We start from the raw sequence: 72,089 nt of genomic DNA, 5'->3' as shown, positions 1-72,089 counted from the left end.
GGGAGGTGATAACCCATTGTTATTTTAATATGCATCTCTGATGATTGGTGACATTGAGCATCCTTTCATATATTTATTAGCCACCTGTATGACCTCTTTGGAGAGTGTCTATTCAGGTCCTTTGCCCATTTTTTAATTGGATTGTTTGTTCTTTCGGTGTTGAGTTTTATAAATTCCTTGTAAATGTTGGCTGTTAAGCCCTTATCAGATATTTTGGAGAAAATATCCTCCCATTCACTGGGTTGCCTTTTCATTTTGTTGATAGTTTCCTTTACTGTGTAAAACATTTTAGTTTGATGAAGTACCATTTTTTATTTTGTTTCTCTTGCCTGAGACAATATATCTGAAAATATATTGCTATAAGAAATGCTGAAGAAAATGGCAGCGCAGTAAGATGGAGTGACTCCAGTTCTCGTACCCCTGGGAGAAAATCCTGGCAGATCTACTGAGGAACAGCACAATCAATTCCCCAACCAACAATTCCCCAGCATTTATGAAAATAAGAGACCAGAGATAGTGACGGACCAGACAGCTACAGGTAAGTGGGGTCTCAGGGATGTGAGTAAGGACAGAGGCAGCTGGGCCGGCAGCCCTCTGCTGGTGAGTAACGGCCTCAGAGCCACAGCTGCCACAGCGGTTAGGACCCAGAGGCTTCTGTATGCCACAGAGGACTCAACGGGAGCCTGGCACCCCTGAGTAAAGTCAAGAGCAGTGGCAGTGGGACCAGCAGCCCTCACTGGTGCCTAGCTACCTCGGAGCCAATGCTGCCTCAGAGGTCAGGGCCCAGAGACTTCTGTCTGCAGCCAGCGTTGGGGGCGTCTGCCATGGAGGACTAATCGGGAGCCCACCAACAGAGCCTTGGGTCGGCTTTGGGGTCCTTGGAAGAGAGTTGGCTCCCTCTCTCCCCATCTAGGTGGGTCTGGGTGGCACCAGGCAGAGACCTGTCTGCCTAGGATTGCCGGGAGGGTGGCAAGGACAGGGGGCCATGTTCAGTTGCAATCACTGTGCTTTCCAGCCCACCAGCCCAGGAGATTTGAGAGGAGCATTGTCCTAACCAGTAGGGTTGGAGATTGGGCTGGGCTGAGAGGCAGGCTTTCTGGAGAAGTTTTTATTGGAAAGTGGACTGAGGTGTTCTCCTGCAAAGGCAGCTTGCCTTGCTTCTCACCCAATCACAGGACTGGGAAGGACCAGTACCAGATCCTGTGGGACCCAGGCAGCCTATCTGGTGGACGGGTGCCCGCACCCCAGTCTGGTAGCCTGGCTGGCACGTGAGTGTGCTCTTGCACCTACAATCCAGCCCACAGAGGAATCCTGCTGAAACCAGAAAAAGTGGATTGGACAGTTTGAAACCAACAAGGGAGGGTGTGGGTTTTTTTGTTTGTTTGTTTGTTTGTTTTTGTTTATTTGTTTGTTTTGTTTTTTTAACTTTTTTCCACTAATCGTATATATTTTTTAATTTTATTATTGCTTTATCTTTCAATACTTTGTTCCTTTTCTTTCTTTTTTCCTGTTTTAGTCCTTCTTCCTTTCATACCAAACTTATCACTTTTTCCTCACTTCTCCTGCCCTTTTTTATGTTTGTTTGTTTGTTTGTTGCTTTCTATACCACTGTAAATACTTCACAACACATCTCTTGAATCTTAGCCCACTTTACAGGTTCTTGAATTCTATTACTGTAGTGATTAACTCTACTTGCTACACAAATTTACTATTCTTTACTCTCAACTTACCTCAAAATCTGACCGATCACAACCTGACTGCTTTCCAGATCCAACTCACAAGACTTCCCTCCCCAACAAGAGACTTATCTTTGGTCCATCCTTTCTTAAAAGTGGCAAGCCAGGTTGAAGATTATGGTTAACACTATATATAGCCTAAATATCTTCTATCTCTTCTCTACCAGCTGTGACTGTAAATATCATAAAGTACTCTCCTGCTGTCATAAACCATTTTGTGTCCCCCTCCAACTGATCACACACACACACAAAGAACGGAGTAGGTGGAAGTAGAGAACATCAAGATACCTGCAGGAGACTGCACCACTGAATCTCACAGGTATTCTACCACAGAAGTTCACACTATAAACCTAGAGAGTGAGAACAGATCAATTTAAGAAGCTGAGGCTAACAAGGAGAGTCTCACAAACCATGGGAAGACAAAGAAACAATGCCCAAATGAAAGAAAAGGTAGAAGTCTCAGAAAGAATGTTAGATGAAAGAGAGGCAAGTCAACTATCAGAAATTGAATTCAAAGCACCAGTTATCAGGAAATTCAAAGAGCTCACAATGAGCTACCAGAAACTAGAGGGGAGCTACAATGAACTCTCCGCAAACTATATCAACATGAAAAAGGAAATAGAAACTATCACCAAAGGACAAGAGGAAATGAAGAATACAATTTCGGAACTGAAGAACACAGTAGAAGGAATGAAAAGCAGGATCGATGAGGCAGAAGATCGGATCAGTGAGTTGGAGGACACAGTAGAAAGAATCTCCCAGAAAGAGCAAGAAAGGGAAAAGAGGCTCAAAAAGAATGAAGATGGACTAAGAGAAATGCAAGATAATATGAAACGTAATAATATCCGAATAATAGGAATACCAGAAGGAGAAGAAGAAGAACAAGGGATAGAAAACCTATTTGAAAGAGTAATGATGGAAAATTTTCCTAATTTGATGAGAGAAAAAGTTACACGAATCCAGGAATCACAGAGAGTCCCATTCAAGAGGAACCCAAAGAGGCCCACTTCAAGACACATCATCATTAAAATGGCAAAATTTCAAGACAAAGAGAGAATCCTAAAGGCAGCAAGGGAGAAAAAGGAAGTAACATACAAGGGAGCCCCAATAAGGTTAGCTACTGACTTCTCAATGGAAACACTCCAAGCAAGAAGAGAATGGCAAGAAATATTTCAAGTAATGAGAACCAGAGGCCTACAACCAAGGCTACTTTACCCAGCAAGGCTCTCAATCAAGATAGAAGGCCAAATAAAGAGCTTCCAAGACAAAAAAAGTCTAAAAGAATATGCCTCCACCAAACCAGCTCTACAAGAAATACTAAAAGGACTGCTTTAAGGAAAGGAAGGAAAGGAGAGACAGAGAGGAACTCAGGTTCAAAAATGACAATGAATAAGTACCTATCAATAATAACCTTAAATGTAAATGGATTAAACGCTCCAATCAAAAGACATAAAATAGCTGAATGGGTAAGAAAGCATGACCCACACATATGCTGCCTACAGGAGACCCACCTAAAGACAAAAGACCATCACAGACTAAAAGTGAAAGGCTGGAAACAAATTTTCCGAGCAAACGGACAAGAAAAAAAAAAAGCCGGGGTAGCAATTCTAATATCGGACAAAAAAGACTTCAAAAAAAGGGCCATAGACAGAGACCCAGAAGGTCACTTCATAATACTCAAGGGGAGAATCCACCAAGAACACATTAACATTGCAAATGTATCTACACCCAACATAGGAGTACCCAAATATATCAGGAAAATCTTAAAGAACTTCAAGAAAGATATTGACAACAACACACTAAAGTAGGGATTTTAACACCCCACTGTCAAAAAATGGACGGATCTTCCAAACAAAATATCAACAAAGATATAGCGGCATTAAACAACACCCTAGATGAAATGGACTTGACTGATATACATACAGAGCCCTTCATCCAAAAGAAGCTAAATACACATTCTTTTCAAATGCATATGGAACATTTTCAAATGAATGGATCAAAAAACTATGGTACATATACACAATGGAATTCTATGCAGCAGAAAGAAAGAAGGAGCTCCTACCTTTTGCAACAGCATGGATGGAACTGGAAAGCATTATGCTGAGTGAAATAAGCCGGGTGTTGGAGGACAAATACCATATGATCTCACCTTTAACAGGAAGCTAAACAACGAAACAAGCAAGCAAGCAAAATATAATCAAAGACACTGAAATAGAGAACAGGGGGACAGTGACCAGAGGGGAGAGGGGAGGGAATTTCAGGGGAAATAGGGGGGGATTTAGAGGAACAAATATAAAGGATACATGGACAACAACTAAGGAGGGTAGAAATGGGAGGGAGGGGGGAACAGTGGGTGTGGAATGGGATGGAAGTAATAGACAGAAAACTGTATTTGAAAAATAATTAAATAAATTTTTAAAAAAGAAATGCCTTAGATTTTACTGTTTATGTTTTTTTCTAGGGTATTTATGGTTTCAAGTTTTACATTTAAGTCTTAAATCCATTTTAGAGTTTATTCTCATGTATTACATGATCAGGTGATCTAATTTGATTTCTCTGTATACATCCATCCAAATTCCCCAACATAATTTTTTGAATTGACTATCTTTACCTCATTGTACATTTTTGCCTCCTATGTCAAAGATAAATTGACAATAAAGGTATTGGTTTATTTTTGGGCTCTCTATTGTGTTCCATTGATCTATATGTTTTTATGTCAGTACCATGCTACTTTGATTACTACTATAGCCTTGTAGTGTTGTTTGATATAAGCCAATATGATTCCCCCAACTTTGTTCTTTCTCAAAATTGCTGTGGCTATTCAGAATCTTTTGTGGTTCCATATAAATTTTTGGAATATTTGTTCTAGTTCTGTGAAATAGGACATTGGTATCTTGATAGAAATTGTACTGAATCTGTAGATTGCTTTGGGTAGTCTGGACATTTTACTGATGTTAATTCTTCCTATCCATGAACACAGTATATTCTTCCATCTATTTGATTTTTTAAAATTTCTTTCTTCAGCATTTTTAAATTTTCTAAGTACAGGTCTTTTAAATCCTTGGTTAAATTTATTCCTAGGTATTTTGTTTTCTTGAAGCAGTTGTGAGTTGGATTACTTTCTTGGTTTCCCTTTTTGATAGTTCATTATTGGTGTATAAGATGAAACTGATTTCTGGATGTTTATTTTGTATCCTACTACTTTACTGAATTCATTTATCAGTTTTAGTATTTTTGGTGGAATTTTCAGAGTTCTCTATATAAAATATTATGTCATCTGCAAATAATGACAGTTTTATTTCTTCTTCTTGTCTAATCACTGAATCCAGGACTTCCAGTACTATGTATACTAAGAATATTGAAAGTGAACAATTCCATCTTATTCCTGATTTCAGGAAAAATATTCTAGTTTTTCCCATTAAGTATAACGTTGGGTGTGGATTTGTCATGTATGGCCTTTATTATGTTGAAGTATGTTCCCTCTAGTCCCACATTGCTAAAAGATTTTTATTATAAGTAGGTGCTAGATTTTATTTTAAAATATGCACATATTGGTATGATCATGTCATTTTTATCCTTCATTTTCTTCATGTGATGTATTACATTTATTGGTGTGTGGATATTGTACTAACTTTGCATCCTTGGGATAAGTCCCATTTGATCATGGTGTATTCCCTTTTTAATGTATTGCTGAATCTGGTTTGCTAATATTTTGCTGAGGATTTTAGCATGTATGTTCATTAGAAAAATTGGCCTATAATTTTCATTCTTTATGGTGTGTTTATCTGGTTTTGGAGTTAGCATAATTTTGGCCTCATAAAATGAGCTTAGGAGTGTTTGCTTCTCTTGAATTTTTTGAAATTGTTTGAGAAGAATAGGTGTTAGGTCTGATTTGAATGTTTGGTAAAATTCACCGTGACCCATCCAGTTGAGGACTTTTGTTTGTTGGGAGTTTTTTTTATCACTGTTTCAATTTCAGTAATTGTAATCTGTCTATTCAGATTATATGTTTCTTTCTTTGATCTAGTTTTGAAAGATTTTATGTTCCAAGGCAGTTCTCCATTATTTCTAGATTGTCCAATTTGTTTGGCATATAGTTGTTCATAATGTTTTCTTACAATATTTTGCATTTCTGTGGTGTCTGTTGTTTCTCCTCCTCTTTTACTTCTGATTTCATTTATCCAAACCCTCTGTCATTTTTCTTAATGAGTCTGGTCAAAAGTTTGTCAATCTGTTTTATCTTTTCAAAGAACAAGCTTTTATTTTATTGATCTTCTATATTGTCTTTTTTAGATTTTATTTTGTTTATTTCTGCTCTTACCTTTAATATTCCCATTCTTCTACTCACTATGGGCTTTGTTTGTTCTTCTTTTTCTAGTTCTTTTAGTGTAAAATTAGATTCTTTATTTGAGCTTTCTTTTTTTTTGAGATAGGCCTGTAATGCTATGAATTTCCTGTTTAAGACTGTTTTTCCTGTATCCAATACATTTTGCATTGTTGTGTTCTCATTTTCATTTGTTTCAAGTTACCTTTTCATTTTTTCTTTGATCTTGTTGTTAGTCCATACACTAATTACATGTTATTTAGCTTCCACATCTTTGTGTGGTTTTCAGGTTTTTTTCTTGTGATTGATTTCTAGTTTCATACCATTATGGTCAGAAAAGATGCTTGATATGATTCCAAATTTCCTAAATGTAGTAAGACTTGTTTTTGTGTTTTAGCATGTGGTCCATCCCGGAAAATGCTTCATGTACACTTAAAGAAATTTATATTCTCCTGCTTTGGGGTGACATTTTCTGCAGTTATTAATTAAATCCATCTGATGTAATGTGTCATTTAAGACCACTGATTCCTTGTTGATTTACTGTCTGAGAGATCTATTCATTAATGTCAATGGGTTGTTAAAATTCCCTACTCTGGCTATGTTACTGTCAATCTTTTCTTTAAAAAATTTTTTTATTTAATTATTGTTTAAGTACAGTTTTCTGTCTTTTACTCCCATGCCAGCCCACTCCCCAGTGCTCCCCACCTTCCTCTCATTTCCACTTCCCTTAGTTATTGTCCTTGTGTCCTTTACACTAGTTCCTGCAAATCCTTCCCCTTTCCCCCCTGAAATTCCCTCCCCTCTCCCCTCTGATCACTGTCCCACTATTCTCTATTTCAGTGTCTTTGGTTATATTTTGCTTGCTTGTTTGTTTTGTTGTTTAGCTTCCTGTTAAAGGTGAGATCATATGGTATGTGTCTTTCAACACATGGCTTATTTCACTCAGCATAATGCTTTCCAGTTCCATCCATGCTCTTAGGTGGCCATAATTTTGGCCTCATAAAATGAGTTTAGGAGTATTTGCTTCTTTTGAATTATTTCTTTCTGCTGCATAGAATTCCATTGTGTAAATGTACCATAATATTTTGATCCATTCATTTACTGATGGGCACCTAGGTTGCTTCCAACTCTTGACTATTGCAAATTTTGCTGCTATGAACATTAGGGTGCATAGGTTATTTTGGATTAGCATTTTGGGGGTCTTATGATATAATCCAAGCAGTGGGATTACTGGGTCGAAGGGCAGGTCCATTTTTATGTTTTTGAGAAAATTCCATACTGTTTTCCATAATAGTTGTACCAGTCTGTAATCCCACCAACAATGAATTAGGGTCCCCTCTTCTCCACAACCTCTCCAGCACTTGTTTGTTTCTTTGTTTATCATAGCCATTCTGACTGGTGTAAAGTGGTATCTCATTGTGGTTTTAATTTGCATCTCTCTGATAGCTAGTGATATTGAACATCTTTTCATGTGTCTCTGGATCCTCTGTATGTCCTCCTTGTAGAAGTGTCTGTTCAAGTCCTTTGCTCACTTTTTAATGGAGTTGCTTGTCTTCTTAGAGTGGAGTCGTGTAAGTTCTTTGTATATTTTGGAGATTAAACCCTTGTCTGAGGTATCATTGGCAAGTATGTTTTCCCATACAGTTGGTTGTCTTTTTATTTTAATGCTGTTTTCTTTAGCCACGCAGAAGCTTTCTATTTTGATGAGATCCCATTGGTTTATTCTTTCCTTTATGTCCCTTGCTCTAGGGGACATATCAGTAAAAATATTGCTGTGTGGAATATCTGAGATTTTCCTGCCTATGTTCTCCTCTAGGGCTTTAATGGTTTCATGGCTTATATTTAAGCTTTTTATCCACCTTGAATTTATTTTGGTGTATGATGTAAGTTGGTGCTCGAGTTTCATTTTTTTACATGTAGCTGTCCAGTTCTCCCAACACCATTTGTTGAAGAGGCTATTTTTAGTCTATTTTATGCTGAAGCCCCCTTTGTTGAATGTTAATTGACTGTAGAGACTTGGGTTTATTTCTGGGCTCTCTGTTCTGTTCCACTGGTCTATATTGCCTGTTTTTATGCCAGTACCAGGCTGTTTTGATTACAGTGGCCTTGTAATACAGTTTGTTATCAGGTATTGTGATCCCTCCTACTTTGTTCTTCTTTTTCAAAATTGTGGATGCTATTTGGGGTCATTTATGGCTCCATATGAATTTTTCAAGTGTTCATTCTGTGTCTGTGAAGTATGCCATTGGTACTTTAATAGGTATTGCATTGAATCTGTAAATTGCTTTGGGTAGTATGGACATTTTGATGATGTTAATTCTTCCAATCCATGAACATGATATATGTTTCCATTTGTTTGTGTCTTCCTTGATTTCTTCAGTGTTTTGTAGTTTTCTGTAGGCAGGTCTTTTATGTCTTTGGTTAGGTTTATTTCTAGGAATTTTATTTTTCTTTTTGCTATATCGAATGGGATTTTTTTCTTGATTTCTGCTTCTGCTGTTTCATTGTTGGTATACAAAAATGCCTTTGATTTCTGGATATTGACTTTGTATCCTACTGTTCTGCCAAATTCATTTATTAGGTTGAGCAGTTTTGGGGTAGAGTCTATAGATTTTCCATGTACACTATGATGTCATCTGCAAACAATGCTAGTTTTGTTTCCTCCTTTCCGATTTGGATGCCTTTTATTTCCTTTTCTTGTCTGATCATTGTGGCTAAAATTTCCAATACTATATTGAATAGAAGTGGTGGAAGTGGACAACCTTGTCTTATTTCTTATCTTAGTGGAAAAGATTTAAGTTTTTGCCCATTGATTATGATGTTGGCTTTAGGTCTCTCATATATGGCCTTTATTATATTGAGGAATGCTCTCTGTATTCCCACTTTGCTGAGTGTTTTTATCATAAATGGGTGTTGTACCTTATCAAAAGCTTTTTCTGCATTTATTGACATGATCATGTGGTTTTTGTCTTTGCTTTTGTTTATATGATGTATTACATTTACTGATTTGGGAATATTGAGCCATTGTTGCATTCCTGGGATGAGTCCCACTTGGTCATGGTGAATGATCTTTTTAATGTATTGTTGGATACAATCTGCCAATATTTTTGTTGAGGATTTTGGCTTCTATGCTCATCAATGATATTGGCCTGAAGTTTTATTTCTTTGTTGTGTCTTTATCTGGTTTTGGGATTAGAATGGTGCTGGCTTCATTAAAAGATTTTGGGATTCTTCCATCATTTTGGATATTTTGGAACAGCCTGTGAAGAATATGAATTAGCTCTTCCTCAAAAGCTTTGTAGAGTTCTCCTGTGAAGCCATCTGGTCCAGGGCTTTTGTGCTTTGGGAGATTTTTGATTACTGGTTTAATTTCATTTGCTGTTATTGGTCTATTCAGGCTTTCTGCTTCTTCTTCATTGAGTTTTGGAAGATTATATTTTTCTAGAAATTTGTCCATTTCACCTAGGTTTTCAAATTTCTTGGCATATAGTTCTTTATAGTAATTTCTTACAGTCCTTTGTATTTCTGTGGGGTCAGTTGTGATCTTTCCTCTTTTGTTTCTGATTGTGTTTATTTGGGTTCTCTCTCTCTCTTTTTCTTTTTTCTAAAGATTTTATTTATTTATCTTTAGAGGGGAAAGGAAGGAAAGAAGGAGAGAAATATCAATGTATGGTTGCTTCTCGTGAGTCCCCTGCTGGGAACTGACCTGCAACCCAGGCATGTGCCCTGACTGGGAATCGAACCGCAATCGTGTTGTTCTCAGGCCTGCACTCAATCCACTGAGGTATACCAGCCAGGGCCTCTCTCTTTTTTTCTTGATGAGCCTGCTTAAAGACTTGTCTATTTTGTTTATCTTTTCAAAAACCAGGTCCTGGATTCACTGATTTTTAGAATTGCGCTTTTAGTTTCTATGTCATTTAATTCTGCTCTGATCTTGGTTATTTCCTTCCTTCTACTTTCTCTGGGCTGTCTTTGTTGTTGTTCCTCAAGTTCTTGTAGGCTTAGGTTTAGGTTGTTTGCTTGAAATATTTCTATCTTTTTTTAGGTAGGTCTGTATTGCTATGAACTTCCCTCTCAGGGCTGCCTTCGCTGTGTCCCATAAGTTTTGGGTCGTTGTGGGTTGATTTTCATTTGTTTCCAGAGACTTTTTGATTTCTTCCCTGATTTCATTCTTAACCCTTTCATTGTTTAATAGCATGCTATTCACTCTCCATGATTTTGAATGTTTTGGGTCTTTTCTCTTGTGGTTGGTTTCTAGTTTCAGTCCCTTGTGATAAGAGAAAATGCTCAATTTTGATTTTCTTAAATTTGTTGAGGCTTGTTTTGTCCTATCATGTGGTCTATCTTTGAAAATCTTCCATGTACATTTGAAAAGAATGTGTTTTTAGCTTGTTTCGGATGAAGATCTTTCTACATATATCAGTTAAGTCCATTTTATCTAGGGCACTATTCAATGTCACAATATCTTTGTTGATATTTTGTTTAGACTATCTGTCCGTCTTTGACAGTGGGGTATTAAATCCCCAACTATAATTGTGTTGCTGTCCATATCTTTCTTGAAGTTCTTCAAGATTTTCTTTATATATTTGGGTGCTCCTATGTTGGGTGCATATATATTTACGATGTTAATGTCTTCTTGGTGAATTTTTCCCTTGAGTATCATAAAGTGACCTTCTGGTCTCTTTTTATGGCCCTTTTAAGACTATTTTGTCTGATATGAGTATTGCTACCCTGGCTTTTTTTTTTCTGCCCATTTACTTGTAAAATTTGTTTCCAGTCCCTCACTTTCAGTCTGTGTAGTTCTTTTGTTGTTAGGTGGGTCTCTTATAGGCAGCAAATGTGTGGGTCATGCTTTTTTATTCATTCAGCTATTCTATGTCTTTTGATTGGAGCATTTAATTCATATACATTTAAGGTTATTATTGATAGGTACTTATTCATTGTCATTTTTGTATCTGTGCTTCTCATTTTCTCTCCCTTTTTTCCCCCTTAAATCAGGCTTTTTAGTATTTCTTGTAGACCTGGTTTGGTGGAGGTGTATTCTTTTAGACTTCTTTTGTCTTGGAAGCTCTTTTTTTTTTTTTTTTTTGGCCTTCTATCTTGATTGAGAGTCTTCCTGGATAAAGCAACCTTAGTTGAAGGCCTCTGGTTCTCATTACTTGGAATATTTCTTGCCATTCTCTTCTTGCTTGGAGTGTTTTCATTGAGAAGTCAGCAGCTAACGTTATTGGGGCTCCCTTGTATGTTATTTTCTTTTTCTCTCTTGCTACCTTTAAGATTCTCTCTTTGTCTTGGAATTTTGCCATTTTAATGATGATTTGTCTTGAAGTGGGCCTCTTTGGGTTCCTCTTGACTGGGACTTTCTGTGTTTCCTGAATTTCTGTGTTTCCTGAATGTGTGACTTTTTCTCTCATCAAATTAGGAAAGTTTTCCATCATTACTCTTTCAAATAGATTTTCTATCCCTTGCTCTTCTTCTTCTCCTTCTGGTATTCCTATTATTTTGATATTATTATGTTTCATGTTGTCTTGCATTTCTCTTAATCCCTCTTCATTCTTTCTGAGCCTCTTTTCCTTTTCTTGATCTTTCTGAGAGTTTTTTCTACTTTGTCCTCCAACTCGCTGATCCGATCTTCTGCTTCATTGATCCTGCTTTTGATTCCTTCCACTGTGTTCTTTAGCTCTGAAACTGTATTCTTCATTTCCTCTTGGTCCTTGCTGATAGTTTCTATTTCCTTTTTCATGTTGATATAGTTTGCGGAGAGTTCATTGTAGCTCCCCTCTAGTTTCTGGTAGCTCATTGTGAGCTCTTTGAACTTCTTGATAACCAGTGTTTTGAATTCAGTATCTGATAGCTGACTTGCCTCTGCTTCATCTAGCATTCTTTCTGAGGCTTTGTCCTTTTCTTTCATGGGGGGGGGGGCTGTTTCTTTGTCTTCCCATTCTTTGTGAGAATCTTCTTGTTAGCTTCATCTTCTTAAATTGATTTGTTCTGGCTTCCTGGATTGATGGTGTGAACTTCTGTGGTATAATGCCTGTGAGATTCAGTGGTGTAGTCTCCTTGATTTCCCCAGCTTCCTGGTCTTGGGCTATTGTTTATGTTGGCTCTGAGTTTGTCTTTGGATTTTTGTTGTTTCTGGGTCTTTCTTTTTTTGTGGGTCCTTCCCACCAGCTGGTGAACTGATGGTCTCTCTGTCCACTACCCCTTTTAATTTGCTGTGCTGTTGAGGGTGGGTTGTGTTGGAGCTAGTTCTTTTGCATGTACAGGGTTTTGAGGATTCTCTTTTGCTCTTGTTCTGTCCTTTGCCCTGGGTAGTTTCTCTACTGTTTAGTTTTATTTCCAGGTAGGTCTTGGATTGAGTTTTGTGTTGTTTCTACTCCCTCCTTCACCTTGTTCTGTTGTTTCTGTTCGTGGTTCCTTTGTTGTTGGGTTTTCTCTTCACTTGGGTTTCCTGGTGTTCACTGCTTCCACCTACTCCTTTTTTTTTTACATTTTTGTGATTAGTTGGAGGGGAAGGCAAACTGGTTTTTGACAGCAGGAGAGTCTTCTATGATATTTACAGTAGCATCCAGTAGAGAGGAGATAGGAGATCCCCTAGCTATGTACCATGATAACCGTAATCTTCAACCCAACTAGCCACTTTTTAGAAAGGATGGGAAGAAGATAAGGCTCTTTTTGGGGAGGGAAGGTTTGTGAGTTGGATCTAGAAAGGAGTGAGGTTGAGGGAGGTCAGATACTAAGGTAAGGTGAGAATAAAGGATGGTGAATAGGTATAGTGTGAGAGAGAATAGAGTTAACCACTACAGTATTATAGTTCAGACAACAATGAAGTGGGCTAAGATCTGGGGGTGGGGGTTGTGTAGTATTTACAATAGTATGTAACAGCTATTATTTACAATAATATTAGAGCAACAATCATATGACAGAATCTATGATATACCAAGATTAGAGAGTATTGGATCTTCTATAGTGTGCTAACTGGGCAAGGGGAAGTAAATTTGCAAGGACAGTAAATTTGCAATACGCTATGATTGAGGGGACAGGGGAAACCTGTCCAGTGATACAATATATTCAGGCAAGATAAAGAAGACTATACAGAAAGAGGAGGAACACAAAAATACTATTAAAATAAAATATTTTATTTTATTTTAAATAAATAAAATAACAATGGAAAAATAATGAAAAATACAAATATGCTGTAACTTGTAGTTTTTCTGTTATAGCAAAGTGAATTTTGTCTCTCTGTCTCTACTGTTGGGATGCCCCCTTTTGAGTCCAACTCTGGTCTTTTTGCCATTCCAAGTCTTTTGTCTCACTTGGGGAGCAGGGGGGGGGGAAGAAAAAAAGGGCAGTAGAAGTGAGGAAAAAGTGGTAGGTTTGGAAAGAAAGGAAGAAGGAATAAAACAAGAAAGAAGAGAGAGGGTAAAAGTATTAAAATAGAAAACAATAATAAAGTTAATAAATAAAAGATTATTGAAAACAAAACAAAAACAAAAAACAAACAAACAAACAAAAAACCTCCTGTTTTCCAGCTGGTCTAACTGTCTTTTTCTGTTCACACTAGCTGCAGTGGTCTGAGGGGTGATTGGTGTGGCCTTTCTTCCTTCATGGTGAACTCAGCTGGTCTCATGAGTTCTCTCTCAAGATCCGGACCTGCACCTCTCCCCAGCGCCCCACTGAGATCAGACTTCTCCCAGGATTCACAGTCCTGGGCTGGGGGGTAAGCGAGCGCTCCCAGCCAGGCTTCCCTGGTTCCGTAGACTTGGGCATGAACTTTTCCCAGTGCTATGGGAGAAAGCAAGGGTGACTTTTAATTCTCCCAAGCTGGCAACCACAGACTACAGGTGATCAAAGCCCTCTGGTTTGCTTCCTCATACCCATTCCTCTCTCTGACACTTTAAGCAAACAGATCTCTCCTGGCATTTTTCAAACTGCACCCAACCGGGTAGGGAGGGAGTTGCTGACTGGCTCTCTCCCAAGGACCTTGCTGCTAGCCCTCAGCTCCCAGAGACCAAGGCAGACAGGCCCAGTCCCTGGCATGGCCTGGCAGAGGGCCTGTGGCCTCTATGCTGTTCCCTTAGACCTTATTGACCTGTGGCTGTCTCCTCACTGTCTGGTCATTCAGAATCGTCTCCCATTTCTAGAGTCCTACCTTCCTATATGCTGGGTCCCTGTTGGCTATCCAATGTGTTCCTCCACAGATCAGCCAGGTTTTTCTCCAGTGCGTTGGGGGAAGTGGAATCCTTTGTCCTACTCCTCTGCCATCTTCCCTGAGATACTCAATCTTTCCTTTTATGTCCATCAAAGTTTGCTTTACATATTTAGGTTCTCTGATGTTGGGTATAAATTTTTACAAGGTTTATATTCTCTTTGTGGATTGCTCCCTTTATCATTATGTAGTGTTATTTTTGGTCTCTTACTGTAGCCTTTGCTTTAAAGTCTACTCTGTAAGATATATCATGTTTTGCTGTATATAACGTACACTTTTTTGCCTAATTTTTGAAGGAAAAATAAGGTTGCACATTATACATGGGTATAATGATTACATGCCATGAGTATAATAATCCTGTACATAACACAGAAAAAAAGTGGCTGTGCATTATACACAGCAAAATACAGTGATTATTTCTACTCCAGATTTCTTTAAATTTCCATGTGAATGAAATATGTTTTTCCATTTCTTTTCTTTTAGACTGTGTGCATTTTTGTTCTGGGTGCATCTTTTGTAGACAGCATATATAAAGGTATTACTTGGTTATCCATTCAGCTGCTTTATGTCTTTTAATTGAAGCATTTAAGCCATTTACATTTAAAGTGATTATCAATAGGTATGTATTTAATTCTTTTAATTATGTTTCTGTTCTTTTCTTCATCTTATTTTTCTTCTTCTTAAAGCAACTTCAACTTTTAAAAATAATACTGGTTTTGTGTTAAACTACTTTTATTTTCCTTGTCTGGGAAGATTTTTATTTCTTCTTCAATTTTAAATGATAGTCTTGCTGGATAAAGTAGTCTTGATGTTAGGTTGTTGCTTTTCACCACTTTGAATATTTCATACTAATTTCTTCTAGCCTCAAATGTTCCTGTGGAGAAATTAGATGAGTCTTATGGGAGCTCCATTGTTGGTAACTAACTGTTTTTCTCTTGTGGCTTTTAAGATTCTCCCTTTGTCTTTAACTTTGCCATTTTAATTATGATGTTTCTTGGTGTGGGCATGTTTGGATTCATCTATTTTGGAACTCTATTAGCTTCCTGGACCTGTGTGCCTTTTTCCTTTACCTAGTTAGGGGAGTTTTAAGTCATCATTTTTTTTCAAAAAAGTTCTTGATTCCTTGTTCTCTCTTCTCCTGCTACCACTATGATGCTGATGTTGTAAAGTTCTCTTAAACTACCCTCATGTTTTTATTTATTTATTTCTTTTTCTGTTCTGACTGGGTGTTTTATTTCTATCTTGTTTCAAATCACTGATTAGATTCTCTGTTCTTCTACTCTGTTATTTGTTCCTTCCTGTGTATTCTTGATGTCAGGTATTGTCCTCTTCATTTCTAACTTGCCTTTTTTCAGGTTTATATGTCCTTTTGCATGTTGTTTTAGTTATCACTACGTTCTTTGAGTATCTTTATAACCATTACTTTGAACTCTATATCTCATAAATTGTTTGCCTCTATTTCATTTAGCTGTTTTTCTGGAATGTTCTCCTTTTCTTTCATTTGGGGTTTGTTTCTTTGTCTCCATAGTTTGGCTGCCTCTTTGTGTTTGTTTCTATGTATTACAAAGAGCTGCTATGACTCTCAGTGTTTGTAGGGTGGCTTTTAGTTTTAGGTATTCTGTGGGACCTAGTGGCACAGTCTTTTTGATCACCTGAGATAGGTGCTGTATGAATGTCCCTTGTGTATGTTATGTGGGATCTCCTATTGTAATTGAGTCTTGACTGCTATTGGCCCATTTACTCATGGGATTGACCCTCAGGCTGTCTGGCTGTGAGGCTCAGTCCCAAGAATAGTTTGTGAGCTGCTGTGCAGGTAGGTTCTGATCCCACAATGCCGAATTTGCCTCAGCAATGTCTGTTGCCTACCAAGATCTCCCTTTGGATTTTACACTCATGAAGCTTATTGGATCCTCCTTTGATGTTGTCTGAAGCTGGCTGCTGGGTGTGGTGGTTTAGGGGCCCTTGGGAGAGACTCTGATGCAGACCAATGTCAGACAGTGTCTGTGTCTGATCCTTGGCAATCTATTTGGAGCAACAAGAGATCCACAATTTGTGGCTGCCACTGCTTGTCTTGGCTGCACACAGGAAGGAAGAAGCTGCTTACCATGGCCAGGTTTTTCTATCATTGTGCCCAGGGGCAGGTCAGCAAATATACCAAGGTACCCTGATCTAGCTCCACTTGCCTCCTCCTGCATGATGCCTATTAGGCTCAGTAACTGCTGGTGGAGTCTGGAGGATGAGGCTAGTGAATCTCCTGTGAGTGGGAGGTGCCAGTCAGGTTTCAGAGAAGGTGGTAAGTATGGTCCCTGCCTCAGAGTCACATGACTCAGTCTATCCTGGATTTTGCTCCAAGCTACTATGAGTCAGGGAAGTGGAGCCTCCAGAGCCTGATGGTTGGGTCTGCTAGAAGCTGGGAGGGTGGTTCTTTTGGATCTCCCATGAAGGTGAAACACTACTTGCATTCACAGGGAAGTGGGTGAAATGGCCCCCACCCTAAAGCCTAGTCTGCCTAGATCTTTACACACTGGTCGAGAAAGCTGACTCTTCAACAGGTCCTAAGCTTTGCAGGGTGGTGTGAGAAGGAATGCTGGGAGTGGGGCATTTGCTTTCCTCCAAGCTGATGCCACGTGAAGGGGAGTGCTCCATCCAAGAGAAATGGTATCTGCAATTTGGAAGAATGACTCAGCACGGGAATCATGGTGGCTGTCCCGCTAGCTCCCTCCCCAGATCCTCAAACTCAAGACTCTCCTCAGGTGACTCTAGTCTGCTGTACCCTCACTCTGCAGAAGACCTGGGTGAGTGGTTGCACAACAAAATTTTGTGAATTAGTTTTTTAAGCACATGCCTGTGTCTCCAGCAGATTCTGTCTCTCCCTGGTAGACAGAAATCCTATTGCATTTCATAGCTTGATGTTATGTGGGCATCTCTCTCCTGCTCTGGGGCTCTGGGCTGAGGAATCTGGCTTGGAATTTAAACTCCATGGGTCTTGGGGGAAACTCCCCTCATTTGAGATATCTCTCTGGAACCTCAGCAACCACCGATGGAGTGGAGCCAACCCTTTTCCAGTCTCTGCCCTTCTTACCAATCTCAAGGATTTGCAGAATGTGGCTTCTTCTGCAAATCTTTGGTTATAGGACTCCTATTCAATGAATCTTCAGTTGGTAATTCAGGATGATTGTTCTTTATTTTGGTTGTAATTCCAGTTTGTTTCTGGAGGGAGGCGACTGTAGCTTTCACCTACACTGCCACCATCTTGAAATCCTTATTAATTCTTATATAATAAAAATAAAGTGCATTCAACCATTCAGATATATACAGGGATCTTGTTGCCTGAATAACTTTCAGACATTAAAAAATATTTTATTGATTCCTGTACCGATTTTAAATAAAGAAGAGAGATTATAATATATACTTGTTGGTTCAACAGAGCAAATATGCCTTAGATATTAAAACAGTGAAAGCCTGTTTAATTTATAGGTTCTTGCTTTATTCATTTTTACCTTTTCTGGGATACTGACAGCTTCCTCATATATAACATTTATCCTCATGTTTACTGCTCCAAGGTAGACTCATGGCTTGGGATGAATAAAACTGGCTAGCTCAAGTTTAACCAATCAGTGGTGCCAACCTAAACAGATAAAAACCTATGAACTTTTCCCCAGCCCACAAAGCCTTATCTAGTGTGAATGGAATGCAATGGTTATTATGAAGTACTTCGAAGCTTATTGGCCTGAAGGCACTGATTCAAATTCTGCCCATACCGAAGAGGTAAGTCCTGAAAAATTGTTGCTGCAGACTGAGGGCTATGTAGTCAATTACGTGAAATGAGTTGGTGGTTTGAGTTAAGAACTCAGTTGACTGGAGTCCAACTCACAAAAACCACTGATTGATACAATTTATAACCTTGTTAACAGTATCTTCAAGAATGTGACTTCATGCCAAGAGACTGAGTGGTCATCTTCTACTCTGATTTTTCTTGTGGGGCTCACATAAGAAAATTTGTTTTTTGGCTGACTGTGAGAACCCTGCTCAGAAGAAATAAAAATGCTCACTTCCAAAAGTCAATTGTTAAAAGAATTTAATTAAACCAAATATGCTTTACAAAGCAACTCTTTAGCCTATAGAGATTTATACCAGTAGACTAGCCAGAGCTCAGTTTCACATGACTATATAACACTTTGGTTGTTAGAGATTATCAGGTATTGGAGTGGGTGGTGCAAATAACATTGCGAGTTCCTAAATAAGCAGTAATGAGAAAGAATTAATCCGTCTTTAAGAAGGTCATTTTGAAATTTAGAATAAGAAGAATACTTGAAATGGAAAAGAAGAAACCAACATGCAGTACAACAACTGTAGGGGAGTTATTATTTAATTTTACAGAGAAAGGGTGAAGATACATTTGAGTAACATCATGTAAGAAAAAGAACTAAGTCTTGAATTCAGTTTTTAAAATGCTCCTATTAAGCATACTTCCTCCATCAAACTACCCTCCTTACCTTCTTTCTGACCCTCCATTAAAAATAAAGGCAATTTTATAGGAAAAAAACTGTAAACAATTAAACCATTTAGATCATAATTTATTTGGCCAAGGTTCCTTGGGTGTTGTTAGCCCAAAGGCATTCTGCAGAAAAGCAAGGCTGCACCTGGTCTGATACTTGCCAGTTTCTGGTTAGATCCTGATATCAGATTACATTTTATCCCTTAAAGGACAGAGGAAGAAGTTTGCACTTAAATTCCTGTGACTGACCAAAGCAAATGAGGTTTCTACAATCTGAAAAGCTCTGTGTTCCCCACAGGGCCTGTCCATTTTAGAGTATGTGGACCTCACTGAGTGTGTGCAGGACAATGATGACGCAGAAATGGCAGTACCTTCTGTAGGCTGGAATGGAGGTGACCTGCGCTGTGCATGTAAGGTGGAGTCAAGTCAGATGTAAAATGGGAACTGCTTAGCCTAAAGTCTTTACATCTATAAAATAATTTTTCCCTCTTAGATAATAGCGATACCATACACACAAGAGATAAATACTTTGGGTTTGTTTGCCTGTCACTGTATCCTCTTTCATTCTAAATTCTCAGCATTACTCTGTAGCTACTTGATTCCCTAGCAATCTGATTGTTTCCTTCTTCATTGTATGTACTCCCAGGAAATGTAACACATTTGTTAAAATAATCAGTGGGTCCTAGTGGGTTAACATCAACTTCTTTCACATTTTACCTTCTCCTTGCTCCCCAGCAAATTACTGCCTTAATTCAGAGGCATAATTCAAATGATGACATCAATAAAATAAGGGATTATTTAAAGAGTAGTCAGAGGGTTGTGTATCAGTCCAAGTCCCAGTGAAAAATAATAGTCATATTTGAATGAACAATAATTTGAGGAAGCTTTATTTGCAAAGGTGTAGGTGAGGTGGAGGATAACCACGAGGTTGAGTGAGGTTACTTGAGATTAGTAATCTGTTACTACATTGTAACTACCCTTCTTACTCTTGAAAGAATAAAGAGAAAGAACTGTTGTCATGATCATAGGAGTAGGCCACTTAGGGGAGGTTGCCCTGACAGAGACAGTGAGCTTCAGCCTATGGGAACACTTACTTGAGGTGACCTTGTAAGAGGAAGCCAGGAGACTCAACACCTCCCATACCCTTCTTCCCCCTATTTCCTCCGGAAGCTCCTCACTGGGTGAACTCAACTGGAGCTGAGCTGACCTAGGGATTATATTATAATGCTACATGGAGAAGGGTAGAACATAGGTCTGGAGAGATGAACGAAAGACATTTGCCAACAGGTAGAAATTTTGATAGAACCCTTCAAGTGATGTGATGTAGTCCCTGTGGTGTAATTTCTTCTATCCTGGAAGCTGACCCCAATGTCGCAGATATTGGAAAGTGAGTTTGTTGTGACTTTTAACTTTACACAACCTGTGAAGTTCAGTTAGGTTTCAATGCACAAAAAGCTATTAAACAATTTGTGGCTTACCTGAGTTCTCTCTCTCTCTCTCTTGCACTCTCAGCTTCTCCCCATTCCCTGATGCTGTTTTGAAAAAAATGGCCAAATAAAGTAGAGAGTTACCCCAAATTAATTTTGCTAATGTGGCCAGTCATTAAAAACTCTTTTGACAAATCTTTGTGGGAAAAGGGAAGTTTGCGTATAGTTAAAAATCAACCAATTAACTTTATTTGGCCCTGTAACAACTATTTACTGAGTATGTACCACATACAAGAGACTGTACTAGATGTTATATTACATGTAAAGAACTAGTGGCCAGTGATCTGGACCTCAGAGAACTTATCATTTGATTATATGGAGATGAATGAGGATAGGCAAGTGGAGATATAATTCTAACAGGTAAAACAGTTGCCATACAATTTTAGTTGCAAAGGGTAAATGAAAATGTTAGAAGGTAAGCAGAAGGGACACTGGAAGTACCATTTCTCCAGATGAGGGCCAAGTGATGGGAGGTTTCCAAAGGAATGGATTTCTGAAGGCAACTAGAATTAGCTAGTTGAAAGAGCATAAGAACATTCAAAGACAAAAATACCATTAGTGACAGGGAAAAGGTGTGAGAATAGATTATGAATATAAAGATGGGTAGGATTAGAGTGAAGGTTGTAAAGGATTGGATGGGGGTAGGGATTGTTGATAGGGTAAATGGTGAAGGCAGATAAGAACCAACTTATTGAGTCTTCAATGCCTTGCTAAAGATCTTGTTTTTTTTTTTTTAATTCTCATCTGAGGAGATTTTTTTCATTGCTCTTAGAGATAGAGGAAGAGAAAGAGGAAAGGAGAAAGAGAAACATCATGTGAGAGAAAAGCATCGATTGGTTGCCTTTTGAACATGCCCAGATAGGGGAATCATATGGCTGGATGGGAATCTTATGCATCCAGACTGTGGATGGAACCCACAACCTAGGTATGTGGCCTGAGAATTGAGCCTGCAACCTTCAGTTGTGGGATGGTGGTCTGACACTCTAGCCAACTGAGCTATACCAGCCAGGGCTTCTTAAAAAAAATGTTATTTGGTAGAATTCCATTGTGTAAATTTCACCCTTTGCAATAGTATGGATGGACCTGGAGAACATTACACTGAGTGAAATGAGCCAGTCAGAGAAAGACAAATACCATATGATTTTACTCATATGTGGAATCTAATGAACAAACTGAACTAACAAGCAAAACAGAGACAGACTCATAGATGGAGAAGAGATGACAGTGGAGCAGGGAGGTCAGGGGGTGGAGAGATTAAGCAAAAAGGAAAAAGGTCTTATGGCATAGACAACAGTTTGGTGATTGCTGGGGGTAAGGGGATATAAAGGACTAAATGGTAATAGAAAAAATATAATAAAGTTTAAATAAAAATATATAAAATAAAAAACAAACTGAGCAAACAAGCAAAATAGAAACAGAAAATCATAGATATGGAGATCATTTAATGGTTACCAGTTGGGAAGGGGAAGGGAATGGGAAAAAATGTGCAGGGATTAAGAAGTACAAATTGGTAGGTACAGGATAGGCAGGGGGATATAAGAACAGTAAAGGAAATGGAGGAGCCAAAGAACTTATATGTATTACCCATGTACATGAACTAAGAGGGTGTTGTCAGAGGAAATGGAGGTAATGGGTGAAGGAGGGTCAAATGGGGAAAAATTGGGGCAACTGTATAGTAGAGTAATCAATAAAATATATTAAAAATTAAAAAATATTAATTTATTTATTTACAAAGAGCTTGGTTTCTATGATGGTAGCAACAGGAAGTCACTAGTAGATCTATAGAATAAGTGATATACACAAATTTCCATATTAATAGTTCATTCTGGCAGCTGTAGGGAGATTGACTGAAATTTAGCAGATATATGGAGGGCCTAAATGGAGAAGCTGTAGGGTGAGGCATAGAGATGAAGAGAGAAATTCAAGAGATTTTACATAGTCATAATCAATTGGGAGTCATTGTTGATTAAATGTCAAGACATAGGTGATTCTGTCCTATTTTCACTTATTTAGTTATTTATTTATTTTCACTTTTGGGAATATTTTATTTATTTATTTCTAGAGAGAGGGGAAGGGAGGGAGAAGGAGGGAGAGAAACAGCAATGTGTGGTTGCCTCTTGCTTGCCCCACACTGGGGACCTGGCCTGTAATCCAGATATATGCCCTGACTGGGAATCGAACCAGTGACCCTTTGGTTTGCGGGCTGGCACTCAATCCATTGAGCTACACCAGCCAGGGCTCTCTCTCTCTCTCTCTTTTTTTTGTTCCTTAACAACCCTTCACCTTTCCTCCCCCATATTCCTTCTCCTTGCCACCCCCCTCCCCGCCCCCCGCCACTGTCACTATGTTCTTTCACTTCCATGTCTCTGGCTATACCCTGCTTGCTTGTTTGTTCTGTTGATCAGCTTCCACCCATAGGTGAGATCACATGGCATCTGTCCTTCACACCTGGCTTATTCCACTTAGCATAATCAATTAGATATTTTAAATGAGAGACATAAGAAATTCAATCTGTCAGAACCTTATATTTGGTTAACTCTTGCTGCCTAAACAACTACTCTAAAATAGCATGGCTTAAACAAGAATTATTTCTTGTCCTCAGTGTTTGAGGGTTGGCTGCAGGTGGGTTATTTCAGTGTGGGCTCAGCTGAGGCCCTCTGCCTCAGGTTATGGCTATTGGAATTGGTTAGCAGGGACGATTCCACTCTGCATGTGTGCATTCTGAGGCCCAGACTGAAGAAACAGTAATCTGGTTGTTGCCCTATTTTCATTTAGTGAAACTGGTAGCTTCTGGTGCCACTCACTGAGGTGTGGGAAACAGAAAGTGAGCTAAGCATGCCCAGGAGACCAGGGTCACTTTCAGACATCTATGTTTGAGATGCCAGTGAATATCTGGGTGAAGATGTCCAGGTTGATATCTAGACAGCTGGGTCTCGGTATTCGATTAGGAATATAGACTGTACAGTGAACTTAATTTTTTATTGTTATTTATGAATGGCTGCAGTTAATGGCATTATAACCTGGGGAAGCTAATACATCTTTTGGTGGTGGCAGGATGCAAGTCAAGTGCAATATTTTGCTATCTTATACCTCACATAGAAAGCTTTCCAGTTGCATTTGTAAGATGTAAGGATCAGGGACCAGGAAATATGATGGAGAAAAATGAAAATTTTATCTTAGCTGTTGGGACCGGAATAAAAATGAAAATCTATATCTTACTTTAAAATTTTAGAAATTAGAGCAGTGTTCTAATTAGCAAAGTCTCTAATATAAGATGATGAATAAAACTTTTACCTTTGACTAGGTGAAAAGATAATAGCTATCATAAACTAAGTATTAAATTTGAGTCAACACAAATGACCAGTTTGTTACCAGAGAGAGTGAGTACAAGGCAGAAAATAAACTTTGGACTATACATTAGGAGTGTAAGCATGGTTAAAAGCAATATTTAAGTACTAGGTAAAGTTCAGAGAACTTGGCAAGCATCCAAATATGAAATGCACTGCTTTAGAAAATACAGAATGCCAAAATACATCAAAGGTGATGTTTGAGGTTGAGTTTTGGGAACTCAATATAGTATAATATGATGTCATATTATATTAGTTACTGTGTGCTTCTGATTCTAGTTACCTCCTGAGTAGCCTGACTATAAAATAAACTAACTTTGGAAGATTTTCCACTGAAACAGACTAAATTTTGCAGGCTAAAGCTGGGTCTTTTCCCAGAGACTTCCATCATGCATTTTAATTCCAAGTGCCTTGCATTTATGAACTTTACATGGCTAAGTTTAATACTTATTTTGAGTTAATGAATGATCAACCTGTTATTGTATGCTCACATTAATAATTAAGGATAGATTGGATATAAATCAGCTAATACAAATTCTTACTAAAGAAAACCAGTTGCTTTTAGGGAATCCTTCGTTGAATTATAACTCTTTGAATTGTTTTAACTTCAAGGGGAAAGACCAAATGGACCACTCATAGCACCATTCCTCTGAGTTGCTTTTATTTTGCAAATATCCTTCACATTAATACAATAGATCAGTCAGGCTTTAAGAACCATTATAATTTATCACATATAATGTCTAATATTTTGGAAGACTTTAAAATGCATATTATTAACCTAATGAGCTGTACCGGGTGCCATTAAATACTTGATACTGTCTCATCAAAAACTTTATATAGTAAAAAACATTATTTGCTCTCAGCTAACAGCCAGACATTTATAAACACACCAACTGGAACATGTCCTTCTTTACCAATACTATAGTGATGTGGGTGGGGGAATACTTCAAGGCTCTTGACACTAACTGAACAAAGCACGATGGGAGTTTCCCAAGTTCTATCACATTTTTTTATGGGTAACCCTAAGGCTAAGATTGTCCATATGCACAAAAATGTTTAAAGAATTATTAATTCTAAAAGAGAAAGAAAAGATTGACTTTATTTTCTAAGTGATGTTAAATAGTTTGCTTAATGATATTTTAAGCTAGTTGTTTGGGTAGCATACAAACATAATAGCTGAAAAAAATACATGTTGCACATCCATATCCACACTTGCATATTGCAAAAAAAATAACCACATCTCTTAAATCTATTGAGGTTATGTCCATCAGATGTTGCCAGGTTGAGATTTTAAAATCCATGTGTTACACAGAAATTTCCATTTTGATGACATTTCCACATTTCACTTATTTTTAACAGTTATTTATTAAAAACAAATTATATGCTTAGCCTTATTTAGCATAGCTCTAAGCCTGGGTAGCATATATAACTGTTGTGATAATGAGTTTGGAACTAAGAAAATAGTTACAAACATTTTAAAAAGTTAACACCTCAATACAGGAGAATAAAAATGGCATAAAAGATGATTTAGCTATATGATTAAATATAATTATCTATTTCTCCCTGGCTTACATGATTTCTGGCTGTTAAAAACTTAGATATAACAACAATATAAATAAATAAATAAATAGTATAGTTATATTAGTGTTTCAAAAGATCTCTAAAACATATCTTAGGGTGTTATGGTATAAGAGTGTTTGATATAACACCTCTTTGTCCAAAAGCACCATCAAGAGTGTTGCATGATAATTAATGGCAGTGAGTATCTTTGATATCTGAAGATGACTGATATTTATATATTTCTATACAAGTTTCCAAATGTATACTTACTATACCTGCTTGTAATTTTGTAGGGATTGGCTCTTTTCTTTCCCTAACCTTTCTTTATTAAAAATTTTAATTTTATTTAATTAATTTCATTTTTTGTTGACTGTGGAAAGAGAGAGAGATTGAGATCAATATGTTGTTCCATTTATTTATGCATTCCTTGGTTGATTCTTATATGTTCCCTGACCAGGGACTGAACCGGCAACCATGATGTATTAAGATGATATTCTAACCAGATGAGTGCCAGGGCTCTTTCCCTAACTTTTCTTTTTCCCAAAATTACTTTGCTCAACTTCCCTCTTTCTCTCTCTCTATCCCTCCCTTCATCCCTTTCCCCACCAACCCCCTTTTATTTTTAGCCTTTTTTTTGTTTTGGTGGCCAGACTTGTTCCAAATTTTTATCCATGCTTAAGAACTGAATAGATAATGCCTCATTGAAAATGAACAGAGAAAAATATGCACAGATTGACTTTGTACATATTAAATAGTACCAATTATTTATTGTTGTGATTTCCTGAATGTGAGGCTTCTAGCTAATAATTACAGACTGAGAAGGCATAGGATGTGGCCAATACACACACAGGCTGCTATGATTCCTTCCATGTGGTTCCTTACAGGCTCTTAGGAGATGCCTGGCTGGTTCACCTAGGGTAACTAATTCAGGTCCAGTCAGGTGCCTACTTGGTTGTCCATAGAGTGAGATAAAGAGCTACCCATATGGGTAACCCCTTCCAGGCAAACTCATAAGGATAAAAACATTCTAGAACAATAAGACGTAACATTCCTATAGCATGGTGTAATTGGCAAAACACATTTATTCTCATGATCTTTACCATAGTCTTTCAAGATTCCTATCACCTTCTCCACTTTCTAGATGAGTGGAAAATAAGTCAGATATCAGGCAAACTTACCACGGTCACTCAACTGAGTAGTTGCAGCCACTCACCCAACATCTGTATCATCCATAGAGTTTTAAGGAAATAGAGTCTAGCTCTTAGGTGAGAAAATGCTTTTATCAGAATTAAAATCAAAGAATAGAGAACATCATTTAATTCAAAAACAAAGCAAAGCAACCTTGGCATCATCTGGGGGCATCACTTGACAGCGAAAAGGAAAATAACCAAACACAAGCTGCCTATTCACAGGCAGTCCAACCTAAGAAGTCCTCATTGCTCTCCCCACCCAAGCCTCCTAGAGGAGAGGGAGTATTGTTTGCTAAATTTTAAAGTAGAAAGGATGGCACTTAATGAGGTTTTAATAGATGATAGTGTATTCCACATGCATTCTATGCATATAAACATTTTGAGTAATGTTAGGCATATGCTAGCACCCATAGTCATATTTACAGTATCTTCAGTTTGCTTAATTTTCTTTTGATGTATGTTCACATGACATCAAAAATATTCAAGTAGAAAAATAAAAATTAAACCAGACATTCAGATATTACTAAATATACATATGTTTGAAGTGTTACACACCTGACCAGGTCTACATGTAGATGATGCTTAAAGCCTTGCTTTACCACCTGAAGTCTAATTTCAAATTTCAGAATTAGAATGTTGTTCTCAAATATGCTAAAATGTTAACTTTATCATATAGTTTTCTCATTAACATTCTTTCATTCAGTAACATAGATAATTGAACTTAGATGAATATATATGTGTGTATGTATACATATATATTTTCCCCATGAGATTTAAGTGTTTAACTTCAACTAAAAAAAACATTTAAAAATACTTTTGAATTTCCTAAATTGGTATTTTAAGCAAAATTTTGCTTATTATTGATAGAGACAAAACATTCTATCAGTGATGGAATTTTTTCTCTCTAGTCAAATATCTTGTTAATACCTAGACACAAAACGCCATTGTTCTGTTTCATATAGAAACTGCAAGTTTATTTTGTTTGAAAAATGGGGAAATAAACTCCTGTTTCAACCTTTTCTTTGTTGTTCTAGCTGTGTGTCATTGATACTGGCATGACTTGTCATGGGAAGGTGTAATGAGGCAAGACTGGGATTGTAACAATTATTAACCTGCAAAAATGCTATGGCAAAGTAAATGTAAGCTACAGTGACACTTGTAATTATATCAGCAAATATTACTCTTATTTGAACCACTCATTTTATTAATTTGATTTGATGATTGTGGGAGAAATGAACAACATTTCAATACAAAGAGGGACCAAATGTCATTAATTCAGCATTTCACATGGGCTGATAGATTGGACTCCCTCCACCCTCCTGTCTCTTTGGTGGTAATTTATTTAGCTGGGAAAGCTTGGGCTTGGTGTAGCATCTGGTTTTCAGCGATATCCTGCTGGTCTTATCCAATTTTCCAGCTGGGAGCATGAGGCACAGGGAGGTCGAATGACTTGCCTAAAGGTCACCCCGTAGCTCAACTGGGATTATAACTTAGAATCTTTCTGATTTTCTCATCCTTTGCTTACTGGACCACAAAACTCCCTTGATCCCATCTTCTCAAGCTTGCCTAAGCAGGAAGTAATGTTTGGAGCTAGAAAAAATATCCTAAATTAAATACTGGACACATCATTATTTAAAAAATGTGTTAAACTTCCCCTTGTATGACTCTAAAGGAATATTTTGTTTGAATTCTAACACCTGAGAACATTTCTATGCATGAGATTGTTGTGTCTTTTCAAGTGGTTACCTTGGAAAGGTTCATAGGTATTGCTCAGATGCTGCTTTTGGTTAAAATGTTTTGAGGAAGCAAGTGACTTGATGCTTGTGGCAGAAGACTACAGTTTGTACTTAGATGTATAATGGACTTTGCTCATCAGGCACACAGTACTTAACTACTAAGTTCAAAGAAACCACCCAGTTCACCCTACCTTACAACTCCTAGGTTTGCCATTCAGTCAGCCTAAAAATCCATCCCATGGTTTTCTATGGAGGTCTCCTTTTCCTCACTCAGGTCTTAACAGAGATGATGCCCACTCAAACCTTTTAATGTTCAGCAGGTTTTTAAATAACATTGTTTCATTCAACCTCATTTTTTAATAATGTTGACAAAATGCCATATTGATTTAACCCTTGTTTATATAAATTAGCCTATGGTAGAAGTGGTTTTGTTATATATTACTTCACTTACAGTCACAGTACCTGTCAACAACATTTAGTGAAAAACTCCTGTAATAGCTTTCTTTATCTGATGTTCCCATATTTTTCATTACATTTATTGCCACTTAAAATTTGTTGATTTTGTTTCTTTTTTATTCTCTGAATCCTTACTATGAACATAGGAGTCTAATCTAACTTGTTCACCAGCATATATTAGACAGTATTTTATATATAGAAGAAGCTCAATAAATGTTTTTTGCAAGAATAAAGAGCCATTTCTGATAAAAGATGGGGTCTCTTTTACTTTTTAAAAATTATCATTCAAGGAGTTTCAAAAGGGATGCCAATGAAGTGGTGAGGGCGAGTGAGGTGACCCCTTAGTCAGCCAGGCAGATCAGGTGAATTAACCCTGAAGGTCAACAAGATGACAGATGACAGCTGTCCCTGTCAGATCACCCTTTCCTCCATAGCTTCAGCCTTGAAGTTGCTCTTAGGCTTGACTTGTGATAGGTAGAAGAAATCAGTCAGTGTGTGTGTATACACACACACATACACACACACTACTTTTTTAAATCTAAGTTTATAATGCCTAATTTTACCACCCATCTATTTATACAATTAATACTTAATGATGTTTTATCACTTTTCAAAAGCCAAATCTGCCTTGGCTGGTGTAGCTCAACCTCACTGGATTGAACACTGGACTGCAAACCAAAGTCTCATTGGTTTGATTCCCAGTCAGGGCACATGCCTAGGTTGCAGGCCATGTCCCCATGTAGGGGCCACACCAGAGGCAACCGCACTGATGTTTTTCTCCCTCTCTTTCTCTCTTCCTTTCCATCTCTCTAAAAATAAATTAATACAATCTTTTAAAAAAAGATTTAAACAAAGCCAAATCCATGTCTGAAGACTGATCAATATGTAAAATACTATAAAGAATATATGACACCTAAAAAGGAATTTCTCTATTTTTTTTAATAAACAGAGATACTGTGCTGGAATCTCCCAGGGTGATGACTTTAAATAAATAAGGCTTGAAAAACTGTTTAAGGTAGTCAATATTTCAAGGGACCCAGAAAGTTTATTTTCCAGATTTATTCCTATATTAGGTCTTACCAGAAGGCATCCAGCTATGTAATATAAAAAATATAGACATTTACTGGAGAAGATACAAGAAGCATTGTACATAGGACAATGACACTTAAGTCCCCTTCAAAGCAGTTACCTTGGGACCTCACACAGTTCTCCAAATACCATCAGCTCCCCTGTCATATTGTCCTGAATCTTATTGATGGTCTGAAATCTCTTCCCTTTCAAAGATGATTTTAGTTCTGGGAAAAGCCACAAGTTTCAGAGTGCCAAATCAGGGCTGTAGGGGGGCTGAGTCGCCTGAGTGATTTGATGTTTCACCAAAAAATTCAGCTCGAGACATGATGCTTGAGCTAGTGCTTTGTCTTGATAAAGCTGCCAATCACCCATTGCCCATAGCCTTCTGAGTCATCAGAGTAGTTTCAACAAGGGAATGTTGAAGCTTAACACAAAATTTGATGCAGACTTATTGCTCTCTTCACAGTCATTTTGGTTTTTTTTCTTCTTTTTTCTTTTTTTAAAATTTTATTTATTTATTTATTTATTCATTTATTTATTTTTAGAGGGGAAGGAGAGAGGGAGAGAAACATCAATGTATGGTTGCCTTTTGTGCATCCCCTGCTGGTAGTTAGCCTGCAAGGAACCGGTTTGCAACCCAGGCATGTGCCCTGACTGGGAATCGAACCGCGATTGTCTGGTTCACAGGCCCGCACTCAATCCACTGAGCTACGCCAGCCAGGGCCTTCACAGTCATTTTGAATGCAACAGCCACACAGAACACAATGGTGTCTACTGGCCCCACCGTTTAGCACCGTGAAGTTGTCATTGTTCATGCATGCATTCCAGTCCACTCTACTTGGCTGCCATATTATATCAATGTTGTGCAAACCGTTCTTGTTATATTAACAAAGGCTGCACATTTTCTGGACAGACCTTGAATACTTATTCTCAACTTTTGAAAGAAAATGCAACTATAAGGTACATAAATTTCTGTTTCTGGTGACTACACATAGTATACTCTGCATTTATAACCAAATAGCCTAGATATCATTTTATAGATGAGGACATAGGAACTCAGAGTGACTTTCTCAGAGGGTCTTCTGAGTTACCCTGGCATCCTAATGAGTGCTTAGCAGCAGGTATTGTGGAAGAAGGGCCCCAGCACTTCCTTGCTGTGATCTGTTTTCAGAAGTCATATCTGTAGAACCTAGCCATTGTGCTTACCACCATGTAAACCTCTAGAAAGTCACTGCATGATGTTCTGTGTGGCTGTCTGGGAACTGGATGATGGTGACCTCGGGCAGTGAGCAATTTCCTGCTCACTTGATAGTGAGTGTTCTGGGAACATTTTGATGTAAGTGTGGGGTGGGAGTTGAAGGGTAACACAAGGCACCTGTGTTAATTGCCTTTTGTTGCCTTACAAAAAAACTACTGCTGTGTACTTTCATTGATTCAATGTCAACCTTCTGGTCATTTTGGCTATGAAATGTATAGTTAAGAAATAAGGACAAGCAATTACCATCATACCAACTTCTGAACTCCTGTGACAATTTGTAACTACCTGGAGGAGTGAGGTTGAGCCTCAAATTTATGTTATTAGTAAAAAGAAAGCAGTAGCAAACTACTGGAATGGAAATAAACATTGAAATGAAACATTAAACTTTTTTCTTGAGCTGCATATTTTAGGGCAGATACCTTAAAGGTTCTCAGATAATTTTACATGATTCATGAGACAGACTACACCCCTTTGTCCTAAAAATGTGGTAAAGAATTAATTGGCTTTTTGAACGATCCAATTTATATTGTATTACAACCATCGTTTTGTTTTTATCATTGGAAAAGAATTAGATTGTACTTATACTTATTCTGGAAAAGTCAGAAAGTTTTTCATTGGTAGGCTTGGTCTTGAGAAAACAAGATGTGCCATTAAAGCATCTCTTTGTTTTTAGTCAACAGAAATATGATCTTTCCTTCTTTTATACTACTGATATAAAAGCACTTCCCAATGTTCCAGGCCTTCAGAGAGTCGTAAACTTTGGATCATTAAACTGATGATGGGAAACCTATCAAGGGGATTGTTTCAAAAAAGATACAAATGACTATATTCAGAAAATAAACCTCAGACATGCTTGAAACAGAACACACTAATCATTATAGCACAGCTGGAAAAAGAAAAGATATTTCTTTTATTTTTTCAGTTTACTTTCAATTTTATTTTGTATTGGTTTCAGGTATACAGCTTAGTGATTAGACAATTATAAACTTCACATAGAGTTCCCTTTGATATTTCCAGTCTACAAGTGGCACCATACAGAGTTATTGGACTATTATTGACTATATTTTGTATTCTTTACATCCCATGACTATCTTGTAACTACCAATTTGTACTTTTAATCTCTTCACCTCTTTCACTCATTCCCACATATCCTCTCTTCTCTAGAGAAAATAGTTTTCTTTTTTTTTTAAATATTTTATTTATTTATCTTTAGAAGGGAAGGGAAGGAGAGAGAAAGGAAACATCAATGTATGGTTGCTTCTCGTGCATCCCCTGCAGGGAACTGGCCTGCAACCCAAGCATGTGCCCTGACTGGGAATCGAACCGCGATCGTCTGGTTCGCAGGCCTGCACTCAATCCACTGAGCTACACCAGCCAGGGCTAGAAAATAGTTTTCTTGAGGCTCTTTTCTCAGTATCATCATTTGGATTTCACACTTTGTAATTTCTTTCCAAGAAATGGGCCCCTGTGATTCTTCAGACTTTTCATAAAAATTGCCTTTGGGGAGGAATTGTCAATTCCTCATAGAGCTGGCAACTATCTTTTCTTTTCCACTTATATCAATGATTCGGTGGGCCAGTTCTTCATTGTTGATCATGCTGATATTAGGAGAAATTTCAAGATGACAGAGTTTGTGAAAAGACCTACTGAATGACAGCAAAGTCGAACCATCAAGTACATGCACTAGGTGAGCTCCTGATTGATGATATCTTGAAACAAATTTTCTCTAACATCATGGGAAATACTCCTTTTTAATTGCTTCTGAGAGTAAGCAATCTGAGTTCCAGGGACATATTTTACACTAGCTCTCCCTCTAATGAACCAAATTTTTTTTCCAGGAAGGAATGTTTTCTAGTTAGTTAAATTTATGAAGAATAAACAAGGAGACAAAACAAATAAGAAAAAAATGAAATTCCTGCTGGTCTGATTCCTCATTCACTTGTTCATTCATTCAACAATGTTTTATAGATTATCTGCTATGTGCAATAGTGCAATATATGATGTTATATTACTTAATGACCAAGTGGTAGATATGGAAATTATCTAGTGATGCCACTCTTTAAAAAAACAGGTCTAGCAATAGTTATAGTATAGGCATACCCAGAATTTTAACTTGTAATGGGTCCCACTTTCAGCCCCAGCCTTGGTATCTAATGAAATAAAATAGCCCCAAACAGAAATGATCTCTTCTTTCCGCCCTGGCTGGTGTAGCTCAGTGGATTGAGCACGGGCCTGCTAAACCAAACTACCGTGGTTCGATTCCCAGTAAGGGCACATACCTGGGTTGCAGGCCAGTTCCCAGCAGGGGACGCATGAGAGGCAACCATAGATTCATATTTCTCTCCCTTTCTCCTTTCCTTCCCCTCTAAAGATAAATAAATAAAGTCTTTTAAAATATTTTAAAAAAAGAAATGATCTCTTCCAGGGGTGAGGAAAGTATATATTTTTAAGGGCCAAAATGACTGTGGTAACTGATACTTCTTGCCCCAAATTCCTATACAGAAAAAGGAATGTAAGAGAAAATAAAATTGGACACATAATTTTATCCAATTTTATAGTTTAAAAATTAGGGTAGAGGCCTTTCTCTTTTTGAGATCTTGAAATATTGAGAAAGAGGAGGAGAGAGAAACACAGAGAGAGAGACATCTGAAGGGGGTAGGGAAAGGGAGGGGAGTAGGAAAGAAACTCAAACATTAATGGGTAATAGAATTTCTCTTGCACTGGCCACAATACATATGTTTGTTAAAAAGCAAGAGGCGGGGAAGACATGCATGCCTGATGTGGAAGAAAAGCCTGTTTGTGCCTCACACACTGGAGAAATTGTTCAGGAATAGTTCACCCATGTGAAAATATGACCCATGTCATTTTGCCAGGGTCATTAAGACACTGAGCTGCTGAGTAAGGCCTGATTGGGTAAATTCAAGATCCAGGGGGTAAGGGGGGGTACATACTTCCTAGTGCCTAGTTTTTCTAAGATTCAAAAAAAATGTCAGTGGAAATAAGGTTATGAAGTGCCACTTGCGTGGGTGAGACAGGGTCTCCAAAGGGTGGGAACCAGCCGGATCTCAGACACGGCTCATTCTTTCAAATACTTCTCCATTTTCTTAGTGGGCAAGTTGGGAAATAGAGCACCCAGCACTACTAGACAGAAGAAAGCAGTGGTATTTAGAGATGGGGAAAAGGGAAAGGTTACAAATAATTTTTGAAATGAATTTCCCATTCTCTTTTGACTATTGTCATATTCATGTTTCACAAAGTTCTAAAATGTCTGGAGATACAATTCAGGTCATTTGTTGTGAAAATAAATGGCTTTATAGAGATCCTTAGATGACATGAAAGCTACATTTGAATGAATACAGATTCAAAAGCAGGCAGAAAATATGGAAGAATGAACAAGATCTTTTCCTATAATGTATTGGGAGAATTGTATGAGGTGTAAGGGTGTCCTACATTAATCAAAATAACTAACTGAAGATAAACATAGAAAAAAACTTATCATTTAGCTGTTCTGGTTTTAAGTAAGCTAGAACAAATAATCAGTTCAATCTCAATCTCAATGTTAATTTTTAAAATTAAATTGATAATTCTAATTATGCCGTACTTTTCCAAGTGTCCCAGTCTCTCTCTTATTCAGGAGAGTGGTAGAATAGTCATGTATTTAATTAAACAAATAGCAAAATTTTATTAATCTACAATGGACCAGAACTTCAATCACTATGGGCTTCAGTTTTTTTATTTGTAAATTGATGGATTATGACTAGTTTATTTCCAAATTTTACTCTTTATTTTATTTTTTTAAATTTTTTTTTATTCATTTTTAGAGAGAAGGGAAGAGAAGGAGAAAGAGAGGGAGAGAAACATCAGTGTGTGGTTGTCTCTCATGTGGCCCCTACTTGGGACCTGGTCTGCAACCCAGGCATGTGCTCTGACTGGGAATTGAACTGGCAACCCTTTAGTTTGCAGTCCATGCTCAATCCACTGAGCTATGCCAGCCAGGACCAAATTTTGTTTTTTAAATCATATAATTGTTTTCTATATTTTAACATATCATTAAGGGGTTTAGAATGTGGATGTAGGTCTTGACACTATTTGTATTTCTATTACTAACATATATGTTATTAAATAATTAATTTATAAAGTAATCCTGTTATGGTCTTTCTGCAATCCCACCTAAATATGTGAGAGAATTCCTGGATTTCTCCTTATTAGCTGCTAATTATATTATAGAAATCTTTTTTTTTTCCATTTTAATTTAATAGGCACTTACTTTTTTACCAGTACAGGAGTTGGGCTGGGTGGAGATTGCATTGAACCTAAATCAATCAGTCAGTTTTAATGGGGCAGGTTTCAAAACCTTTCCTAAATTAAGAACAGAGGATTTATTTTAAAGGATCCAGTTGAAAGAGATACATCTTTATGCCTTTTTGTTTTAAGAGTCTGTAAGCATGTTTCAAGCTACTTAGATTAAAGTTTGAGAACTGCTAGTTATAAAGTGTTATCTTTTTTTCAAAAATGCAGACATGGTATTCAAATCAAATTGGCAGTTATGAACAGAATCTTGGGCTCAGAGAGAGAAGGAGTAGAAACATAAGACCCTTATAAAGATTTTATCACCATTAAGTTTTTTTTGAAACACTCATATCAGCCCACTGATAGTATGTCATAAAATAACTGCCATCTCCACCTTTTATGGGAGCAACCCTTGGGTTAGTGCTGCTGGATTATAATAAGGAAACATGTTTTTTAAAAATGAAAAGGAAAAGATGACCTTCAGGTTACTCTGATCTGTTGATGGGGTCAGGGGAAGGAAGGTTCAAAACCTAGTAGGTGAGGGTCAGTCTGACACTGGATGCAAAAGTTCACAAGTCTGCAATATAAATAATATATGTAGGAAATGAGTGTTTACTCCTCTCTAATGTTAGCAAACTGGAAGGATAAGATGGTTTCCTTTTGACGCGAAAAAGATCTAAATGCGAGATGCTATTTTAAACAATGAACAGCTGTTTCATCTTGAACCAAAAAGAACAAAGAAAACACCCTCAGGTCCACATAGGATATATTGTGGTTTCCCGTGTGTGTGTGTGTGTGTGTGTGTGTGTGTGTGTGTGTGTGTGTGTAAGAGTGTCTGTTTTCCCTCTTCTCTTTTTACTTAGGATAATTGAAATGCCATTTTATCTTGAGATGTTTTCTTTACCGACCAGGGATATGAAAAGCTAAAATATGGGAGAATTTCCTTTTCATCATTTGGAAGATAAACAACTTTTCATTGCTTTAATATGAAGTGTTTTCTTTGTTAATTCAGCAGAGATTAATGCCTAGAATGCTAAATTGTATGCATAAGGGAAAAATCATGATGGTCCATGGATAATGTATTTTAGGCAAGACTAAAGCAATAGGATGGCATTATATCACAGTCTAAGAGCTTTTCCTTGCTCTGGAGAACAGCTGGAGCTATAAAGGACAGCCTGAGCTGCTGATTTAAGAGATTTCAATTATCCAATTAATGCCTGGGATTGCTAGAATTGAATTCAGAGAAAAGTTTAAGCACATACATTTGAATGATTCAGAAAATGAATTTCTTATGTTCAGATCAAGCTTCTTGAAAATTACACTCAAAACACTTCTTAGATTGATATGCAAAGATGTATGTCTTTAAAAATTTTTTATTGATACATAAAATAATTTGTCTTGGTTTAAATTTTGTACTAAAAATTGATAGAAAAATATTACATCATCAATGGATAGCAGATTTATTTACTTTTAAAGTATTCATAGGTATTTTAAAATATATTTTATTGATTATGTTATTACTTTATAGGCATTTATATCTGCCTTCATGATTCTAATTTGTGGAAAAATGAAAGGGCATTACAATAAATTCTGTTATTCCACATATAACACACACACATAAATAAACATATACTTCATTTTACCTGGAAAACAATCCCATTACATAATCATAAGTTTAGTTATTTATTTACCTCTTTCTAAAACACTGGAATATAAGAATATAAGAGTGTGACTTTTTTAATTTGAAGGAACTACTTCATTTAGCTTTTTTTAATTGTATAGTTGCAAAAAATATATCTGCTGTTTTATACTGATTCTAATTCTCTTTTTAACTCAGAGACATAGTTTTAGTTAACTTTCCTGGGGGCTTCATTCCTTATAATTTTGTATTTGAAATAAAAGATGAATTTCTTTAAGTTAAAAACAGAAAATTCTAGGCCAGAACCTGCTACTTCGCGTCTTTCAGATATAGATCTCAACAATACTAATAGGTTGTAAAACTTAAAAAAAAAGAAGGAGAAAAAATACGTGCAATTCCTTTTTTAAAATCCAGACTTGGTTATAGAGCACATTAATAAATTGTCCTGTCAAATTCTAGGACGTGGGTTCAACTCCAATTGGTTTAATGGCCATAAATACTTCCTTAGAAGAATTCTGGATTTCTGGATGGAGGAAGGGATATCAGGGAGTTTCAGGACAGGCTTGAGAGCCCCCCCCAGAAGGTGGTCTTGGGAGGTAATCAAACCCTGCTGATAGGATTTGGCAGTTAAAATAGATGGAGGACAGCCTGTCATTTTGTCTATTTAAACAAGTCACTTGTGATTAAGGATAAACAGCAAGTTTTCTTTTCTTTCTCACATTTGGGCCCTTGCAGGTTCTCATCTATTTCTCTGATGTCTCTCCCCTTCTTAAGGGTTTCTCTCTTGACTTTTACATGGAAAATGTTCACGTTTCTTTCCTCCCTTAGAGACATGGACTGGGAGATAATTTATCATTTTATTTCATTCAAATTACAAAAAACAATACTTCAACCAAAACTTTTTCTACATACCACATGTTTCATGGCATGGAGGCAGAGTCTAAACTGGAGACATGAGTCTACCATTTTCCTCTTTGTTAAGAGAAGTCATTAGGATCTGTAATCAAGTGTATGATGATTTTTCTACCTGCTTAGGATAAACTTATTTGTCGCTTTTGAAAATAATAATTGATGTTTATGATTTTATATAAATCTCCATGAATACTACATTTGTTTTTATGAGTGTTCTTGGCTATAAAATAGCAGGTGCTTATAAGATCATACACTTAAGAAAAAATACATGGATTGTTACTCAAAATGGAATCAATGGTATACCAATATAACTATTTGCATCTGCCAACTTGTTTGCTGAAATTGTTTGCCAAATGTTCTCCAGTACTGTACCTTTTTCTCAGTGGCTTTCATCCAATGCTCTTCTACCTTTGCAGGTCTAGTTAAGATTCTTCCTGCTCTCCATGTTGTTCTGGAGACAGGGCTTGTGAAAGTGCAACACTTTGGTGAGTGAAAATATATGCAACACAAAACCAACCACCTCTTGTGCCCTTTCTTCCATTTATTTTTTTCTGTAGAGAGAAAGGGAGAGAGACAGAGACAGAGAGGGAGAAAAATTGATATGAGAGAGAAATATTTATCAGCTGCCTCTTGTATTCACCCTGACTGAGGATCGAACCCACAACCCAGGTATGTGCTTTGATGGGGAATTGAACCCACAACCTTTTGGTTCATGGGGTGAGGCTCCAACCAACTGAGCAACACTGGACATTGCTCTCATACTTTTGCCCATCTTTCTCTCTGAAATATCTGGCTTTGTGCAGTTTAAATCTGATAGTGTCTGCTTTAGATACACCACATATTTTGTGCTTTCTGTTCTGGTACAGGAACCTTATGGTAACTAAACATGCATTACTGGGACATGCTAGATGGTCACACCCTACAGGGCAACCCTCAGCCAGTGGAGGACAAGAGCTAGTACATCCCTAGGGCAGATAATTCTAAAGCTCATTTATTAGGGCTCGTCAACATCCCCAGTGGCATTGAGCCCCAGATGGTCACATCAATGATCAATGCACTGTATATGGAAATTTGTCAATCATCTGCTCCTATTCTTGGTATCAGTTTCTCCAAATAAGCTTATTTGCACATAGATTCTTATCTCAGGCTCTGCTTTCTAGGGGAACCCAACCTAAAACAAAACATACAACACATTGTAAAACAAAACAAAATAAAAATCTAAGAGATTTTCCTTTTAATGTGACTTGCTGTCTCATATCATGGTTATTTAAGTAAAGTTCTATTTCTTCTAAGAAAATAGTTTGTGACTTTATAGCTGTGAAAAATATTGCCCTCCTCTCTTTTACAGCTAGCTCTCTGTTGGAGCCTGGGTATGTATACAATACTGGAAAGAGAAAATGCCACTCCTGGAAAGGAATCTGCAGTCTAGAGTTTATCTCCTTTGGATATGTCACTATAGAGGCACAACAAATTGTTTTTAAAAATAACCAAATGATGTTTCTTAAAGTTACAGAGAACTCCTTTGTTCAAAAATGTTTATATCTGTGTTAGTCGCAGGACACTATAAATAACCTTTTACAGAAAAAAAATCTGGGTGCTGTGGGAATGAAAATAGAAGACAAGACATAAAAAGTACATCAGAGAAGAAGGTTTTCTCCATGATGCCTTTTTTGTTTGTTTGTTTGAAAAGCCTTTATCTTTTCACTCTTAAGTGTGATGCTATCTGTGGGCTTGTTATGTATGGTCTTTATTTTGTTCAGGTACATTCCAACTATACCTGATTTATTGAGTTTCTTTTTTTATCATGAAAAGGTATTGTACTTTATCAAATCCTTTTTCTGCATCTACTCTGATGATATGCTTTTTATCCTAGATTTTGTTAATGAGTTGTATAATATTTATTGATTTTCATTTGTTTTTGTTGAACATTCCTTTATCTTAAGGATAAGTCCCACTTGATCATGGTGTATAATCCTTTTAATCTGCTGATGAATTAGGTATGCTAGCATATTTTGTTGAGAATTTTTACATCTATGTTCATCAAGGACATTGGCCTGTAATTTTCTTTTCTTGCAGTTTCCTTGTTTGGTTTTGGTATCAGGGTAACATTGGCTTGAAAGCATTCCCTCCTCTTCAAATTTCTATAAGTGTTTAAGAAGGATTGGTATTAATTCTGTAAATGTTTGGGAGAATTCATCAGTGCAATCCTCTGGTCCTATACTCTCTTTGTTAGAAGATATTTGTTTTTTCTTTTTTCCCTATATTTTAATTGTTTTTTTAAATAATTATTTTATTGTTGTTCAGGTACAGTTGTCTGCATTTAGCCCACACCATCCATGATATCTTTTGAGTGAAATTTAACATGAGATGAAAGGCTTGGGTTGAAAGAGAGGAAATTCAAAGGAATTTATGGGAGAGAATTGGGGGAGAGAGATCTGAGTTCAAGAGCATGAGTAGATAAGTGTAAATACATAGAGCAACTTTTACCTGACTGTAGTCCTGCAAAAATTAATATCCTGTGAAGGGTCAATAGATATTCCATTACAAATAAATTTTGGGGATTAAATACATTAGAGAAATTTGCTTATTACTTCTAGAACCCAGAGGTTTATAGCATACATTGGCATATTGATTCTAAAAAGTACTGCTATCCATAAAAATTAAAATAAAATCACTCCCAGAATTCAAGCTTATGGAATGGAGCATTTCCAAAACTTCTGCTATCATGAAATCTTTTGGTACTAGGACACTGTTCATTCATCTGAAGGCACATTGATGTTCCACAGAGTGGATCTTGGAAAATTCTGGGAGGAAGCAGTGTTGAGAAATGGAGCTGATGGAATCAGAGTTGTGGTGTGTGTGTGGCATTGAACCTTGCACACTACATAGATATGTTTGGATTTAACACATCAAGCAATCAGATACTACTGGTTCCCTTCCAGAAAAAGAAAAGATGTTTTTTTGTAACATAAGTTAGCTTACCGAATCTCACTTCCAACTTATTACTTATGTTACCATCATTCCATTAGCTTTATCATGTCCATCGTTGGAAAGGCAGTATAATGGAGGATTTCATAGTCAAAAGCTTGTTTTCAAATCCTGACTTCCTGTCTTCTTGTGTGACCTTGGTCTATGTCTGCATGCTTTTGTTTCATCATCCATAACAAATATAGACATGATGATAATAGTGGCTAACTCACAAAGTTTGGGAAAGGATTAGATGAGATGAAATAACTAAAGTACTCAGCAGAATATCAACATAGAACAAGTAACCAAAAAAGAGAAAACATTTATTTTAAGAGAAATTTTATTGTGTAATGAAAAAAACATAGACTTAGGGACACACAGTCCTAAGTTCAAATCTTTTCTGTCCTTTAAATAGGTTTGGTAAACCTATTGGTAAACCTATTTAAAAGGACAGTATAAAAGGACATTATAAATAACCTTTTACAGAAAAAAATGATACTGTTCTTTTAAATAGGTTTAATAAATCCCACACATTCTTGTTATTACCATAAAAAAAGAAGAAATAATAGCACAAGTCGCACAGGGTTATTGGGAGCACTAGAGATATTACTAAAATATCAAGAACAAAGATGTGACTCAAGACATAGTTTCTGGGATAATTATTGTTGTGATTCTACAGTATTTCTCCATTTCTTATTAGGAACAATATATTGCTCTGGAAGCTGCTACAGGCATTTTCTAAAATCACCTGAAATTTTTCAATTATTTTTGCTAGGTTCAAGGAAACACTTGGGCTGATTATTGAGTTTTAGAACTTTACTAAAATTTTGCCAAATAAATGGATAAATTAGGATTTTTCTGCAAGCTTCACACAGTGGTTAACATAAAAACTGATTAACATAAGAACTCATACTTTGTACAGCCAAAATAAAATGGGTCTATTTTATCCTTGTTGTACAGACAGAGGAGATAAAAATCTAAGAAAGTTTAAAAGTCATGTCAAGGCATTTTGTTTTTGCACATCAGATTTAGGCTTAAACCCACTGTTTCTCATAATTACTATTACTTTTTAAGAGACAGATAGGATAGAAATATACTATTAAACTTTCCTCTTTCTTATATGTATCATCTTCTAGGAATTTTGTCAAAGGGCAAATTTAATTTTTCATTTTTTAAGAAAACATTATAAGGATTTTATTCTATCACATTTCTCACTGGAAAACTTTAATTTACAAAATGAGAACTGTTTTTCTCATATCAATGTCAAACAACAAAGATAAAATTTACAAATTATTTTATTTTTCTTCTATATTTTTTTGTATTAATGTCTTACTAGGTTTTAATTCAGGTCAATCTGGAAAAATTGTTTTGCTAGATGACATGTAACCTGTGATCCTGTTGTGTGTTATATGCTCTTTCATGTAAAGGCATATGGGGAATGTTTTTTTAAAGAAACACTTAAGGTTTATATTGTAAACCATGCCATCTGAAGTGTCACTTAGGACACCTAAGACCATGTGATCACTCAATAACCTTCTTTTAAAAAATATATTTTATTGATTATGCTATAACCATTGTCCCATTTTTACTCTTTTATTCCCCTCCACACTGTACCCACCCCCACCATCATTCCTCCACCTTAGTTCATGTCCATGGGTCATACATATAAGTTCTTTGGCTTCTCCATTTCCCATACTATTCTTAACCTCCCCCTGTCTATTTCGTACCTACCATTTATGCTTCTTATTTCCTGTACCTTTTCTCCCATTCTTGCCTCACCCACTCCTCACCTATAACTCTCCATGTGATCTGTATTTCTGTGAATCTGTTCCTGTTCTAGTTGTTTGCTTAGTTCATTTTAATTTTTGTTTTTGTTTTTTAGGTTCAGTTGTTGGTAGTTGTGAGTTTGTTGTCACTTTACTGTTCGTATTTTTGATCTTCTTTTTCTTAGATAAATCCCTTTAACATTTCATATAATAACAGCTTGGTGATGATGAACTACTTTAACTTGACCTTATCCAGGAAGCACTTTATCTTCCCTCCCATTCTAAATGATAGCTTTGCTGGATAAAGTAATCTAGGATGTAGGTCATTGCCTTTCATTACTTGGAATACTTTTTTCCAGTTCCTTCTTTTCTGCAAGGTTTCTTTTGAGATAGCTGATAGTCTTATGGGCTCTCCTTTGTAGGCAACTGTCTCCTTTTCCCTCGCTGCTTTTAAGATTCTCTCATCTTTGATCCTGGGTAATGCAATCATGATTACATTCTGAGTCAAACTTTTTTGGGACTCTCTGAGCTTCCTGAACTTCCTGTAAGACTGTTTCCTTTGCAAGACTCGGGAAGTTCTCCTTCATTATTTTGTCAAATAAATTTTCAATTTCTTGCCCTTTCTCTTCCCCTTCTGGCACCCCTATGATTCAGATGTTGGAATATTTAAAGTTGTACTGCAGGTTCTTAAACCTTTCCTCATTTTTTTGAGTTCTTCTTTCTTCATTTTGTTCTGCTTGAATGTTTATTTCTTTCTTCTGCTCCAAACTGTTGATTCAAGTCTTGGTTTCCTTCTCTTCGCTGTTGGTTCCTTGTACATTTTTTCTTTATTTCACTTTTTATAGCCTTCACTTCTTCTATTTTGTGATTTTGCTCAACCTTTTCTGTGAAGATCCTGATTATCAGTGTTTTGAGCTCTGCATCTGATAGATTGGCTATCTCTTCATCACTTAGTTGGATTTTTCTGGAGCTGTGATCTGTTCTTTGATTTGGACCTCATTTTTTGTCTTTTCAGACCTGTTATGTACTAAGGGGTGGAGCCTTGGGTGTTTACCAGGGTGTGGCAGCCCACGTTGCTTCCTTGTGACACTGTATGTGAGGGAAGGGTCTGAGAGGGAATAATGCCACTTGCTCTACTCTCTGTCGGTTTTCAGTCACTTCCCCAGCTACCCACAATCAAATTGGGCCCTCCTGGTGCTGATTCCCAGGTGGGTGAGCTTGTGTACATTCTAGAACCCTGTGGGTCTCTCCAACAAACTCTCCTGTGAGTCTGGGAGTTCCTCTAGCTGCTGCCTCAACCCCCACAGGTGTTATCAGTCAGAGGCTTTCAGACTTTATTTCCCTGCACTGGAACCCTGAATTGTGCAGTCTCTCTTGCTCCCCAGTTGTTCCTCCTGGTTTATCAGAGCTCAAATGTGGGACTGCCAGTCACTGCCTCACTCATCCTGGATCCTCCAGTCGCCACCTTGCTATGAGTCTTCTCTACCATGGCTGCCTGTTTCCCCCCCTCCTACTGGTCAGGTTGTAAATTTCTTCTTTACTCCTTGGTTGTTGGACTTCCATACAGATAGATTTTGTGGTAGTTCTGGTTGTTTTTTGTTTTTAAATTTGTGTTGTCCTTTTTTGGGGTGTGCAAGGAGACAAAGAATTCCTCAGTAACTTTCTTAAAGGGGCATCCTCTCTGTGTGAATATTTCATAAAAAGAACACAGAGGCACACGATTATTTTATTTCATTGAAGCACATTTCTTTGAGAAGCCAAGGGTGATTTTTAGCTGAGTGCAGAAGCAAACATATTCTTGTTTTTAAATTTGTCATGAATATGTCCTTATGTTAAAAATCTTTTGTCAACTTACTGGAATTTTGAATTCTTGTAGCCCCAAAGAGATAAAGAGATGAAAAGTAATTCCTTATATTTTTTTAGTTTTTTATTTTATTTAAAATATTAAAAAATTTTATTGTACTTTTTCCATTGCCATTTATCCCACTTACACCATCCATTGGCCCTGTAGTCACCACACGGCTGTCCATGTCCATGAGTCCTTCTTCCTTTGGGCTTGGTTCATCCAGCCCCTAACCATGCCCCTCCACCAAACCATAGCTATGATTTTGCTCTCTATCTTTGAGTCTGTTTCTACTACTTTGTTTGTTAGTCCAGTTTCTTCATTAGATTCTACATATGAGTGAAATCATATGTTATTTGTGTTTCTCTGACTGACTTATTTCACTTAGCACAATATTCAGGGTTTTGAGATGTTTTTTAAACTTCAGCATTATTGAGGAGTCTGGTGAACTACCTTTACATTTCAGGGGCTATAGTAGTTAGCTTAAAACATCAGATCCAATAATTAAAAGAATCAACACAGGTGTTTTATAAACCAAAGTGGTTCTAATTCTCCACTTTCACAGTTGTTCTCAATGTCCTCCACTCCAAACCTCTATCTCATGTATGCAAAACAAATGGCATTATGGACAATTGGAATCAGCTTTGACAGGAGAGCATTAAGGTTGCAATGTGACGTAGGGTGGCTTTAGAGGAGAGCTCATTCCTTGCTGTTTTCCTATTTGGTTATAGACTAATTTCTAAAACTTTTAATTAAGATACAGCTTGATTGTTAGAATGAAATTTTTGTATCTTTTAATTTTCTATATAATGGCACATGAAAGAAGAAATTCTGGATTTTAACTTCAGTCATTTGAAAAATTCCTCAGTATTTTAGTCTAGATTGCTCTTTAAACATCCACACACATACACATACATCCACACAACCTCAAAGAAAGGGAAAGAAAACAACCTGGAAATTTCATGTGATGAATAACAGATTAAGATTCACTAATTTGAGATGTTATTATACTTGAGAAGGCAAGAGCCAAGCTCTCTGATGACTGAAATTGGAGCATCTTATTGATCTCAAATGAAACTCTTACTGCATATTTGTATTCTAAAATAAGAAAAATCTGTCTAGGGCAAGGAATCCTATATAGGTTGCTTTACTTCTGTAAAATCTGATTTTTCAGCCCAAATTTTACAAGTATTTTAACAGGCAGTTTTACTATTCTCTAACTTAAGGGTAGACACATGGTCAAGATCCCTTTGAAAGTATGTATCTTTGCTTGATATTTACCTAAATATTATATAACTGACAGCAGAGCTCATTGATAAATATATTGAATCTCATTGTCCTAACTCATTTGTTAGGAGAAAAAAATAAAGTAGAAGAGACTGATGTTGGGGAGGGAAAGTCTAGTGTTCAGTGACAGATCTGGCCTCTAATCTGGCAGAAAAATAACATGGTCAAAATTTGAGAAGGCCCTTCAAGTCTTATAACAATCAGGAACCAAAAGTAAGAGAGCTAAAAATAGGGATGAATAATTAACAATCTAAAAATAGACTTGGCCAGCCATATGGAAGTCATTACACTCTAGAGGTTAAAGGGGGCTGAAGAGAATAAAGAATAAATTAGTACTGAATATTAAATGGACTATCTAAAAGCACAGTCTGTAAATTCTCTACAGAGTTCAGCTTCATCTAAGAAAATCTGGTACAAGAAAAATAGAAAAGCACAAATTATTATTTCCTAATTGATCAAAGTGTTTTTCTTGGAAAGGTGCTTTTGGCTCCAATCCAAAAGGCCCGTGGGGTTTAAGATATGCCTGCCATGCAATTGACCCATTGGGGATTTTTTTTTACAATGGGGAAAAATATAGTGATTTTTAGATCATTTCTTATATTTAGAACAATAGTATGTTTGCAATATAAATAGCATTGCCCCAAGAACACATAATTATGCAAGAGAGAGAGAGAGAAACTGTCAACAGAGATGTACCTAGTTCAATGGTTCTCGTATGCCCTCAAAGGTTCTGAAATATTTTATAAAACTGAAGTTGTCAGAGTGTGTAATTTCCTGTTTTTTATTGTTATTAGGGAAGATGCATGAAAATGTTATTATAGGGTAATTACTATCAAGGATGTAGAGTTCATGGATCCTTTATATCTTTGATGTCTATTACACTTCTCATTAATACCATTGCTTGGAAAGTTATGGGAAAGAATCATAAAACTGCTTACTTTAGTTCTAGGTTGATTTAAAAAGTGAGTATGTGAAGTATTGATTGGAAGTTAACTAAAATAGAAAGCAACATACTAAAGTAGAAAGAACACAGGTGTACAGTGTGAGCCTGAGACCTAAACTGGGAATCGGGCTCTCTGCCCTCTATATGTATATGACTTTAGCCAAGAAATTTATCTATTGAGCCTTATGTGTCTTATCTGCAAGATGAAAATAGTGGCTTTTTGATATTTATGTTTTGTATTACAAGTATCTCATAAGAAAACATATAAAATCATTACGAACATAACAATTGCTTAATAGATGATAATTGCTATTGATATCCATGCCCACCCATTTAATTTAGTCACAGTTAACAAACTCTTAGCATGTTGACAATGAAGGCAAATTTTGCTAAAATATCTTGAAACTTCATGGATAAGGAAAAATACATTCTTTCTAATCTACAGTCCTGCCATTCAAATTTCAGGAAAGTTTTTTGATTCTCCCTATTGAGTTTAAATGACTTTTGCTTTCTCAAATAAGGCCATTGATCTTTGTTGTTGTTGTTCCAGTTCTTGCAGGCATAGGGTTAGGTTGTTTGTTTGAAAGATTTCTATCTTCTTTAAGTGAGCCTGTATTGCAATGAACTTTCCTCTCAGGACTGCCTTCACCGTGTCCCATAAGTTTTGGGTTGTTGTGAGTTCATTTTCTTTTGTTTCCAGAAACTTTTTGATTTCTTCCTTAATTTCAATCTTGGCCCATTTGTTGTTTAATAGCATACCATTAAATAGCACACCCTATTTGGGGTGTTTGGGGTTTTTTCTTTGGGATTGGTTTCTAATTTCAGTCCCTAAAGCAAGGAATATAAAGGAAAGAATAAACAAATGGGATCTCATCAAAATAAAAAGCTTCTGCCCAGTGAAAGAAAACAGCATTAAAATAAAAAGACAACCAACTGTATGGGACAACATATTTGCCAATGATACCTCAGACAAAGGTTTAATCTCCAAAATGTACAAAGAACTCACACGACTTCACTCTAAGAAGACAACTAACCCAATTAAAAAATCGGGAAAGGACTGGAACAGACACTTCTCCAAGGAGGACATACAGAGGATCCAGAGACACATGAAGAAATGCTCAATATCGCTACCTATCAGAGAGATGCAAATTAAAACCACAATGAGATACCACTTAACACCAGTCAGAATGGCTATCATAAACAAAGCAATAAACAACAAATGTTGGAGAGGGTGTGGGGAAAAGGGGACTCTGGTCCACTGTTGGTGGGATTGCAGACTGGTACAACCATTATGGAAAACAGTATGGAATTTTCTCAGAAAACTAAAATTGGGCCTGCCCTTTGACCCAGCAATTCCACTGCTTGGATTGTATCCTAAGAACCCTAAAACACCAACCCCAAAGAACCTATGCACCCCAATGTTCATAGCAGCACAGTTTACAATAGCCAAGAGTTGGAAGCAACCTAGATGCCCATTGGTCAATGACTGGATCAAAAAGCTATGGTACATTTACACAATGGAATTCTATGCAGCAGAAAGAAAGAAGGAGCTCCTACCTTTTGCAACATCATGGATGGAACTGGAAAGCATTATGCTGAGTGAAATAAGCCAGGTGTTGAAGGACAAATACCATATGATCTCACCTTTAACAGGAAACTAAACAACGAAACAAACAAGCAAGCAAAATATAACCAAAGACACTGAAATAGAGAACAGGCTGACAGTGACCAGAGGGGAGAGGGGAGGGAATTTCAGGGGAAATAGTGGAGGGATTTAGAGGAACATATATAAAGGATACATGGACAACAAGTGAGAAGGGTGGAAATGGGAGGGGGGGAGCACAGGGGATGGGATGGGATGGGAGTAATAGAATACTGTACTTGAAAAATAAATACATTTTTTTAAAAAGCCCATTTATTCAAGATCTATATTTTTATTCTTTTAATATGAGTATTTTTGTGCCTGCATAATAGTTCTTATCTATGTATTGATTTTTATTTTTATCTTCATATGCATATTATTTGATTTATAAATTAATGATAATGCTTAAAATTATAAAAATAGATATGAAAGCCAATTCTTGATTAGAGATCTTGTACATTTTTAAAAGTATTTCTCTTAGCTAACTTTTTCTACTTTCAGATTTTTATCAGATCTTAACATAGGATTTTTCTATCATTTGCTAAATAGTTGCTATCTTTGACTACTTGTTATCTGTGAATATGAAACTATTGATTTCCATGAAATGACATTACCTTATCCAATTACCTTTTCAAAATATCCTTTGAGTTTTATTTGTGATTTGGTTAAATCATCTGAAATTAGTGATGATTTTGTGCTCTTTTTTTCTAATTTTTATGCTCCTGATTTTTTTCTCTTGTAGTTACATTGGCTATACCTCGAGTATGATGTTAAGTGCTAGTGGTGATAATGAACATCATTGCATTTTCCTGACATTTCTAGGAATGTCTCTAGTGTTTCACTGTTAAGTATGATGCTGTCTTAAGGACTGAGACAATACATCTTATTAGGGTAGAAAATTGTACATATATTGCCTTTTAGTGAGCATGTTCTTCATAAGGGAATTTGAATTTTTGTAAATTTTTACTAACTTTTTTATTTTTAGAACAATTAATATAATGCTATATAGTAATTAGAAATTTATTAAAATAGTGAGATCTTTTTAAAAAATCTGAACTTGTTATATGACCATATATATACAGTCATGGCATTTTGCTTTTGAAATCTTGTCTGTGTTTGAAATATCATTTGGATGACATTTTTATTAACTTATAACAAAGTCATTTTTGTGTTTTTTTTACTGTATTGCACAAGCAGGAAGACTAAATATATTATCTACTATATAAAAATGTATGTAGCTTAATAAAGTATATTATTGCTTTTTGTAAATATTTTTCTTTTTCTGTAATTTTTAAAAATTGGCAATACATTTAGAAGATTCAAAAGAAAAAATTAATAATCTATAGTAAAAGTCTCTTTCCTTCTTCTGCACCCATCCTCTCAGCTTTTTAAAAAAATCTATTACTAATCTACCAGTTTTCTTAAACCTCTCAAAACATGTTTAGATATTTTTATTTACAGGCTCCCATCAGAAATAGATTTTTGTCTTATACTAAGTCATTTTACACCCACAAATCCTAAAATTTAAGTGCTTTCTCTGAAATTTATACTCAGATTATTTCATTATACTTCTCCCTTCTGCCACCTCACTCCTTGGCCTCACTTTGATTTTCTTTCCTTAGTAGAAAAGGTAATGTCATTGACAGCAAATTATCTAGCCTTCTTGTATTTCTTTTCTTTACTCCCTTCCCAATGACCCCCTGTGCTATGAAAGCTAAACAGATATTCTTCTCTCCTTGGAGTTTCCTCATCTCTCTCCATTCTGTAATTTTAAGTGTCATTTGTATTAATTTACAATTAATGTTGTCATAGTACATAGAATAATAGAATAGATGGGTTCATCATGAAAATAACATTTTTTCAACTCCATAATTAGACCCTTCTTTGTTTTATTTCCCAGAGGTAATCTCTTAATACTTATGTTCAAGTGTTCCTGGTGGTTACTTCCATAATTTTAAATAATGTAGTCTTTCCTCTATGTTTTCAATTATTAACTTTTATCTCTCTAATTTGTTATATGAGATGAGGGTGTAGCTCCTATATATCACCCCTTTCTCCCCACCTGGCTTCTATTCTTTTTTTCTAGATACTGCTCCTAGTGTTGTCAAAGATTCATATCTTTTATAAGATTTAGCTTTGCCAATTATAATGTTATTTAATTGTGCCATCACCTAGCTCATGTTTCTCTTTTCAATATTAATTGGTATTTAATTCTTATTTAATTCCATTGACTAACTTTATATATCTTCAATTTATATACTTAACTTTTTCTTTTTCCATCATTTTTTATTTTTTTATGTAATACGTGTGTGTGCTACTTTTTTATATGTAGTAACTTATTTATATATAGTAACATATATCTATGCTACTTTTTGTGCTTACTCTTTTTCCCACCTGTTTTCACAATTTCTACTTTCTATCTCCCAAGAGATAGGTGTTCAGTTTGATGACATTTACATTCAATTTTGTAACTACCATCAAGTCTTCTTTGCTTTTTATAGAGAGTCTCACAGGTGAAAACCAATAACACACTATGATGTAGAGCCAAGTAGTGAGTTATAATTACAGTTGCACCTCCACTAGCACAAGATCTGAAATTCACTTGGAATTGCTATTTGGGGAATGTTTCTAGTACCAAGAGGCAATAGGGCCCCCTTCCCTTTTATGCCAAACTGGGTGCTCCAATATGAAAAATTATAGTTTGCTTTCATATTTATGACATACTTTCTTGCATTTTATCATATGAATATAGCTTACCTTTGTTCTCTCATTGAGAGAATTACACTTCCTATCACTGAACCTTTTTGAAGACTGAAATTAAAATCTGCATTCTTTTTAAGGCTTGTTCACTATGACACTACTGAGGATATCTATCTTGGTACAAGATTAATGTGTCCATTGTTTCTATCATAAATTTGTGTATTGATTATGACTAACACTAAATAGTTAAACCCATCACTAGTTTTTCAGAATTACATTTTATTTCCTCAGGTAATATAATAATGAATTTGAATAACTTTATCTTTTTCTCACCTCTTGTACTACCTATTCTTTCTTTTATTGTACTACTTGCCACAGTTCAAAGTTTCCTATAGGTAATAATTTACATTAGCTGGTAATGCAGCTTCTAAATGAGATCTACATCTTGGATTCTATAGTAATTTGTATTCTATATACAGAAAAACAGCCCCCAAAAGTTTGTTAATGGAAATTACTGGTGCATCAATTCCAAGTGTATTTCTTGGGTCAATAACAGACACCTTCACCCCCTACTTCTTACATAATCATGCTCATGTCCCCTAATATCTCATGGACTCCTTTTCCTTACCATTTATGTATCTTCCTGGTATTTATTCCTTTCCATTCCCAATATCACCTTGGCTCTAGCCCTTCTATTTCCTCTAAAGTTATGGTTGGGGCTACACTTAGGGACTTCCTGCTTTCTGTCCCACTCTAATACATTCTGGAAAATTCCCTCACTCCAAGATCTTTAATGACTATAAAAAATCTAGCAACTAACCTCAAACTTTCTAACTCCAGTAGCTAGATCTTCTATGACCTAACCACCTATTCCCAAAACCCTGAAGTAAATAATAAACCTTAACTTATCTCTCAATAATAATAATTTTAAGTTTTTGAATACACATTGCCTCTCCCCTCATCAACCTTGTTTATGCTGCTCTCTCTTAATGGAAAGCCCAATTCCAATTTCTGCCTAATGAGTTCTCCTTATTTTTCAAATTTGATTAGTTCCATGGAGTTTCTCTGATGCCTCAGAACTGAAACTGTGTCTGCTTTTCCATGCCTTCTTTCACACTTCCTTAAAATCAGTTCTTAACTTTCAGTTGTGCCCCTTGCACAGTTAAACCCTAAACTAGATGCATCTTCCTTGAGAAAAGGGGTGTTCTGTGCATATTTTATGTCCTTCAATTAGCATATTATAGGAACTCCAGAAATACACTGAGTAAGAGACTGAATCTATAAAATGAATTAGTCATTTTCTCTTGTTTACCTTACAGAGCCAAGACCTACCTTATTTGAAGGAAGGATTGCACAAATATATAGAGCTATTCTAAGAAGCAATTTAAGTTTATTTTTTTCATGAGCAGTTGAGTGGCTATGTATATAATGTTCAAGACACATTTGAATATAGGATAAATGGAGCTTCAGCTTCATTAACTTCTCCATTTTTAGTGGAACATGATGTGGGATGTTTCATTTTTGCCTGGGAAAATAAAACAAAAGGGCCGACTAAAGATATCAAAATATATTTTATAGCTATGTGTAAATTCAAACATGAAAGCATTTAGTCATTTATATTACAGGCTGAAAAGTTCTCCTGGCCTGGCATTAGAAGAAGAAATTGGATGTCTTAATTATCTTGTGGGCTTTATTAAAGTTGCAAGCTCATTCTCTGTTCTGTGTACTGAGAACCACTTCTCACAGCTCAATAAATAATAATGACATAATCATCAAGAGATGGGCACTTAGAAGTTTCAAGAGAAAATACCCATGAGAGGGGGTATTTATATATGGGAATGGGAAGATCACCTTACATGCCAACATGGCTTGGCTATATGAGCAGATAGAATTTTAAACATCAGCACTGCAGTTGTATACCTGCAATAAGGAAAATGAGACCAGGAATATATGTAACAATTTCATAAACTGTTAAGTATTAGCAGGTAAGAAAAACACTAAGGTGGTTAAATAAGCAGACTTGTGGTGTGGGGAAGAGAGGAGTGAATAAATAGTTTCCTTGTAGTCTTAATTTCAGATTAGCACAGATTTAAGATTAGCATATCAGGTGAGGATTAGTCATCCCACTTACTTTATTTGGTAGATAAGGAAATGAAGGTATGAGGAGATTAAGTCAGTCCTAGAACTATTTTATCACCTTTTATACAATTTATACTTGTAAAAATAAGCTTATATACTGGATACTCCCCTGCCTTAAATAATGAGGATTTTATTGGTGGATCCTACATTAAATTTTTTTCTATCACCAAATATCTTTGTAAAACAAACAATTAGTTCTGCCCTTTTACTCTTAGGAATGGTAGTGTGCACACTGAAAAGAAAAAATAAGGGTTCCTAGTAGCTGACTGGGCTCAAAAAAAAAAAAAGAAGAAAAGAAAATAGAAGAGCAGAGTTTAGCAACCTTTTCTGCATAGGAGCCTCTCACAAACTGTACTTCAAATGGAGAAGCCTCTGTTCTAAATTGCCTGCCTGCCCACACTATGTTTCTGCCATCTGATCTGGCCTTTAAATGAGTTCCTGGAGTTCTATTTCAACCACTAGGACTGAGGCTTTCCCCATCCAGTCGGAGCTGCACAACTTTGACCAGAGTGGCTGTATGACCACTCTGACCATTCATGACAGTATGAACCAATAAAACTGTGAGGATTTGCAGTCCTCTATTGCATGAGGACAGACCAATCAGACTGGGGGCAGGGACTTCTGTCCATATAAACCACCTCCCCTCCTGCTGGGGGAGTGTACTTTCCAACAAAGACTGGAGAATGTATTTCCCTGGCTACAGCCTTGCTGGTGCAGAGTGGAACAGGCTGAGAAGGTGTCTCCCCACAACAAAAAGGACTGGACCAGTGCTAAGTGAAGCAGCCTAGCAAAAGAGGGCCCCTGGCCCTGGCCCCAGAGACATCTGGGCCTGGGGCAGCCTCACAGCTGTTCTGTTTTCACAGCCATGCTCTATCATTGTTTAAACTGAATAAAGTTTCCTTCTTCACTGCACCCCAAATTGGGGATTCCTGTTGGTGTTAAATTGGCATCAAATACAGTCCATTGACAGTAGGACTGAGATGACGCCATTCGATAATAGTGTGTTTAATGTCTTTTTTAGAAGCTAGTGCAAAATTAGGCACCCTTAACCTCTTAACCTAGCAACCACAAGAACCCAGGTACCCCTCCACCGCCATCCCCCAGAAAACATCTGTCAGAGGATTTTGAACTGGGATGGATAAAATTGCATTTTTATTTTCACTAAGTGCTATCCTAAATAGAGCATTTCTTTCAGTAATAAATGTGAGCAACAAACCACAGTATGATGACATTGATATTTTTATATTGCATGATAGTTGTTATAGCTTCAAATCTCATGTTTCTCAAATTTTGAAAATACAGTAGTTAGTAAACTCCTTTAAATTTAATAGACACCCCATCATTCATTAATTAAAAACTGTGTTTTACTACAGCACTAATCTTTCTTAAAAAATTGCATTCATAGAATTGTTCTTTCTATTTCTATGTATTTTAACTTATGTTTTCATAAACATTATTTTGCGAAAAGTTCATAGGTTTCACCAGATTACAAAAAAACTTATGGCCCAACAGGGTTGTGACCTTATACTAAATAATATCTTCAAATATTTAGTGTTTTTTTTAGAATTTAATTTTTATTTATTTCCAACTATCTAGCTTTGAAATTAGTTTAACAATGTTTTCTTCATAATTCAAGATATGCTCAGTAACATTGGTTTTCTACAGCAACTGCTATTAGAAAGAGGTTAAGTTTAAATTAATTTTTACTGCCATTTGAAAAATTAAAAAATTGTACTTTCCAATGGAAAAATCATTAATTTTTAAAAATAATTTAGCATCTTATCAAACTGGATTTAAAAAGTGGTATTCCAAAGCCTCTAATTTAATACTGGACTTATTCCCATGCTTTATCAATTATTGAGACAAGACGTGAGGAAGCAAAGAGGTCAAACAACACTACATTCAAATCTGGAAGGAATTACACAATAATTTGTGTTTGTGAATTATGAATAAATTACCTATATACAGCAAAGTTCCTTAAAACTACATGTTGTTTGGACATAGAACGTTTATTTAAAACAACAAATGAGACTGAGGAATTGTTGCTGAAGGGAATTAGGGTTTAATCATAGCAAACAATATGTAGGTTGTTATGAATTAAACATTAAAATAATTTTAAAATTGAAAATAATCTCTCAAATATCAATTCTGCATTAGGTTGAGTTTTTAACAACTTGAATAGTTCTATCCAAACCTTCCTAGAGATCAAATGTTGGAGCCTGGGAAATAGGGGCCAGATGGCACAAGCCAAATTGAAAAGTGAAAATCAGGCAATACTTACACTACTCCCTTTCACTTGCCTTGTGAATGAAGGTTGGGTGGGTGTCTTATAAAATTTTTCCTGAGGCAATTCTTTGGAAGGCAAGGTGTAGCTATCACTGCTTCAGTTCCTTACATTTCAGTTTACAAATAACCTTCAGCTGTTTTTTTCTCCAAAAGTCACTGCTGATTGCCTAAATAGGTGGTAGCTGTGACACAGTAGTGGCAAAGTGATCACACATCATTACACAGTGCACACGTGATTATTTATGCCTTCTCGACCACAGGGTAAGTTACAAGCAATTATTTTTCCAGTCTCCTCAATGTAATTACACTGTAATCTATAGGGACATGTAATTGCAGGGACGGCTTCTGCACTGAAGTTTTACACTGAATTACACACCTCTCAGGGACTACTTGAGACCCCAAGAGCCACCCCAGGAGCATTTTACCAGCTAGCAGCTGGGCGGTCTCTTTGTGTAAACCTGGTGGCCTGAATACAAGGCCTGTGCTGCAAGGAGGTTTGCAACCCAGATGTGATGTGAAGTCACCAAATAAACTGCTTAAGGGTTAGAAAGCCTGTGTGCTTCATACTCAGTCTCATCAAACAGCCCTTCGATTTCCCATCCTCAGATTATGAAATGCCTGTGGCAGAAAAGGAAGCTCTTATGACTGCAAAGATTTTATTGATGAAAAATTTCTTTAGGATTTAGGGATTTTTATTTGCCATTGTCAGACTCCATATATCTAATAAATGTATGAGGCTTTAAAATTTGGACAGCTTTTTAGTATTATGTGTGCTCAAAGGAAATGATGAATTGCTTTATCATAAAACACAAAATAAATATTATATGTATTATCCAAGAAAGAGAAAATAAAGGCTTCTTTCTCTTTAAAAAATGTTTGTTGATTTTAGAGAGAGAGAGGAAAAGAGAGTGAGAGAGATAAAAACATTGATGTGAGAGAGAAACATTGATTGGCTGCTTCCCACATGCGCCCCAACCATGGGATCTAACCTGCGTCCCAGGCATATGCCCTAATGGGAAATACCTTAACCTTTTGTGTATAGGACAATTCTCCAACCAAATGAGCCACACCAGCCAGGGCTGCCTCTCCCTCCTCCCCCTCTCTCTTTCTTTGTTTAAACACAAAACACAAACATAAAACTAGCACATTAAATAACCTGATGATGTGGTAATTTACTACTACTTCTAGTGCATTCATCTAACAAAGGAGCAATTTTTAGTTGTTAGCTATTTATTTATCATGGAGACTTCTAGACAGTCTCTGAGAGATGAGAGATTTTCCAAGTGGGAATGAGGGAAATTCCCAAGAGGCTGTTGTAGAGTTTCATGATCTGATTCTTTGGGAAGAAAGCAAGAATTGTATGGGCAAGAATCTTTTATTCCTAGCCTCACTGGCTGATCTCCTCATAGGAAAGCTGAGAGTGTGTTGGGTTCATCACCACTTTGCTTGATGATCTATCCAGGTTCATGTGCAATAGGTGTAAATGCACTTTTCATGCTGCTTGCAGGAGCATGTATTTCACTTCACGTCAGAATTCTTGTAAAGCCATAAAAATTTGTTTTAAGTCATATAAAACTTCAACTAGGGAGAAGGTTTGAGGGAAAAGTCTGGAGAATGAGAACAGTAATGTTGAACTGAATCCTGAGCAAAAACACAAAATCCTTGCTTCATTACCCTTTAATGTGAACTTTCAAGTTACATAATTTATTACTAGACTTTCCAAATAGGTGTGAAATTTTGAGCTATTATTCTTGAAGTGATTTGAATAAAAGGAATATTTGAAAAATTTAAGAAATAGCCTTGCCCTGAAGAAGGCTATTTCAAAAACTTATCTCCTGAATGGACCTTCCCGCCTCCCCAACCTTAGAACATTGTGCAAGTTTAAGGCATACAATGGGATTATTTAATACATATGTATTTTGGTAACTGATGATCACCGTATGGTTAGTTAGCATATGCATTAATTACCATTTGTTTTTGTTGTGGTGATGATAATATTTAAGATCTACTCTCTTGGCAATTTTCACGTATAAAATACAATGCTCTTAATCATAGTTACTCTGGAATTTATTCATCTTCAAGCTGGGAATTGTACCCTTGACCAACATTTACCTATTTCTTTCAGACCCCAGTCCCTGGCAACCAACAATCTACTCTGTTCTATGAGTTCATCTTTTTACGATTCCCTGTATAAATGAAATTATGGAGTATTTATCTTCCTCTGTCTTATTTTACTTAGAATAATGTCCTCAAAGTTCAGCCATGTTGTTGCAAATGACAGAATTTCCTTCTTTTACATTGAGAAATAATTATCTATCATCTATCTACCTATCTATCTATCTACCCATCTATTTATCATCTATCACATTAAAATTTTAATATGCTTATTGATTTTAGAGAGAGAGGAAGGGGAGGCTATGGGAGGGAGAGAGAGAGAGACAGAGACACATTGATTTATTGATTGGTTGCCTCCCATATGGGCCCTGACTTGGTACTTAACCTGCAACCCAGGCATTTCCTTGGGGATGAACATACACAGTTGGTACATATATACAGAAAAAGATGGGTGGATGAGTAGATAGAGATACAAATATAGCAGGATTATTTTATTGGTTTTCATTATTAAACATTTGTAGGGTCAACTCTCCTAACTATCTACCTCAAAATAATTCTCTGAAATAACTGCAGATTCAATGTATATCCTAGTATTTGGATACTTTTATGGTTAGCCATCAGAGGTAATTCTAAGCTTGCAATTGGCATTACCTTATTAGCTTTTAATATTGTGTAATGTTTTTCTTTACTCCAGAGTCACTAGCTAATAAGTCATGTGTTTGTAATGATTGCACACCTGATTGTTTTACTTTAGGCTATCGTTTATCATAATGGCACATACTTGTGGAATACAGGCTATAGTTACATTTTTTTTTTTGCTTTGAAAATGTTGTGTTGTTTACTTCTGACCCAGACGCTAAACTTTTCTTAGGTTGACTTTGTGAAAGAATTTTGAGGTCTCAACCATTTCGTTTGATGTTACCACCAAAGTCAGGGACCTCCAGTAAAATAAATGAGAGCTTCAGATGAATCTACTGGTGGTTTTGTGAGGTACACAAAGGTCAATGTTCAAAGGGCAACCCCCTATCGTAAGGAATGCCAGTATGCTTTAATTAGAAGAAGAGGGAAAGCTCTCGCCATTAAGCCCTGAGCTAAATATAGGTTATCCTCCCCCACCCCCACCAAAAAAATACACTACTTAGTAACTATATCACTATTGTAGTTTGTGGAATTTATTAAGTTGTCAACAGAAAAATGTTTTTAATACTTGTCTGTTAAATGATAGATCAAAAAATCATAGCTTCATTGCTCTTGTACTATACAATAAACGATTTATTTGCTTGGTCATCCCAGGCTCATTCCTAATTTTGTTAAACCCTTTCAATTGTAGGAACTAGAATTCAAAATACATTATTTCTTGTTTCTAAATTTGTGAGGGTGGGTTTTCCTCTTTTTCTCCTGAAGTTGGACTGCATATTACTTTCCAAGGGCCTTAACTCATATCTATAATTTAGCCCAAACCACAGTGACATTAAAGCAAAAATTTAAGGTATTCCAGTCAACTGAAGGTGTGCAGAGTCTTGGTTAAGCGCTCTATTGGGGGAGGGGTGGCTTTCTGAGAGAAGAACCTATGGCTTAGGGCTCTGCTGTCCCTTTTGAGAGCCACTAACAACCCCATGGCAATTGTGCATTTGAAATGTGGCAAATCCAAACTGAGATGTGCTTTACATGTTAAATACACATCTATTTTGAAGATTTAGTGTGAAAATAAGAATATAACTATTTTTTTTTCAAACACATTGCTTTTTGAAATAATAGTATTTTGGACATATTGGTTAAATAAACTATAATGCTAGAAATAATTTCAATTTTATTGTTACTTTTCTTTAATGTGGCTACTGGAAAATTTTAAATCACATATATTGCTCACATTGTATTTCTAGTGCTGGTGTAGAGGTTAAATAAATAGACTTTATTGGAAGTCCTTGATTACCTTGCCAGCACAGTTTGGCTTCAGATGAGACATAATAATCATAAAAACCCTTGGTTTCTTCATCTGTGAAATGGGTATAATAACACTTTCCACTTACTGACGTCATAGGGAAGTAACTATAACAATTAATAACCCAGAGCTTGTAAAACGCTGAGTTCTTTGGATCTACTGGAGTGAAATTAACTTTTAAAAAATTTCCCTGGGGACTTGATATATGAATTAGACAAATAAAATGCATGGGAAAACACCCACACATTCATGTAGTTTGGCTCATTTTTCCCTGTGGTAGATTTATAGTGGCTACCAACAGCAGAAGAAAAAAGAATCATGTGCTAAAAAAACGCCAAATGTATTTCTGTCAGGCTTGGCTAAGACTTGAATGGCCTAAGCATATAGAACACTAAAAAATCCATACTAGGGTTATAACTGATGAAAGTGTGTGGACATGGGCATGATTGTTCATTATATGTGGGGTTTTTCTTTTGCATATTTCAAATGTTCACAGTAAAAGTAATTAACTGATTAAATAACAAATGACCAAGTACCCCATCTCTTTCCTTTTTATTTTCTTTATTTCTTTTATATGAAATAGTTGTATATTGATGGTGTCCTTTACAACAAATTTTACACATACAGCCATTCTATCAAATTAATCATTTTGCCCTAAGTCAAGGTTAGATTAAGCCTTTCTCTTCCCCATGATTTCAGAGCAGAAGGAACCCAAAATGGCATGAGTAAAAGAACTAGGATGAGTAAATGATATAGGATAAATAAGTGAAAATCTCATCTTAATTTCTGCTCCCTAACTTTTTAATGTTTTAATAGTCAATGGTTTAATTCTTTTGATGTCTCTTTCCCCCAGCGGAATCCAGAGCTTTTCTCTCAGTCCCTCTCTCAAAACCAACAATACGAGGCATGCTTGTTTTTAAGCACCATGAAGCTTTATGTTGCCAAGATGGACCCAGCTTCTTCCTGAAACACAGGAAGCACAGAGTATTTTCATCCTCTGAAGAAGCAAACTCCTGACCTGCTGGAGCCAGTGTAGTCATGCTGAGTGTCTACGTTTTCCTGTTCCTTTGCTTTGTACAGCAGAGAAGTCTTGTTTGATGTCTAAATATGAGGATGCTGTAACTCTGGCATGCCAAAGGCTGAATTTATATCCATAATTGTCACATCCTTTATTGAGAGTTACACACTTGCACCATTGTGGTAGTCTTTTTTGGGGATAAATTGATGTCAGCAATTATATCTATGCATCCATTTTAGGTGTATGGCTGAAATATCCTTCAAAGGATGACATATCAGTCAAGGGTAAGAGAGGGATATTGTGTTTGTATGTGTTTCTCTGTGTGTGTGTGTCTGATATGAAACTAAAACAATAATTTGATATCATATAGTATGATGGTAGTAATGATCATAAACCCTAGCCCATAAATCTAAGAAAACTCAAGAGATAATCTTCTTGTGTCCACTGTCTTTCAGTAAGCAAGGAACTATTATTTCCATTTCATAAACAAAAATTCTAAATCCTGGAGAAGTTAAATAACTTGATTAAGCCACATAGATTACTAGAGGTAGGATTGTGGGGGGAATACTGAATTTACCTTATTGAGAAAGTGTCAGTCATCTAAGGAGATTAAAGAGAGTGCTACTCTGTGAGAGTAGCAAAGGTAAGTACTATTTTTAAATCAAGAATGCTGAGTATTGATTAAACCCATCCCTGTCTAAACTTTTGAGTGAAAATGTCTTAGGGAAATGAAAATTGAACAACCGTTTCCCTAAATGGAAAAGTCTCTGGGACTTAAGTAATCTTCCACAGGCACCTTGGAGCTATAGCAGCCAAGACATGAACAGGGGAACTTGAAGAATCAACCCTGAGTACCAACCAGGACTGCCTACCTAGTGGACATATATGAAGGAGAGTTGAGTCTGGTAAGGATAACAGTACAAGTCCTTTAATAACATCATTTTGTTCCATGAAGTTTCATTATAACTTTGATGAGGAAAAAATATAGATTCCTGGCCAGAGCCACTGTGAAGTTGGAACATTTTCCCAGTGTCTTTGTGGGTTTCCTCTAGGGATTCTGGTTTTCCTCCATATCCAAAAGATGTGCATGTGAGGTGAATTGGTATGGCTACATTGTGCCAATAGGACTTGTGAGGATTTTCATGAGTGTACTCTGCAATGGAGGGGCATCCTGTCCAGGGTTGGTCTTCACCTCGTGACCTGAGCGGTGCCAGGTTAGGCTCTGGCCACCTGCAACCCTGAACTGGAATCAGCAAGTTGTTTTTATTAGTCTTTTAAAAATCTATGCATAGTTCACATTTATTTATTAGTCTTTTAAAAAATGTATGCATAATTCACATTTATGCTTAATGTTATAAGTGCATTGGGTCTTAGAAGTTTGGTGATGTTTTTGTGACTGGATTTATGTCATGGGAGCTTAACTCTGTTTATATCAATTAAGCTACAGTAAAACTGGTTTTATTATGGGTCATTTTACTTAAAGTCACAGCTTTTAAGAGGACTTGAGGTGTACACTTAGGCAAATGTCAGTTTCAGGGAAAACCACAGTGTCCATGGAGCATAGTGACAGCAAGCACCCCAGAATGCCACATCAGATGATCAGCAGAATAGCCAGAGTGAATGGACATGTGTCAGTACATGGGGCATTCATTCTACCTGGTTGAATCATCCCTTTGCAGGGGACTAGAAGAGACACCTTGAACATGTGATAACCAGCAATCATGTGTGTTTGCAGTGAATAAAACAGTTAAGATTTATACAAGGTTGGAGAGTAGCAAAGAATAGAAATGCATCTATTTACAGGAGGAACTTCAGGATTCCAGGGGTAGTTTGATGAAACAATGTGTCTCATTTTGCTTTCTATAGAAAGCAGAACCTGTGACAGAGATTTTGGTACAAATGGTTTGGAAGCAGGTCCCAGGAAGCATTGGTGAAGGTAGATGAGATGGGGAAGAGGGAGAGTAATTGTAAGGGTGTTTTATTAAGTGTTCCCTTGTGGGCAGCGGGGCTTGGTTCCACCAGGACTTCCTGAGAAATGAATACAATGTTTTCCAAAACTGTCACTTGAAAGACAGGAAACTGGACTCTTATTCACTGGCTCCTGTACCCACTGGTGGAGAGTTTCCTCCAGGGACTGTGCATGCTCTGGGGAGCCAGCATAGGCATGTCCCTTGAGCAGTCAGCTAAAGGATGTCTGCAAGCATGCTTGAAGTGGAACCATATGGAGTGAAGGAGATCTGAACTCACTTGGAAGTCTCCAATACAAATCAACAGCCATGCTGGTGGTGAATCATAGTGGTGGTCATGAAACCCCAGAGGTATTTGCTCTAGAAGGTGGTGGATACTGTGACTCTTTAGGTTGGTAAAAGAATGAAACGTCAGACATGAACAAGAGCATTTACAAAGGCTCAATAATGTAAAAGAATAAGGCTGATTTTTAGAAATTTAAGGAAGTCCATGATGTTGGAGCACAGAATGTGAAGTGGTGAGTCAAGATGAAGTTGGATATTGAGCGTGGGCTCACAATCGCGGTTCAATTTCCAGTCAGGGCAGATGCCTGGGTTGCAGGCCAGGTCCCAGCAGGGGACTCACGAGAGGCAATCATACATTGATATTTCTCTCCTTCTCTCCTTCCCTTCCTCTCTAAAGATAAATAAATGGAATATTTAAAAAAATAAAAATAAGTAAAATTGGATTTTCTAAAAAAAAGATGAAGTTGGATATTCTAAGCAGAGGACAAATTATAAAGAACTAAAAATAATTCTATTGAGTTTAAGCTTTATCTTTACAGAGGTCCAAGTTTCTTAATTTTATATTTTTGATCATAGAAAGGACAGAAATTTAATCTGGCAACTATTTAACACAGCACCCAGTTCAGTCCAGGTATGAGAGTGGAGAGCAGCACATGATCTGGGAGGAAGCTTGTGGAAAGGGTCCAAGCTCCCCAGAGCCATATGGAAGATAGTGACAGCCTCTCATTTCTGGTAGCTTGTTGCCAAGTGTTGTTAATTAAATGGCCTAGTTAGGAGGAATTATGAATTTCATTATTAAGCTTTCATTGAATTTCTGACAAAATGGATAAGTGCATTAAAAAGGATTCCTGAAAGAAACCATCATCTTGAAGACAATACCAGTTAAGCAATGATAAGTAAATAGCAGCACCAGTAGCATTGACTTATATCCTACTCCTAGAATGATTGCTTCATCTATTATGTCATGAGATTATAAACAATGAAATAATAAAGTATGGCAAGAAATATGTGCAAAAAAGCAGAAAAATACAAATAACTAGGAAGGCTATTTGAAGCACAGACTTAAAGCTACTATTTACTAACAATATAGTGTAGGCCATACATTCAGAGGACACTGTTTCTTGAAATGCTAAATATTCACAGTGTGAAGCCATTTTAGATAGCAAGCTACTTAGATATAGCATATTATTTCATATTTCTTTTTATAAGTCTATTACTTCTTGACTTTTTTAAACCAGAGATATAGTGTATTACTACAGTGGCATTTGTATAATTTATAAACAAATAGATATACATATATATATACATGTATACATACATATATACATACACAAATATACATGTGTTGCTGATACATGCTAAAGTCCCCCCCCCCCAATCCCATTACCAAACTTTGAGACAGGGACTGGGGCAAATAGTTTTCCTGGGGGAGGCAATTTCAGGATGAACACATGAGAGAGTAAGGAATCGAAACAGGGAAGGGAGAAATGCCAATAAAGAATGTGTGCATGGTAGACAGCTAGTGCTCAATTCAGCTGGGGGCCATCTAAAAAGTGTGAATGCATCCCAGAATTGTTTAATGAGGTATTTGCTTAATGATCTATTGAGGCATTTTTCACTGACTCAAATTTTTCTTCATTTGTTGAAGTTTAACCATGGAGGAATTTAATCACTGGCTTCTCCAAACTACCATCTACAGCTGTTGCCACATTATCTTTTGCAAGTACTTTTAAACTTATACTTCCTAAAGAGTTTTTTCACTGATTCTACAACATCTTATTGGCTTTCAAATACTTTATGATTTCTTTTTCTCCCAGGGTCTTAGCAGTGCCTCTCAAACTATTTTTTCTAAATTAATACATATTTAAGGTGCTTATTTAAAATGCATAGACCTTGGCCCACCCCATTGAGCTAGATTTAGAATCTCTAAAGATAAGGCTAAGGAATCTGAATTTTAACAAACAGGGCAGTTGTATCTTACACACATTAATAATCATTAAAAACTACATTCAGAAAATCCATAGATAGCACAGCAGGAATTGCTTTTCTTAGGTGATTGTGACTCTAATTCTTCCACTCTTTCTCTTTTCACTTTTGACTCACAGGGAAAAAAAGGTCTGAAGTATTTTCCAAATTCTGAGTAGATGAAAAGTTCCGTGTTTTGCTCATTTTCTTCAGTGCATAACCCATCTGTTCCTACTTCTTCTCTCTTCTAATTCTCAACTTTCCTCTTATCACTTTGTTCCATACATTCATGTATCGACTTTCTCCTCATCATTTTCTATGAATTTCCCCCTGGTCTTCTGGGTGCACATGGCCCCAATGTTATACTCAGTAGGTTCCATAGCAGCTGGTGATGATTGCTTCATTCTACAGTAAGAAAAAATGAATTCAGGAAAATGAATTGCCTGGAACTAGGCAATTGGACTTTTATCCAAACGAAATCTGACTGCACAACGGTTTCATTTTGTCTCTCTTTTATTCTGTGAACCTAATGAACCAGGAGCATGAGCATCACCTCGGAACTTGTTAGAAATGCAAAATATCATGACCCACCCAGACCCACTTGTGGGGGCGACTTTCCTCGCAAGTCTCCCCAAGTGCCACGGATGAGAGTAAATATGACTGAGACATGAAGTGATCTGCTTGGGGAGGAAAAGTGAGTAGTGGCCAGTTTCTCAGGGAAAAAGGGCCTCAAGCCCCCTCCTCCAGGGCCTTTTATTGGGTTGTAATACACAGAAATACAGGGCAGCAAGGGTCAAACAGTAGATAACGTTTCAAAGAAATCTGAGGGCTTACTATGAGTCAGAATCTGTCAGGAACAGAGTTTTAGGGTTTCTTGCTCGAACTCTTAACATATCAATGAAAGCACTCTTAGCAGAGCAGATTTCACAGGTTTATCAGGAAGTCTTTGGGATGCCAGATTTTTCCTCAAGACATCCTCTAGCAAGGCAAGGAGCTGCACCTCTCCCCAACAGGTATTCAGGCTTAAGGGGATTCGAGCCAGGAAGCACTTCTCCCAGAGAACATGGGGACTCGGGCTTTGTCAAAGCTGGGGTGGGGGAAAAAGAGTCCATTGCTCTTTGTTGCAGGCCCCTGAGTCCTTCCATGAAGGCCTCCCAGGTGATCAAGTCTGGCTTAGGTTGCCCCCAGCTGTGAGGGGTCATATCCTGTCATTGACTTCTGACCAAGCTTTGGGGGCAGGGAGAGGAAACTGAGGCAGCTTTTGCTACCAGAGACAAGCTTTGTCTGCTGCAGCTCGAATTCCAAATGTCATCCCTCGCCCTTAGCCACAAGGGGTCGAGATACAATTTCTAGAACCAGGCAGAGCAGTCTACAACACACACTGACTCAGAACCTGAATTTTACTAAGATGGCCACATGATTTTTGCACATATCAAACTTTGAGAAGGGCTTATATTGCATATAGCACCATTGAGATTAGCAGAACTGAACCATCTATTTGTGAACACACTAACAAAATTTAAACTAGTGTAAAATATTTTTCATTTGTATCAGACTCCGATATTTAAAGGACAATTCATTTATCTTTGATACACTGTAGCTGAAGCTGTTATTTTTTAATTCGGCAGGATAAAATATCCTCAACTATCCTATGTGGAAATAGTTTGAGGAAATATTTTCATTTGAGAAACAATAGTAATCATCTAAGTGGGTACATTTTCCAGAACTAACTCCTAGACTGACTGAATCTTTAATGAAAGGAAATGGTAATTTAGAGTTAGAAATTTCAGAATATTAGATTTGAAAAGGATCTTAATTCATAGAAACCTAGATTCCACACTTTAGAAATGTGGAAACTCTCTCTTGGGTTCTCAACACTTCTATCTAACTCTTTGATAGACATCTGTTCCTAGATGTCCCTGTGACATGTTGCACTGATGCTGTTGAAACTGAGCCCATTATAGTCTCCCCTCCTCCCCTCCCTTGCTATTATCATACAAGTAACTCAGGTCAAAATGAGAGGATCATCCTATTGTTTCTTCTTTCACCTTCCAACATCAAATCAACCACCAAGACTTTTATAGTTTGGTCATTTATACCTCAGGTTTTTGCCCCTTTGATCTATCCCACTCTTCACTTAGATTATCGCAACATCTTCCTAACTGGTCTTCCTGTCTTCTACTTCCTATACCTTCAAACACAAATCCTCACACTGCTGTTCAAGAGATCTTTCTAAACTCCAATTTTGAACACCTCAAATTTTTAAAAAAACTAAACAATCATTTATTTCTCTGTGTAAAATATAACTGAAAATTTTATCTTACTGTTTTCCTGGAAATTTTGTGATTTATTTTTAGTGTGACAATTATCATTAATTTCCCTTATTAGTAAGTATCTGGTGTTCTAATCTTATACCTCCCCAAACCTTTAAAAATTTCAGACAGAACAATGATGGGACATTTTGTGATTTATATTTATATATATATTTCTACAGAATCTTGAAATATGTTTAAATACTCCTAAGGCTGGGATGTTTAAAAAAATTGAACTTTTTGTAAAATTAACTTAAATTACTCTTTTGGAAAATTCCCTCCGATTAATTTATTTTTTCAAAATGTAATATATTTGAATTATAAATATCTCTTATTTATTTATCCTAATTTCTTATTTCAGTCAGTTAGAAGTCAACCTTGATGTCAAATTAACAGTGTATATTCTCATATGTTTGGAGGACATAGTTATCTGTTTCATCATTCTCATCTCAAATGAATTTATTAAATACCTTCTTGTGCACATCACTGTGCCAGGTACATTGCAAAATAAGTTAGTCATTCATGAGCTGATGAGATCTTAGAATCAGCTGATAGGAATGTGTTCTGTAGTGTGAAAACAGGATGGGTCTGAAAAAAGTTCTGCCCTAAACATTGCATCTAAGCAATGTTTACTGCTTGGTACTTTTGGCTCATTGATTCATTCATTAAACACTTTCAGTCTCTTTGAGTCAACATTGTGCTAGGCCCTCAGATATGAAACATTCCTATGATGAGCTCATATTTCAGTGGGATTGATATAGAATCATGAGCCACTTAACAAGGGGGACACTTTCTGGAATATCAGTTAGAGAACTTTGTATGAACATCATAGAGTATACCTACACAAATGTAGAGATTGTATACTACACACCTAGGTTGTATGGTATGCCTATTGTCCCTAGGCTACAAGTTGGTACAGCTGTTATTATACAAAACATCCCAAGATTAAATCAAGCACAAGAGAAAATAATGCAATCAAGAGACCTGGTAAACATGACATGTGCAAGGCTGCTGGCAGCATAACATGGCATACTGTTTTACAGCAAATTGTTTTTTTAATAAGTAAAGGAGTACACTCTTAAATAACAATAAATAAACAGAATGGTATTGTAAATACATAAACCACATACAGTCATTTATTATCATTATCAAGTATTTTCAGTATACATAATTGTATATGTTATGCTTTGATATGACTAGCAGCACAGTAGGTTTGTTTACACCAGCATCATCATAAACATGTCAATAATGTTTTGCACTATAACATTTTAACAGCTATGATGTCAGTAGGTGATAGGAATTTTTCGGCTCCATTATAATCTTATGGGATTACTGTCATATTTATATTCCATGTTTATGGGAATGTTGTTATATGGTGCATGATTGTATGAACAAATAATTAGACTTAAATACCTTAGATATTCTAATATGTCATCTATAAAATGCTGGGAAAACTTCAAGAGACAATTGCATCTTGCAGAATCCTTCTCAAAGAAGGTGTCAATTGAGCTGAGTCTGGAAGGGTAAATAAGGACTTTTGTCAGGCGAAGAAGGGGAAAAGAACAACTTGTATACAAGCATAGAAGTATATAACACATGAACTTCAAGGTTTGGAGGGGAAGCCAGTGTAAGTGCAGTATCAGGATTGGGAAGGGAGGATAATAAAAGCTAAATCTTTGTGACAAATAGAGCTTAAATTATAAATCAGGAGACATTATATACCAGGTACATAAATAAGAGTTCTGAGTTGCAAAAAATAAAATTCAAAATTGATGTCATGGATACCTAATGAAGAGAGATTTTCAAAGAGGTGGGAGTGGAAAAATATGGCAAATGATGCCAAGATAGTAAGTAAAATGAGGGTTGAAATTGGACCACCAAATTCATCAATTATACTAAAGCTCTTTTACCATAGTGAGAGAATATTCTATAGAATAATGATTTTCATGTGTAGGCCACAAATCAATAGCATCAACATCATCTAGATACTTGTTAGAAATACAGCATCTCAAGCTTGAATTAAACATGTTGAAACTCAGGGATGGGACCCCTCCATCTGAGTTTTAGTACCCCTCCAGGGGATTCTGATGCAAGCTGAAGTTTAAGAATCATTGTTGGAGTTTACGAAAAAGGAGGACTTTTGTGATTTCGGGATTGATAGAAATAGGGGTAGAAAAACTGCCCTTTAGAGAAGTGTGACACTTCTTTTTCATGAAAAAGAAAAAGAGAAGATGGAATTTGGGGGAGGAGGTATGATTACAAAAGCATAATAACCCATCGTACATTTTACTTATCAACAACTTTTAATTCTTTAATGGTATTTTTATTCATTTAAGTTTTAACTTTTTCAATAGGCATATCTTTTTTGACTTGTGATTTTTCACTGCAAAGCTATTTCAATATTACCTATTAAATTGGCATTTTTCCTTTTTTACCTTTAAAATACACATCTGGAGTTTATTTCAGGGAATATCAGGAAGACTGGCTCTAAAACAACATATTCTTCCACCAATAGCAAGGTTTCTTAAGGTTTTTATTGATTATCTCTTTTCTTAAGGTTGTTATTGACTACCTCTTAAGGTTGCTATTGATTATTTCTGACTGTATGTTATAAGCCACTTCCTTCACTAGATATTAAGTTCTTATATACTCTGCATGTCTTCTAATGCATTAAACAGCTGCATTATGTCTTCTGAGCAGAGCCACCACAGTATTACCTTCTACCAATTTTATGACCAGTTAAATCCTCAAGTTGTCTTCAAATCAATTCTATCAAGTGAGGTCTCCCTTAGTTAATTCATACATTTATAGGGACATCAACATAGATATTGATTATAAAGATAAGTACATAACATAGATACATAAGTATAATTTTATGATTCTAAATATACAATAAAGGCCAAATATGCAAAACCTACAGCCAACATCATACTCAGAGGGCAAAAACTAAAAGCTTTTCCTCTAAGATTAGGCACGAGACAAGGGTGTCCACTTTCCCCACTTCTATTCAACATAGTACTGGAAGTTCTAGTCATAGTAATGAGACAAGAAAAAGAAATAAAAGGCATCCAAATTGGAAAGAAGAAAGTAAGCTGTCATTGTTTGCAGATGACATACATAGGGTACATAGAAAAACTATAGACTCCACCAAAAAACCGTTCGACCTAATAAATGAATTTGGCAAAATGTGGGATACAAAGTCAACATTCAGAAATAGAAGGCATTTTTGTATACTCACAATGAAATATCAGAATCAGATATTAGGAAAAAATGCCACTGTAGCAATAAGAAAAATAAAATACTTAGGGATAAACTTAACTAAGATTTTAACAAACCCATACTCAGATAACTACAGAACAAAGAAAGTAATTAAGGGAGATACAAATAAATGGAAGAATAAACCATGTTCATATATCAGAAAAATTAAGATAATTAAAATGTCCATACAACCCAAAGCAATCTATAGATTAAACACAATCCCTGTTAAAATAACAATGACATATTTCACAGATATAGAACAAATATTTTAAAAATTTATATGGAACCATAAATGAACCTGAGTAGACTCAGCAATTTTGAGAAAGAGGAACAAAGTAGGGGGGATCACAATAGCTAACATCAAACTATATTACCAGTCCACTGTAGTCAAAACAGTCTGGTACTGTCTTAAGAACAGACACATAGACCAATGCAACAGAATAGAGAGCTCAGAAATAAATCCATGTCAGTACATTCAGTTAATATTTGACAAGGGGGGAACGAACGTAAAATGGAGTAAAAATAGCCTCTTCACTAAAAGATGCTGGGGGATCTGGACAGCTACATGCAAAAAAAATGAAACTTGATCACTAACTTGTACCATATACCAGAATAAAATCAAGATGGATAAAAGTCTTTAAGATGTGACACCATAGAATTCCTAGAGGAAAACACAGGCAGAAAAATTTCAGATACCTCATGCAACAATATTTTTACTGATACATCACCTAGGGCAAGGAATATAAATGAATAAATAAACAAATGGGACTATGTCAAACTAAAATACTTCTGATGGCTAAATAAAACATCAAGAAAATAGAAATGCAACCAACTGTATACCTCAGACAAGGGTTTGATCTCCAAAATATATAAAGAACTCATATGACTCCATACCAGGAAGACAATCCAAGTAAGCAATGGGCAAACGACCTAAACAGACAATTCTCCTAGGAGAAGACACAGAGGGCTCATAGACACCTGAAAAAATGCTCAACATCACTAGCTATCAGAAAGATACAAATTAAAACCACAATGAAATACCACTTTACACCAGCCAGAATGGCTGTCATTAACAAATCAACAAACAACAAGTACTGGTAAGGTTGTGGAGAAGGGAGAACCCTAGTACACTATTGGTGGGAATGCAGACTAGTGAGTGCAGCCACTGAGGAAAACACTATGGACTTTTCTCAAAACACTAAAGATAAAACTGCCTTTCAATGCAGTGATCCCACTGCTGGGATTATACCCTAAGAATCTCAAATTACCAATTCAAAAGAACCTACGTGCCCCAATGTTCATAGCAGCATTACTTACAATAGCAAAGTGCTGGAAACAACCTAAGTGCCCATCAATAAATGAGTGGATCAAAAAACTGTGGTACATTTACACAATGGAACACTATGTAGCAAAAAGAAAGAAGGAACTCCTACCCTTCACAACAATGGATTGAACTGGAGAGTGTTATGTTAAGTGAAATAAACCAGTAAACCAGGCAGTGAAAAACAAATACCATATGATCTCATTTATAGGTGGAACCTAATCAACAAAACAAACAAATGAGCATAATAGAACCAGAGACATGGAAATAAAGAACAAAAAACAGTGACCAGAGGGGTCAGGGGAGGTGGATAATGGGGGAAAGAAGGGGAAGGGGCAAGCCAGGGAACATAAATAAGAGGACTCATGGGCATGAATGATGGCGGGGTGGGATTGACTATGGGAGTAGGGAGGAAGGGGCAAGGGAGAGCAATGGGGACAAAGGCAGGACAACTGTAACTGAACAACAATAAAAACAAAAAAGAATATTTGGAGCACACTTTCAGGCTAAGAGTAAAAATCGCTTCTCAGAGAAAGGCCCAGATCCCATTTAACTTTGAGGAACCTGAGCCTCTGTGTTCCATGTTCGCTCTTCGGGTGCACTAGATGCTTTCGGATTTT

Source organism: Sturnira hondurensis, unplaced genomic scaffold (genome assembly GCF_014824575.4).
Source record: "Sturnira hondurensis isolate 20B ecotype Veracruz unplaced genomic scaffold, ASM1482457v3 Scaffold0007401, whole genome shotgun sequence".
In the NCBI taxonomy this organism is placed as follows: domain Eukaryota; kingdom Metazoa; phylum Chordata; class Mammalia; order Chiroptera; family Phyllostomidae; genus Sturnira; species Sturnira hondurensis.
Note: the sequence above shows the minus strand (reverse complement) of the source record.